This window comes from Hordeum vulgare, chromosome 1H (assembly GCF_904849725.1).
Source record: "Hordeum vulgare subsp. vulgare chromosome 1H, MorexV3_pseudomolecules_assembly, whole genome shotgun sequence".
In the NCBI taxonomy this organism is placed as follows: domain Eukaryota; kingdom Viridiplantae; phylum Streptophyta; class Magnoliopsida; order Poales; family Poaceae; genus Hordeum; species Hordeum vulgare.
This window is the reverse complement of record NC_058518.1, coordinates 171118334-171190422: the sequence shown is the minus strand read 5'-3', so window position 1 is coordinate 171190422 and position 72089 is coordinate 171118334. Positions and strand designations below refer to the sequence as shown.

Here is a 72089-nt window from a genome sequence, read left to right as displayed (position 1 = left end):
ATAAATAGAAATTCTCATAGCTTTTGAAGACTCATTAATATCATTATTGGGTGTAATAGATCTAATTTTAAAGAATCAGTCTCAAGATAAATTCTATCAACTTTCCTAGCCAAATCATCAATCTTGAACAATTTTTCTTTAATCATTGCATTGAAACATTTTTGAGAGCTAATGAATTCTTTAATATTATTCTCAAGATCAGAGGGCATCTTATTATAATTTCCATAAGAATTGTTGGAGGAATTACCATAACTATTAGAGGAATTACTAGGAAACGGCCTAGGGTTAAAATTAGCTCTATATGCGTTATTGCCAAAATTGTTCCTACCAACAAAATTCACATCCATAGATTCATTATTATTTCCAATCAAAGAAGACAAAGGCATATCATTGATATCAACATGAGCACTCTTAATAGCAAACAATTTCATTAATTCATCCATCTTTGCACTCAAGGTATTTATTTATTCCATAGCATGCACTTTTTTACTAGTAGGAGATCTTTCAGTATGCCATTGAGAGTAATTTGCCATAATATTATCTAGGAGTTTAGTAGCTTATCCTAATGTGATTTCCATAGAAGTACCACCCGAGGCTGAATCTAAAAGATTTCTAGAAGGAAAATTCAATCCCGCATAAAAAAGTATAATCATCCATAAGCTCAAACCATGCGCGGGGCAATTCCTAATCATTAATTTCATCCTCTCCCAAGATTGTGCAACATGCTCGTGATCAAGTTGCTTAAAATTCATTATATCATTCCTAAGGGAGATAATCTTAGCGGGCGGAAAGTACTTGGAAATAAAAGCATCTTTACACTTATTCCATGAATCAATACTACTTTTAGGTAAAGATGAAAACCAAGTTTTGGCACGATCTTGTAATGAGAAAGGAAGTAGCTTTAATTTAACAATTTCGTTATCCACATCTTTCTTCTTTTGCATATCACACAACTTAATGAAGTATTTAGATGGGATGCGACATCTTCACTAGGAAGGCCAGAAAATTGTTCTTTCATAACAAGATTGAGCAAAGCGGCATTAATTTCATAAGATTCCGCACTACTGGCGGGAGCAATCGGAGTACTAACAAAATCATTATTATTAGTAGTGGAAAAAACACATAACTTTGTATTCTCTTGAGCCAACGTGACAAAGCAAGAAATCTAGCAAACAAGCAAGCAAACAAAAAGACGAACGGAAAAAGGGCAAATAAAAAAGGCAAATCTTTTTGGTATTTTGTGATAATATTTTTAGAAGTGGGGGAGAGGAAAACGAGAGGCAAATGGCAAATAAAGTAAATGCAAGAGATGAGTTTGTGATGGGTACTTGGTGATCTTGCTATGTATCCTCCCAGGCAACGGCCTAGAAATCCTTCTTGCTACATCTTGAGCTTGCGTTGGTTTTCCCTTGAAGAGGAAAGGGTGATGCAGCGAAGTCGATAAGTATTTCCCTCAGTTTGTTGAGAACCAAGGTATCAATCCAGTAGGAGGAACAAGCGAGACTCCAATAGTAGTATCTACACAAATAATCAAACACTTGCACCCAACGCTATAAAGGGGTTCTCAATCCCTTCAAAGTTATTTGCAAGGATGAGATCTGATAGAGATAGATATAAAATATTGATAGGTCTCAAAGTAAAAATAAAGTAAATAAATTGCATCAAAGTATTTTTTTGGTATTTTTGGTTTATAGATATGAAAATATGATATGGAAAATAGACCCGGGGGCTATAGGTTTCACTAGAGGCTTCTCTCATAAAGGAAAATAATACGGTGGGTGAACAAATTACTGTCGAGCAATTGATAGAAAAGCAAATAATTATGAAGATATCCAAGGCAATGATTATGCATATATGCATCATGTCCGTATCAAGTAGACTGAAACGATTCTGCATCTACTACTATCGCTCCACACATCCACCGACTCCTGCGTGCATCTAGAGTATTAAGTTCATGAAGAACAGAGTAACGCATTAAGTAAGATGACATGATGTAGAGGGATAAACTCAAGCAATATGATGAAACCCCCATCTTTTTACCCTTGATGGCAATAATACAATACGTGTTTTGCTACCCCTACTGTCACTGGGTGAGGACACTGCAAGATTGAACCCAAAACTAAGCACTTCTCCCATTGCAAGAATTACCAATCTAGTTGGCCAAACCAAACAAATAATTCGAAGAGACTTGCAAAGATATGAAATCATGCATATAAGAATTCAGAAGAGACTCAAATAATATTCATGGATAATCTGAACATAAACTCACAATTCATCAGATCTCAACAAACACGCCGCAAAAGAGTATTACATCGGATAGATCTCCATGAAGATCATGAAAAACATGGTATTGAAGATCAAAGAGAGAGAAGAATCCATATCGCTACTAGCTATGGACCCGTAGGTCTATGGTGAACTACTCACACATCATCGGAGGGGAAATGGAGTTGATGTAGATGCCCTCCATGATCAATTCCCTCTCTGGCAGATTATCGGAAAGGGATCCCGGATTGGATCTCTCGGGAACAGAGGCTCCCGGCGGCGTAAAAGTATTTTTGTGGATCTTTTCCGCATTTCTGGAATATTTGAGATTTTATAGGCCAAGAATTAGGGTTGGGTGACCTGCAGGGGGTACACAAGCCAGGGGGCGCGACCACCCCCCAGGGTGCGCCCTAAAGTCTTGTGGCCTCCCGACAACTGCCTTGCCCCTACTTCAAGTATGTTGCGTGTCTTCTGGTCCAAGAAAAATCTTTTCAGAGATTTTATTCTGTTTGGACTCCGTTTAATATTCCTTATCTGCAATATTCAAAAATGTGGAAAAAATAGAAGTTGGCACTAGGTTCTAGGTTAATAGGTTAGTCCCAAAAATAATATAAAACAACATGTTAATGCATATAAAACATCCAAAACATATAATATAATAGCATGGAACAATAAAAAATTATAGATACGTTGGAGACGTATCAGGGGGCTGCTTGACCCCAAGACACGAGAGTCACTCTGAGCATGCAAGGCAGTAGTGCAGGAGTAGGTGTGGCCCCGGATAACACAACTGCAGCCGAGGTCCACGCAGACGCGTGTGAAGAGGGGGGCGGTCCGCTAGCCTCACTAGGAGCCGGTGGTTGGGCGAGGCAAGCACGGGTCTCGGCCAACTTCCCAAGGATTTCCCAGGCACAAATTGCTTCGATCTGAACTAAGGGGGAGGGGGCTATCTCGCTCCTAAAGACGATGGTTGAGTTTGCCGCAAACTTAGCTAGGTGGCCGTGTGGGGCGGATTCAAGAGCGGAGAACGGGTAGTTAGAAGAACTGGCAGGAATGTCTTGGATACCTGGCTCGAGGTTGCGGGCAGTAGCCTGGAGCTCCGCGAGCTCCGGGATGGGGAGAGCCGGGCTCCCGGGGGGGCGAGGATCATCAATCATGGCGCTGCATGGAGCGGGCGTCACTGATGTCGAAGTTGACCTATCCCTCCTGGAGCACGTCATCGTCCGAGGTGGATGCAGGTGAGCGGCGAGTGGGGTGGTCACCATTGAGGTCACCGGCACCGACACAAACAGACGGGTGCTACCTCTTGAGCTTGCGTTAGTTTTTTCCCTTGAAGAGGAAAGGGTGATGCAGCATAGTAGCAGTAAGTATTTCCCTCAGTTTGAGAACCAAGGTATCAATCCAGTAGGAGTATCAAGATGAAGCACCAATGTACCTGCGCAAAAACAGCAAACTTGCACCCAACGCTACAAAGGTGTTGTCAATCCCTTCACGATTGATTGCAAGGTGAGATCTCAAAGCGGAAAGTGCAACAAAGTAAAAGTGTAGGGTGAAAATATGATGTGAAGTAGACCCTGGGGCCATAGTGTTCACTAGAGGCTTTTCTCAAGATAGCAAATATTACGGTGGGTGAACGAATTACTGTCGAGCAATTGATAGAACCACGCAAAGTCATGACGATATCTAAGGCAATAATCATACATATAGGCATCACGTCCGAGACAAGTAGACCGATACTTTCTGCATCTACTACTATTACTCCACACATCGACCGCTATCCATCATGCATCTAGTATACTGATTTCATGACAAACAGAGTAACGCCTTAAGCAAGATGACATAATGTAGAGGGATAAATTCATGCAATAGATATAAACCCCATCTTTTTACCCTTGATGGAAACAACATGATGCGTGCCTCGCTACCCCTTTTGTCACTGGGTGAGGTCACCGCACGGTATGAACCCAAAACCAAGCACTCCTCCTATTGCAAGAACCATAGATCAAGTTGGCCAAACAAAACCCACAATTCGAAGAGAATTACAAGGATATGAAATCATGCATATAAGAGATCAGAAGAAACTCAAATAAGATTCATAGACAATCTGATCATAAATCCACAATTCATCGGATCTCGACAAACACACCGCAAAAGAATATACATCGGATAGATCTCCATGAAGATCATGGAGAACTTTGCATTGAAGATCCAAGAAATAGAAGAAGTCATCTAGCTACTAGCTATGGACCCGAAGGTCTATGGTGAACTACTCACGCATCATCGGAGAGGCAATGGTGTTGATGAAGAAGCCCTCTGTATCCGAATCCCCCCTCCGGCAGGGCACCAGATTGTGCCCCAGATGGGATCTTGCGGAGATAGAAGCTTGCGGCGGCGGAAAAGTATTTTCGTGGATCTCTCCCGTGGTTTTGGATTTTTGGGGGATTTATAGGCGGAAGAAGTAGGGCAGAGGAGCCACACGGGGCCCACAAGCCCACTAGCCCCCCCGGCCGCGGTTAGGGGGCTTGTGGCCTCCCCTAGCGCCCTCTGCCTTGGTTCTCAAGCTCCGTGCATATCTTCTGTTCCGGAAAAAATCTTTTCGGAGGTTTTATTCCATTTGGACTCCGTTTAATATTCTCCTCTGAAAAGGGTCAAAAACACGGAAAAAACAGGAACTCGCACTTGGCATTGAGTTAATAAGTTAGTCCCAAAAAATATATAAAAGGCATACAAAACATACAAAGTTTGACAAGATAATAGCATGGAACCATCAAAAATTATAGATACGTTGGAGACATATCAAGCATCCCCAAGCTTAACTCCTGCTCGTCCTCGAGTAGGGAAGTGATAAAGAGTGAATTTTTGATGTGGAATGCTACCTAGCATATTTGTCCTTTGTAACTCCTTTCATGTGACATGAATGTTCAGATCCGTAAGATTCAAAACAATAGTTTGCTATTGACATGAAAACAATAATACTTCAAGCAAACTAGCAAGGTAATCATGAACTTTCGAAATAACAAGGCCAAAGAAAATTATCCCTACAAAATCATATAGTCTGGCTATGCTCCATCATCCCCACACAACTAATTTAAATCATGCAAAACCCCGGTATTGGCCAAGTAACTGTTTTTGCATTCTTACTTTCTCAAACCTTTTTCAACTCTCACGCAATACATGAGCGTGATCCATGGATATAACACTATATGTGGAATAGAGTGTGGTGGAGGTTGTGAGACAAAAAGGAGGAGATGGTCACATCGACTCGGCGTATCAAAGGGCTATGGAGATGCCCATCAATAGATATCAATGTGAAAGAGTAGGGATTACCATGCAATGGATGCACTTAGAGCTATAAGTATGTGAAAGCTCAAAAGGAGAACTAGTGGGTATGCATCCAACTTGCTTGCTCACGAAGACCTAGGGCAATTTTGAGGAAGCCCATCATTGGAATATACAAGCCAAGTTATATAATCAAGATTCCCACTAGCATATGGTGGTGACAAAACAAGAGACGCTCAATCATGAACAACATGGTGCTATTATGAAGCACAAGTGTGGAAAAGATAGTGGCATTGTCCCTTCTCTCTTTTTCTCTCTCTTTTATTTACTTATCTATTGTTTGGGCTCTTTGGACTCTTTCCATATCTCTCTCTCTCTCTCTCTTTTGTGTGGGCAACTTTTGCCTCTCTTTTTTTATTTCCTCACAAGGGACAATGCTCTAATAATGATGATCATCACACTTTAATATACTCACACCTCAATGCTTGGAATGATGAGGACTCTATAGGAAATGCCTCCGGTAGTGTACCGGGATGTGCAACGATCTAGCTTGGCGTATGACTCGCTAGCTATCTTACGATCATGCAATGGCAATATGAAAGTGACGACACATGTCATGAGACGGAACGGTGGGAGTTGCATGGCAATATATCTCGGAATGGCTATGAAAATGGCATAATAGGTAGGTATGGTGGCTGTTTTCAGGAAGGTATATGGTGGGTTTGTGCACGGGCGAAAGTTGCGCGGCACTAGAGAGGCTAGCAATGGTGGAAAGTGAAAGTGCATCTATACCATGGACTCACATTAGACATGAAGAACTCACATACTTACTGCGAAAGTTTTTATTAGTAATCGAAACAAAGTGCTAAACGCATACTCCTAGGGGGAGGGTTGGTAGGTGTTAACCATCGAGCGATCCCGACCGCAACCCAAAGGATGACAATCAATAAATCAATTATGCTCCGACTTCCTAACATAGCGGTTCACCATACGTGCATGTTACGGGAATCACTAACTTCAACACAAGTATTTCTAGATTCACAACACCCTACTAACATAACTCTTAATATTACCAAATCCATGTCTCAAAACTAATTGGGAGGAATCAAACTTCTCTTTCTAATCAATGCACATGAAGATGGAAGTTTTATTGTATCCTCTTTGGGTGCCTATCACCTTTGGGACTACTTTCATAGCACAAGCCAACTACCAAGTTACTCAGAGAGAGCACTCTCAAAAAGATATAAGTGAAGATCGAGAGTTCTTATTGCTCCAAAATATGCCGCCACCATGCTCTAAAAGATCTAAGTGAAGCACTTAGAGCAAATTTATCTAGCTCAAAAGATATAAGTGAAGCACATGTGAGCTAAATTGCCTAACTCAAAAGACATAAGCGAAGCTCAATGAGTATTCTAGCAAATTCACGATGAGTGCATGTATCTCTCACAAGGTGTGCAGCAAGGATGATTGTGACACAACAAAAAGAAAAGATTCTTATAATACACGACGCTCCAAGCAAAACACATATCATGTGGTGAATAAAAATATAGCTCCAAGTAATGTTACCGATGGATTGAAGACGAAAGAGGGGATGCCTTCCCGGGGCATCCCCAAGCTTAGGATTTTTGGTGTCCTTGAATTTGGCTTGGGATGCCTTGGGCATCCCCAAGCTTGACCTCTTTCCACTCTTTATCCCATTGTCCATGAGAACATCACCCAAAACTTGAAAACTTCACAACACAAAACTTAAACAGAAACGAGTGATATCATTAGCACAAGAAAACAAACTACCAACTCTTTAGGTACTGTAGCAAACTTGATTTCTATTTATATTGGTGTTAGATTACTGTGTTATCACTTTTCCATGGCTAGTACCTCCCGATACTATCCATAATTTCATCAAAATAAGCAATCAACACAACAAAAACAAAATCTATCAAAAATAGACCAGTCTCTAGCAATCTGTATACTTCGTATACTTCTGGTATCTCAAAAATTCTGACAAATTACTATAGTTTAAGCAATCGGCATATCAACCAGCAGAAAAAAGAATCAACTCAAAAGCTCTTTCTCGATAAAAATGAAAAAAAACAATCGTGAGCGAAACGTTTCTGTCTTTTTCCAGCATGATCAAACAACCATCACCAAACTAGTCATAGAGGTTTTACTTGGCTCAAACACAAAAAGAAACACAAAAGACACAATCATAACAGAATTATGATGGTGTGGACGCAACAAAACAGAAAGCAAAAAAGCAAAGATAAATTCATTGGGTTGCCTCCCAACAAGCGCTATTGTTTAACGCCCTTAGCTAGGCATAAGGCGATAGAATCACGTATCGTCGTCTTTGGTACTCAAACCATAAGTAGCCCTCATCATGGATTCATAAGGCAATCTTATTTTCTTTCTAGGAAAATGTTCCATGCCCTTCTTTAAAGGAAGTTGAAATCTAATGTTCCCTTCCTTCATATCAATGACAGCACCAATAGTCCTTAGGAAAGGTCTACCAAGAATGATAGGACATGTACGATTCCAATCAGTATCAAGCACAATGAAATCTACGGGTACATAGTTCCTATTTATAATAATAAGAACATCATTGATACTTCCCATAGGTTTCTTAACAGTAGAATCCGCAAGATGCAAATTAAGAGAGCATTCATCAATCTCATTAAAGCCTAGAACATCACATAAAGACTTCGGAATCGCGGAAACACTAGCACCGAAATCACACAAAGCATTGCATTCATAGTTTTTGATCTTGATATTCTTAGTAGGTTCCCACTCATCATGAAGTTTTCTAGGAATAGAAACTTCCAATTCAAGTTTCTCTTCAAGAGTTTTCATCATAGCATCGACGATATGATCAGTAAAGGCATTGTTTTGGCTATAAGCGTGTGGAGAGTTTAGCATGGATTGCATCAAGGAAATACATTAAATCAAAGAGAAACTATCATAATTGAATTCCTTGAAATCCAAAGTAGTAGTTTCATTACTACTCAAAGTTTTGATATCCTCTACTCCACTTTCAATGCTTTTAGCATCAAGATAGGTAGACTCCGAATCATTGGGGCGTTTTTCAACCAAGGTGGATTCATATCCAGCACCATCATCATTAAGTTTGACACTAGAAAACAAGGATTCAATGGGAGTCACACCAAGCACTTTAAGATCTTCGTGATTCTAATCACGAGAACACGCCTTTTTAAGCCATTCATGTCTAGCACGAATTTGGGTGGTTCTTTCTTTACTATCATTCATGGAAACACGCATAGCTTTCAAAGTTTCATCCATATTGATCTTGGGAGGAGCACATCTAACTTTCAAAGCATCAATATCAAGAGACATTCTATCAACGCTCCTAGCCAAATCATCAATTTTGGGTAGTTTTTCTTCTATGGACGCATTGGAAATCTTTTGCGAGTTGATAAACTCTTTAATATTACTCTCTAGATCAGAGGGTAATTTATTGTAATTTCCTTGAGCATTGTTGTAGGAGTTGCCAAAGTTATTAGAGGGATTACTAGGGAAAGGCCTAGGAATATAATTTCCTCTAAAAGCATTATTGTTGCCAAAATTATTCCTACCAACAAAATTAACATCCAAGCTCTCATTGCTACTCTCAATCAAGGAAGACAAGGGCATATCATTTGAATCTAAAGGAGCACCTTTACTAGCAAACAATTTCATTAACTCATCCATCTTAGCACTCAACGAGTTAATTTCTTCTATAGCGTGTACTTTTATACTAGTAGGTGACCTTTCAGTGTGCCACTGAGAATAGTTTGTCATGATATTGTCTAGGAGTTTTGTGGCTTCTCCTAATGTGATTTCCATGAAAGTTCCACCGGAGGCGGAGTCCAAGATATTTCTAGAAGCAAAATTCAAACCAGCGTAGAAGATTTGTATAATCATCCAAAGACTCAAGCCATGAGCGAGACAATTTCTAATCATCAATTTCATTCTCTCCCAAGATTGTGCGACATGTTCATGATCAAGTTGCTTAAAATTCATGATATCATTATGCAGAGAGATAATCTTAGCCACCGGAAAATACTTGGATATATAAGCATCTTTGCACTTGTTCCAAGAAACAATACTATTTTTGGGCAAAGATGAAAACCAAGTTTTTGCTCGATCTCGCAATGAGAACGGAAATAGCTTCAGTTTAATCACATCATTATCCACATCTTTCTTATTTTGCATATCACATAACTCAATGAAGGTATTACGATGGGATGCGACATATTCACTAGGAAGGCGGGAGAATTGTTCTTTCATAACAAGATTCAGCAAAGCAGCATTGATTTCATATGATTCCGCACTAGTGGCGGAAGCAATCGGAGTACTAATAAAATCATTATTATTAGTATTCGAGAAGTCACAAAGTTTGGTGTTTTCAGTCATGGTGACTTCAGCAAGCAGACAAGCACACAAGCGAATAGAAAGCAAGCGAAAGAAAAGGGCGAACGAAAAAGGCAAATATTTTTGTAAATTTTTGTTTTTCAGAATTGGGGGAGAGGAAAACGAGAGGCAAAAAAGTAAATGCAAGAGATGAGTTTGCGACACTTACTTGGATAAGCTTCACTTGATGCTCCCCGGCAACGGCGCTAGAAGTTCTTTTTGCTACCTCTTGAGCTTGCGTTGGTTTTTTCCCTTGAAGAGGAAAGGGTGATGCAGCACAGTAGCAGTAAGTATTTCCCTCAGTCTGAGAACCAAGGTATCAATCCAGTAGGAGTACCAAGATGAAGCATCGATGTACCTGCACAAAAACAGCAAACTTGCACCCAACGCTACAAAGAGGTTGTCAATCCCTTCAAGATTGATTGCAAGGTGAGATCTGAAGGCGGAAAGTGCAACAAAGTAAAAGTGTATGGCTGAAAATATGATGTGAAGTAGACCCGGGGGCCATAGTGTTCACTAGAGGCTTCTCTCAAGATAGCAAATATTATGGTGGGTGAACGAATTACTATCGAGCAAATGATAGAACCGCTCAAAGTCATGACGATATCTAAGGCAATGATCATACATATAGGCATCACGTCCGAGACAAGTAGACCGATACTTTCTGCATCTACTACTATTACTCCACACATCGACCGCTATCCATCATGCATCTAGTGTATTGAGTTCATGACAAACAGAGTAACGCCTTAATCAAGATGACATGATGTAGAGGGATAAGTTCATGCAATAGATATAAACCCCATCTTTTTACCCTTGATGGCAACAACATGATGCGTGCCTCGCTACCCCTTATGTCACTGGGTGAGGTCACCGCACGGTATGAACCCAAAACCAAGCACTCCTCCTATTGCAAGAATCATAGATCAAGTTGGCCAAACAAAACCCACAACTCGAAGAGAATTACAAGGATATGAAATCATGCATATAAGAGATCAGAAGAAACTCAAATAAGATTCATAGATAATCTGATCATAAATCCACAATTCATCGGATCTCGACAAACACACCGCAAAAGAAGATACATCGGATAGATCTCCATGAAGATCATGGAGAACTTTGTATTTAAGATCCAAGAAAGAGAAGAAGCCATCAAGCTACTAGCTATGGACCCGAAGGTCTATGGTGAACTACTCACGCATCATCGGAGAGGCGATGGTGTTGATGAAGAAGCCCTCCGTATCCGAATCCCCCTTCCGGCAGGGCACCAGATTGTGCCTCAGATGGGATCTTGCGGAGACAGAAGCTTGCGGCAGCGGAAAAGTATTTTCGTGGATCTCTCCCATGGTTTTGGATTTTTGGGGATTTATAGGCGGAAGAAGTAGGGCAGAGGAGCCACAGGGGGCCCACAAGCCTGCTAGGCGCCCCTCGACCGTGGCTAGGGGGCTTGTGGCCTCCCCTGGCGCCCTGTGCCTTGGTTCTCAAGCTCCGTGCATATCTTTTGCTCCAGAAAAAAAATCTTTTCGGAGGTTTTATTCCATTTAGACTCCGTTTAATATTCTCCTCTGAAAAGGGTCAAAAACACGGAAAAAACAGGAACTGGCTCTTGGCATTGAGTTAATAAGTTAGTCCCAAAAAGATATAAAAAGCATACAAAACATACAAAGTTTGAAAAGATAATAGCATGGAACCATCAAAAATTATAGATACGTTGGAGACGTATCAAGCATCCTCAAGCTTAACTCATGCTCGTCCTCGAGTAGGGGAGTGATAAAGACTGAATTTTTGATGCGGAATGCTTCCTAGCATATTTGTCCTTTGTAACTTCTTTTATGTGACATGAATGTTCATATCCGTAAGATTCAAAACAATAGTTTTCTATTGACATGAAAACAATAATACTTCAAGCAAACTAGCAAGGTAATCATGAACTTTCGAAATAACAAGGCCAAAGAAAATTATCCCTACAAAATCATATAGTCTGGCTATGCTCCATCATCCCCACACAACTAATTTAAATCATGCAAAACCCCGGTATTGGCCAAGTAACTGTTTTCGCATTCTTACTTTCTCAAACCTTTTTCAACTCTCATGCAATACATGAGCGTGATCCATGGATATAACACTATAGGTGGAATAGAGTGTGGTGGAGGTTGTGAGACAAAAAGGAGGAGATGGTCATATCGACTCGGCGTAGCAAAGGGCTATGGAGATGCCCATCAATGGATATCAATGTGAAAGAGTAGGGATTACCATGCAATGGATGCACTTAGAGCTATAAGTATGTGAAAGCTCAAAAGGAGAACTTGTGGGTATGCATCCAACTTGCTTGCTCACGAAGACCTAGGGCAATTTTGAGGAAGCCCATCATTGGAATATACAAGCCAAGTTATATAATGAAGATTCCCACTAGCATATGGTGGTGACAAAACAAGAGACTCTCAATCATGAAGAACATGGTGCTATTATGAAGCACAAGTGTGGAAAAGATAGTAGCATTGTCCCTTCTCTCTTTTTCTCTCTCTTTTATTTATTTATTTTTTGTTTGGGCTCTTTGACCTCTTTCCATATCTCTCTCTCTCTTTTTTGTGTGTCTGGGCAACTTTGGTTTCTCTTTTTTTATTTCCTCACATGGGACAATGCTCTAATAATGATGATCATCACACTTTAATTTACTCACAGTTCAATGCTTAGAACGATGAGGACTCTATAGGAAATGCCTCCGGCAGTGTACCGGGATGTGCAATGATCTAGCTTGGTGTATGACTCGCTAGCTATCTTACGATCATGCAATGGCAATATGAAAGTGACGGCACATGTCATGAGACGGAACGGTGGGAGTTGCATGGCAATATATCTCGGAATGGCTATGAAAATGGCATAATAGGTAGGTATGGTGGCTGTTTTGAGGAAGGTATATGGTGGGTTTGTGCATGGGCGGAAGTTGCGCGGCACTAGAGAGGCTAGCAATGGTGGAAAGTGAAAGTGCATCTATACCATGGACTCACATTAGTCATGAAGAACTCACATACTTACTGCGAAAGTTTTTATTAGTAATCGAAACAAAGTGCTAAACGCATACTCCTAGGGGGAGGGTTGGTAGGTGTTAACCATTGCGCGATCCCGACCGCAACACAAAGGATGACAATCAATAAATCAATTATGCTCCGACTTCCTAACATAGCGGTTCACCATACGTGCATGTTACGGGAATCACTAACTTCAACACAAGTATTTCTAGATTCACAACACCCTACTAACATAACTCTTAATATTACCAAATCCATGTCTCAAAACTAATTGAGAGGAATCAAACTTCTCTTTCTAATCAATGCACATGAAGATGGAAGTTTTATTGTATCCTCTTTGGGTGCCTATCACCTTTGGGACTACTTTCATAGCACAAGCCAACTACCAAGTTACTCAGAGAGAGCACTCTCAAAAAGATATAAGTGAAGATCGAGAGTTCTTATTGCTCCAAAATATGACACCGCCATGCTCTAAAAGATCTAAGTGAAGCACTTAGAGCAAATTTATCTAGCTCAAAAGATATAAGTGAAGCACATGTGAGCTAAATTGCCTAACTCAAAAGACATAAGTGAAGCTCAATGAGTATTCTAGAAAATTCACGATGAGTGCATGTCTCTCTCACAAGGTGTGCAGCAAGGATGATTGTGAGACAACAAAAAGAAAAGACTCCTGTAATACACGAAACTCCAAGCAAAACAGATATCATGTGGTGAATAAAAATATAGCTCCAAGTAATGTTACCGATGGATTGAAGACGAAAGAGGGGATGCCTTCCCGGGGCATCCCCAAGCTTAGGCTTTTTGGTGTCCTTGAATTTGGCTTGGGATGCCTTGGGCATCCCCAAGCTTGACCTCTTTCCACTCTTTATCCCATTGTCCATGAGAACATCACCCAAAACTTGAAAACTTCACAACATAAAACTTAAACAGAAACTCGTGATATCATTAGCACAAGAAAACAAACTACCAACTCTTTAGGTACTGTAGCAAACTTGATTTCTATTTATATTGGTGTTAGATTACTGTATTATCACTTTTCCATGGCTAGTACCTCCCGATACTATCCATAATTTCATCAAAATAAGCAATCAACACAACAAAAACAGAATCTGTCAAAAACAGACTAGTCTGTATACTTCGTATACTTCTGGTATCTCAAAAATTCTGACAAATTACTACAGTTTGGGCAATCGGCATATCAACCAGCAGCAAAAAGAATCAACTCAAAAGCTCTTTCTGGATAAAAATGAAAAAAAACAATCGTGAGCGAAACGTTTCTGTCTTTTTCCAGCATGATCAAACAACCATCACCAAACTAGTCATAAAGGTTTTACTTGGCTCAAACACAAAAAGAAACACAAAAGACACAATCATAACAGAATTATGATGGTGTGGACGCAACAAAACAGAAAGCAAAAAGCAAAGATAAATTCATTGGGTTGCCTCCCAACAAGCGCTATTGTTTAACGCCCTTAGCTAGGCATAAGGCGATAGAATCACGTATCGTCGTCTTTGGTACTCAAACCATAAGTAGCCCTCATCATGGATTCATAAGGCAATCTTTTTTTCTTTCTAGGAAAATGTTCCATGCCCTTCTTTAAAGGAAGTTGAAATCTAATGTTCCCTTCCTTCATATCAATGACACAACCAATAGTCCTTAGGAAAGGTCTACCAAGAATGATAGGACATGTACGATTCCAATCAGTATCAAGCACAATGAAATCTACGGGTACATAGTTCCTATTTATAATAATAAGAACATCATTGATACTTCCCATAGGTTTCTTAACAGTAGAATCCGCAAGATGCAAATTAAGAGAGCACTCATCAATCTCATTAAAGCCTAGAACATCACATAAAGACTTCGGAATCGCGGAAACACTAGCACCGAAATCACACAAAGCATTGCATTCATAGTTTTTGATCTTGATATTCTTAGTAGGTTCCCACTCATCATGAAGTTTTCTAGGAATAGAAACTTCCAATTCAAGTTTCTCTTCAAGAGTTTTCATCATAGCATCGACGATATGATCAGTAAAGGCATTGTTTTGGCTATAAGCGTGTGGAGAGTTTAGCATGGATTGCATCAAGGAAATACATTAAATCAAAGAGAAACTATCATAATTGAATTCCTTGAAATCCAAAGTAGTAGTTTCATTACTACTCAAAGTTTTGATATCCTCTACTCCACTTTCAATGCTTTTAGCATCAAGATAGGTAGACTCCGAATCATTGGGGCGTTTTTCAACCAAGGTGGATTCATATCCAGCACCATCATCATTAAGTTTGACACTAGAAAACAAGGATTCAATGGGAGTCACACCAAGCACTTTAAGATCTTCGTGATTCTAATCACGAGAACACGCCTTTTTAAGCCATTCATGTCTAGCACGAATTTGGGTGGTTCTTTCTATACTATCATTCATGGAAACACGCATAGCTTTCAAAGTTTCATCCATATTGATCTTGGGAGGAGCACATCTAACTTTCAAAGCATCAATATCAAGAGACATTCTATCAACGCTCCTAGCCAAATCATCAATTTTGGGTAGTGTTTATTCTATGGACGCATTGAAAATCTTTTGCGAGTTGATAAACTCTTTAATATTACTCTCTAGATCAGAGCGTAATTTATTGTAATTTCCTTGAGCATTGTTGTAGGAGTTGCCAAAGTTATTAGAGGGATTAGTAGGGAAAGGCCTAGGAATATAGTTTCCTCTAAAAGCATTATTGTTGCCAAAATTATTCCTACCAAAAAAATTAACATCCAAGCTCTCATTGCTACTCTCAATGAAGGAAGACAAGGGCATATCATTTGGATCTAAAGGAGCACCTTTACTAGCAAACAATTTCATTAACTCATCCATCGTAGCACTCAACGAGTTAATTTCTTCTATAGCGTGTACTTTTATACTAGTAGGTGACCTTTTAGTGTGCCACTGAGAATAGTTTGTCATGATATTGTCTAGGAGTTTTGTGGCTTCTCCTAATGTGATTTCCATGAAAGTTCCACCGGAGGCGGAGTCCAAGATATTTCTAGAAGCAAAATTCAAACGAGCGTAGAAGATTTGTGTGATCATCCAAAGACTCAAGCCATGAGCGGGACAATTTCTAATCATCAATTTCATTCTCTCCCAAGATTGTGCAACATGTTCATAATCAAGTTGCTTAAAATTCATGATATCATTATGGAGAGAGATAATCTTAGCCGTCGGAAAATACTTGGATATATAAGCATCTTTGCACTTGTTCCAAGAATCAATACTATTTTTGGGCAAATATGAAAACCAAGTTTTTGCTCGATCTCGCAATGAGAACGGAAATAGCTTCAGTTTAATCACATCATTATCCACATCTTTCTTCTTTTGCATATCACATAACTCAATGAAGGTATTACGATGGGATGCGACATATTCACTAGGAAGGCCGGAGAATTGCTCTTTCATAACAAGATTCAGCAAAGCAGCATTGATTCCATATGATTCCGCACTAGTGGCGGGAGCAATCGGAGTACTAATAAAATCATTATTATTAGTATTCGAGAAGTCACAAAGTTTGGTGTTTTCAGTCATGGTGACTTCAGAAAGCAGACAAGCACACAAGCGAATAGAAAGCAAGTGAAAGAAAAGGGCGAACGAAAAAGGCAAATATTTTTGTAAATTTTTGTTTTTCAGAAGTGGGGGAGAGGAAAACGAGAGGCAAAAAAGTAAATGCAAGAGATGAGTTTGCGACACTTACTTGGATAAGCTTCACTTGATGCTCCCCGGCAACGGCGCCAGAAGTTCTTTTTGCTACCTCTTGAGCTTGCGTTGGTTTTTTCCCTTGAAGAGGAAAGGGTGATGCAGCACAGTAGCAGTAAGTATTTCCCTCAGTCTGAGAACCAAGGTATCAATCTAGTAGGAGTATCAAGATGAAGCACCAATGTACCTGCGCAAAAACAACAAACTTGCACCCAACGCTACAAAGGGGTTGTCAATCCCTTCAAGATTGATTGCAAGGTGAGATCTGAAGGCGGAAAGTGCAACAAACTAAAAGTGTAGGGCTGAAAATATGATGTGAAGTAGACCCGGGGGCCATAGTGTTCACTAGAGGCTTCCCTCAAGATAGCAAATATTATGGTGGGTGAACGAATTACTGTCGAGCAATTGATAGAACCACTCAAAGTCATGACGATATCTAAGGCAATGATCATACATATAGGCATCACGTCCGAGACAAGTAGACCGATACTTTCTGCATCTACTACTATTACTCCACACATCGACCGCTATCCAGCATGCATCTAGTGTATTGAGTTCATGACAAACAGAGTAACGCCTTAAGCAATATGACATGATATAGAGGGATAAATTCATGTAATAGATATAAACCCCATCTTTTTACCCTTGATGGCAACAACACGATGCGTGCCTCGCTACCCCTTATGTCATTGGGTGAGGTCACCGCACGGTATGAACCCAAAACCAAGCACTCCTCCTATTGCAAGAATCATAGATAAAGTTGGCCAAAGAAAACCCACATCTCGAAGAGAATTACAAGGATATGAAATCATGCATATAAGAGATCAGAAGAAACTCAAATAAGATTCATAGATAATCTGATCATAAATCCACAATTCATCGGATCTCGACAAACACACCACAAAAGAAGATTACATCAGATAGATCTCCATGAAGATCATGGAGAACTTTGTATTGAAGATCCAAGAGAGAGAAGAAGCCATCTAGATACTAGCTATGGACCCGAAGGTCTATGGTGAACTACTCACGCATCATCGGAGAGGCAATGGTGTTGATGAAGAAGCCCTCCGTATCCGAATCCCCCCTCCGACAGGGCACCAGAACGTGCCTCAGATGGGATCTTGCGGAGACAGAAGCTTGCGGCGACGAAAAAGTATTTTTGTGGATCTCTCCCGTGGTTTTGGAATTTTCGGGGATTTATAGGCGGAAGAAGTAGGGCAGAGGAAACACAGGGGGCCCACAAGCCTGCTAGGCGTGCCCCCCAGACCGCGGCTAGGGGGCTTGTGGCCTCCCCTGGCGCCCTCTGCCTTGGTTCTAAAGCTCCATGCGTATCATCTGTTCCGGAAAAAAAATCTTTTCGGAGGTTTTATTCCGTTTGGACTCCGTTTAAAATTCTCCTCTGAAAAGGGTCAAAAACACGGAAAAAACAGAAACTGGCACCTGGCACTGAGTTAATAAGTTAGTCCCAAAAAAGATATAAAAGGCATACAAAACATCCAAAGTTTGAGAAGATAATAGCATGGAACCATAAAAAATTATAGATACGTTGGAGACGTATCAACGGGGACGGAGAACAGGTAGCCATGGAGTAACTGGAGACGATGCCCACGAGTGATGACTATAGGGGCCCCGGAAGAAGGCATGCGACTTCAGAGGAGAGCGGGCGACCTCATCTACGTCGGGTGGGGAGGTGACCGGCTCCAAGGCCCGTCCACCCACGGGGACATCGACGGTCACCTCCGGGAGAGAGGCCGTCCTCCCTAGCGGGTCAAGCTTAGGATCAATGCCGGAGAGGGACAGAGGTACCACGGAGGGGCTCATAGGGTTGGAGGAGGGGGGCGAGGTCCAGTGCCGAGGTGATGGTGATGGTGGTGGGGGAGCGAGGATACGATGCCGGGAACACCAGCAATCTGAGAGCATCTCCACTCGCCCCCATCAGCCCCCCAGGGCGCCTTTTTTAGCGTCGGCGGTGCAAAATCGGCCCAGTCGCGCCCCAGCTCCTCGTTTAGCGCTGGTTTGGGCCAAAATAATAGCCGACGAACCCGAGCCGAACCTAGCCCCCCCGTGGGAGCCTTGGAGCGCCAGTCGAAGTGAAAAGCCAAGCGGGCCAGCTCTGTCAGCGACATCCGGTCCTATTCCCGACGTTTTCTCCCCTTCCTCCTCCCTTTCCCTCCATTTCCCCACCTCCTCCCGCCATTCTTCTCCCGCTCCCGCCATCCGACCGCCATGGCACCGAAGAAGAAGTACACCTTCCCTCGCCTCGCCACCGCTGCCGATTCCAGCCAGCCGAAGTAGAGGAAGCCGAGGAAGCCGATGCCTAGGCTGGCGGGCCTTTCGGACGCCGAGTGGAGGGCGGGTGTTTAGCACTGGGAGGCGGTCACAACAGACCGGTGGAGGAGGCTCGATGCTAAGAAGATCAGGGATGCGGCGGCGGCGGTCGATCAAGAAGAGGTGCCCTCGTGCAGGGATGATGAATCCGCCCGACCGCAACCCGCGGGCCGCATGGAGGGGTCGCCAGGGCGTTGCGTCGCCGACCAACCTCTCACCACCGATGTCGCCTTGGGGGTACATGCCCTCGCCTGGCTACTCTAACGGAGACGCGCATGACAGCTTCAATCCCAACACTACCTTCCCGCATGGCGCGCCGCAGCGTTCCTCCCCCACCGGCTTCGGCCACGACCCGCGTACTCCCTCACTCGCATTCAGCGGCGGCCTCAACACCTAGTACATCTACTCGCCGCCGATGTACTCGTCAGCAGCCTACACCGTCTATGTGTCATGGTGTCCTTCCATTCGTTCCCACTTCGTTGCTGCAGTTTAACTACGCCGACCCCGACGTCGACATGGATGAGATCATCACGAGTGGCTCCGTCACCACCGCATCGCACCCGGAGTTCGACGTGCAGGATGAAACAATGGACACCACCGGCGACATTGATGACGAGCTCGACGACGCCGAGGAGGAGGAGGGAGAGGAAGAGGCGGTGGTGGTGGAACCGGAACCAGGGCCGAAGAAGAAGGGAGGGAAGAGAAAGCGGGCGGCGAATGCCAAGCCAGCCGAACCACGCGTCAAGTGGACATCAAAGGAAGACGAGTGCCTTGCCGAAGCGTGGAAGACCGTCAACATCAACCCGATCACCGACGCGAATCAGAACACCGACACATACCGGGGAAGAATCAAAACGGTTTTCGACGAACACAAGCTGGTTGACCCCGACTTCGCCAACATCCACATGAACCGCGGCGAGAAGGCCATGCCGAACCGTTGGTCGACAATCCAGACGACCTGCAACAAGTGGCATGGGATCATCGTGGAGGTCACTGCTCGCCCGGAAAGCGGCGCCAATGTCGAGGGTCGTGTATGGACAAAGTTCGTCGACCCTAGTTCGTTGCGTCGTGTACTTTGCCGACAGGTTTTGTCTGCGGTTTGTGTAGATGATTCGGATGTTCGCCATGTATCGACCAACAACGAGGACCAAGAGTTCAAGTTCCTTCACGTGATATCTAGGATCGAGGTGTGCAAGAAGTGGAGGGAAGTTCGGCTCGCTCTCGACAAGGCCAAGGAGACCTACAGCCCGGACACGCCTGCCTCGGCTGCGGTAGAAGGGCACCCAGATGGCACCAAAAAAGCCAGGGCGGCGAGGGACGCGGCGCCCGCTGCCGAACGGCTGCAAGCTTCAATCGAGCAATGCATTGCCGACATCAATAGCACCGCTGCTAGGAGAGAGGAGAAATCCGACACGGGGCGGTCGACGTTGATGATCAACGTCTTTGCGAAGAAGATGTACATCGACCTGGAGTTCTTGATGGGGGCACACACGTCGACGATGGACGAGAAGGTGAAGGCGTGGTACATAGTGTAGCGCGACCTCATCTTAAGCTAGATCCCCGCGATGGCAACGACCACAGCGACGACCACGACGGAACACCAACGCCGACGTCCAGCCCGAGCGCAGAAACCACGCCGACGATGAACCCGGTCAGTCCCGCGGCAAAGGAGCCGCACCACTCCGAGCCGACCGTTTGATCCATTTCATCCCTATTTTATCCCTTCCTTTTGATCGCCGAACTATGACATACTAATCGCCGACTTGTGACATGATGATCGCCGAACTCGTGGCGTCTTTTTGGCAGCGGAAAAGAAGAATTTGAAAAGGTTGACGTCTAGGGGTCGAAACCTAGGGCGCTGTTGGAAACTCGCTCGCTCCGAGGGCAAAAATAGCGCGGGCGCAACGCTAAAAAGACTATCGCCGGGATGCGATGGGGGCAAACGGCTAGGGATGCTCCCAGTTCTTCATGTAATTATCATATAAGTACATCCTTTTTTGTCTTCTTAAAAAATTCCTTCCAAATTCAAAGTGGCAAATAATCAAATTCCCCTTTCTCGCCGGGGGAAAAAGGGACAATTCTGCTCGAGCTGCTGGTTCCCCGATGGCAGAGGACTCAGGCGCCATCCTCCGCCACATCTCCTCCCTCAAGGACATGCTTGACAAGGTCCATAATCCACCGAGCTCCCTTGCTGTTTTCATTTTAATTTTGCAGCTGTCTAGATACTTCTAGGCCCAATTTATTGATTTGTCGCCGCAAGTATGACATGGCGATGAATGGATTGAGGGGACACTAGCGTTGGCGGCGCCGGCCGATTAAGGCGCCTGTGTAAGAATTTCTAGGCGTCGCCATTGCGAGGCTAGGCGGCTGGGAGAGAGAGAGAGAGAGAGACGGAGGGGAGAGCCCCAGCGGCCGCTGCCCGCTCGAAGCTCGGGCGGCCGCCATGGCCAAGTCATCCCAGTTTGTTTTCTTCCCTCTCTATTCTCTGGTTATTCTACTCGACCTTTTGTCTGGTTATTCTACTCGACCTTTTGTGATACTCCCTCCGTCCCAAAATAACTGTCTCAACTTTGTATTAGCTCTAATACAAAGTTGTATTAAGCGTGAGACAGTTATTTTGGAACGGAGGGAGTAATTCTTATGATTCTACTCGAGGTCTCATTCTACTCTGTCTTATGTTAGCTCGAAAACATGACAAGTAGGTCGTGTTATTCTAGCATTTGAGTGCGGATGAAAATTCAGTCATTCCACCTGCCATTGTGTTATTTTATTGTCTTTGTGAAGTTTGCGTTTTGGCTGACCTAATGTAACTTTGCTTGATATCAATTATTTTTTATAACTTAAGGTTTGCAGTATCATAATTATCATTATGGTACCACGTTATTAAATCTTCTGCTAGACAAACCTCCTCATTGCCACTTAGGCACCCACCTAAGCAACAACTATGCCTACTGGTGCTCAAGTGCCAATTCTCTTTTGTGTGATAACCTTTGGGCATGATGCCAAGTAGGCAAATTCCTGCTAAATCTTGGGTACTCTTGTGCTACTATAGCGTGGGGTTTAAGTTACTATTCATTATTCACTTGTTCCCGACTTGGATTCTTTACTCTTTGCTAAGAAATATGAGGTGAACTAAAGAGAGCAAGGGTACCTCTTGCTTGAGCACTCTTGCCATATCTTCTTTCTGATATATTGAAACTTGACACCTTGCTTGAGTTATTATATGCAAGTTTGCATAATACTCCATGATAAATTAGTAACATGCAATTTTCTCTCAGTTCTTCATGTAATTTATTCAGTGTGGGTAGTGATTGCCAAGGCCCTTATCCCCCCCTTCCATTGGTATGTTTTGCGCTTACAAGATTACATCCTAGGAATATGAATTCACGAGGCAGACTAATATGTTGGCTACATGTATTCATGAAATAGTTGTCCAAACAAAACATATGACTTGTTGCTGTTAAGTACCCCCTCCGCCCCGAATTAATTGTCGCGGAAATGGATGTATCTAGACGTATTTTTAGTTCTAGATATATCCATTTCTACCCCGCGACAAGTAATTCAGGACATAGGGAGTATATTACATCTCCATTTCTACCCCGCGACAAGTAATAACAGCATATTGACAAAAACAATATACCCTGCTGTATTCTTCCATGCACTTAATTTTAAACATGAGTTATTATTATCAATTAGATTAGAGTTCTTCATACAAAAAATAGTTAAAATAATAAATATTTATTTTGAAGAATTATACAATGTATTTGACATGTTTCAAATAGTACAATCAAGTTTAAACCTATATGACCAACCCTTTTTTTGTATAAAACGGATTTTTAACAATTGCGACATTATTACTTTATTATATCTATTACACATACAACAACGTTCAGTTTGTTGTATATGGGCATGGGCACATACTGTACTCTCTTTCTGATATTCATACTAATGTTAGTACCTCTATTCTATCAAACTTATCCTGTTGATTGCTCTGCACCCTTGTGTGTCCATGTTACATCTAATCGTGCCTCCCCTCCTCTCTCTCACACCTTGGAAGTCACCGCCGTGTGAACTGTGTCAGGAGGCTGCCAGCCTGTACTTGAAATTTCTGGAATTTGGTCTACCACATGTGGAGAACAATAGCTGTCCGATTCAACCAATCAACGGCCCAGAATGCAGGGATTTGCGGCTGTACGGTCACAGTGTTGAAGCGTCCAGAGCATTTATCACAGTCCGATATATCGAATCAATGGCATGCAAGTCATGCAGGATGTGTTGGGGATAGTATAGGGTGTACAAATCATTGTTCACATTGAGACACTATATAGGAAGTATAGATGTGTACCTCTGGCTGTAATGTATAGACTGACAGTGCGACTATTTGAATCTGGATGCGATAACGAATTCTCTATATATTCATTAGATGTTATTAGCATGTGGAATTTCGACGTTTTACATCTTATGAGGCTAACTATGCTCTACTTTTCTCGATCATTCCCTTAATTAGGTCAATGAAGAGATCGAACAGAATATAGAAAGGACCAGGGAAACAGAGTCAGAAATAGCGAAGCATTCTGAAACTGAAAAGGACTATCTCATGAAGGAGTATGAGCTAGTGAAAGGAGTATCGGTTGCTGAGTTTGAACTTGATGGGCTTATGCAAGTGCAAGGTAACTATGGCAATTACTTTATGATGATTGACTTTGCTGGTAGAAGTCACTTAGCTGTAGTGCTATTTCTATGTACCAAGAACAAAATGTCCATGTGTTATTGCCAAAGATTCTAGCAAGGCAGGATAGAAGGATGCTGCTATTCACGTGAGGTACTGTAGCACAAGAACCACTGTATTTTGACAGCAGCAACGCTTGATTTTATCAGCTCAGGAAATAAATCTATCGTCTATTCCTTAGATTCAGGAGTTGCGCTCTTTAGTAATTTCCACCCCCATTTAAGTGGCCCTTCGAACATAGACTGCTTCAACCTTTCAAAACTTTGAGTACTAATGCCTTTGAAAATATTTAGATTAGATACTTGAAAATCATGTGCATAAGTTCTCCGTTATAAGACATACATGGTTTTGTCGAATGTTATGGATATATTTCTATTAAATTTTATGGTCAAAGTTTTGTTGTAGAAACTGTGTCAATGTCCAAAATGACCAGTTAGGGAACTGTAGGGAGTAGTTACTTTATCTTTTCTTTCAAGTTGTTATTTTCTTAGAGGTTGGTTCCTTAGGCTACCCTGTTTCCCCGCTCTCCTCCACTGCCAAGTCCATACTGGTCACAATTTTCGTGCTGACAAGGTATCCCGCATTCCCGCTATGTTGTGCTGTGAGCTAAAATGCCGTCAACCACACTTTCCTTCCAAGCAGTGCCAGAGCATGACACGTAATTGAGGGGGGGGGGGGGGGGGATAGCTACCTTTGCACGTATATACATCCTTCCGGTAAATCAGTTCGATGCTCTAATATCAACATACTTCACTGATAAAAAATGTACCAAAACGCTTAATATATAGAGAGAAAATATATTTTCACATTTAAAAGGGGGGGGGTCATGACCCCCTTTGGCCTTCAAGAGGCTCCACTGGTGCTTCCAAGGTCTGTCATGCTGTCGGCCTCCACATGCCATCGAGCTCACCCCATGGCATGCCATCGAGTTCCTTGTTCGGTCATGCCACTGAGCTCCTCATGTCATCGACCTGTACATCCTGTCAAGCTTCACATGCCATCCACTCACCCTGCCGGCGTGCTGTCATGCTTCGCGTGCCATCATGTCATGAACCTCGATATGCTTCCTCGGTTCTTAAGATTCTTCGAAGGTGGAGAAGATTACCATCATCTCTTTACGACCTGCCACAGGTTTACTGTCTAGATTCATATCTACAACAATTGGGCAAAGTCTGGGGGTACTTGGGGCAAGAAGTCATTTCACCTAAGAAAACAGAGAGAAGGACCCAAGGGGTCTACGGGTGGACTTACCTTAGCACTGACTTGCACGCCGACTTAGTGTAGAGTGTCGATGTGTGCTGACGCAGAACTTGGCCTCAGCGACATCTCCTGCACTAAACCTCAATGCAGTTGATGTTTATTTCGGGGAAGCGGGATGGTAGCCAAGGCTCCCCTGCGGCAGACGGCAACTGCACCACCGCCCGCCGCACCGGCCGCGGCGGCCATCGCAACGCCGCCCGCCGCCCAGGCTGCGGCGGCCACCCCTCTTCCACACAAAACCACGACTCTCCCGCGGGAGACGGTGGCACCGACCCTGTCCGCCACTCCGGCAGCGGCGACCTCCGCTCTGCCACACAATGCCGCAGATCTCACTCAGAGGACGGCAACACCAGCGCCGCAAGCCGCTCCGGCTACGGCGGCCAACTCACTGACTCCCGAAGTCACCAATCCGTCTGAGGGGAGCGCCACCATCCCCCAGAGGCGCTCTCCAGCGGCAGCATGCTCGGTTGGGGAAGTGCTCTCGCGACCTCTTCGGAGACTGACCGATGCCCCCGCCCCGGTGCCCTCGCCAACGGCCGTCTCTTTGCCGCCTCAACCTTCATTCACCGAGTCTCTTCCGCCGGAGGATGCTCCATCTCTCCCGCCTCCATCAACTGCGCCGCCGCCTCCGGCGGACAAATTTTCCGCGCCCATTCAAGATGCTGCGCCTCCACCGGATAGGGTCTCTGCGAGACTCTCTCCACCGCCATCTCGCCCATCTTCTGATACGGTATCCTACTGCCGTTCACCAAAGGCCTTGTCGGCGCCGAGGCTGCGACCAATGCGGGCTCCCCCAAGGTCAGCTCGACGATAGCTGTGGGAGGGCTCCTCGGTTACGGTTTCGCCTCGTCGCAAATCTCCCTTGCGTCGTCTGAAGATCTTCGTTCGGCTTCCACATTCAGGGAGGGCTTCCTGTCGGCTTCTACGCCGGAGATGCTACGCCGGTGTCGAGTCGGACCTCTCTTGCCAATCCTGAAGGCACCTGGAGATGCCCTGCTCCACTACACGTTGAGCTACATGTCATCGCTGGTATACTCGCCCATCTCTCCGGCGCCCGCTTTGTCGACAAAGCCTGTGGTTTGGCTTCAGGTATTGCTACCCTCACCGGCGCCAAATGCCTCTGTTATTGCTAAGTTGATTGGGTCATGGCTTGGATCTGCTTCCGAAAGTCCTTGCATTCGGCAGTTCAGTACCTGCTTATTCTTGGTGTCAGTTGCTAGCAAACAGGTTGCCCAGTTCATTGTCTCTCTCGAAGGGATTAACTACAAAGGGATTGTGATATCCTTCCGTCTTGCCAGACCTACTCTCACGTTGGCTCTCAATTATTTCTGCTGCGCTCCGATTCAAAATTCAAAGCCGGTTCGCTCTCAGTCGGTTGCTGCGGTGAACCCTTTGCCTCTCTCTTCCTCTATCTCTGCCGCTGCTCTTCTCGCATGCGATGACAGTCGGCTTGTCTGTTCTAACAGCTTCGGCTTTCCTGTGGACTCTATCCACCCCGTGGTGCAACAACCTGTGAGATCAGCTATTGCTGATGTAATCCTTAGACCCCCACGTCAAAGCAGCCTTGTCCTTGCTCTCCCTAGCGCTGACGATCCCGACTCGGCGTGCCTTTCCCGTGCGGAGTCGCCTGCCGCGCGTGCTATGGCTATGGCAGCCTCTGCCGAAGCTCTCCCCTCAAAGCCTGTTTCTCCACTGCCATCGCCCCCATGTGTGTCTGGCGCTCCCGACGTAGAGAGCTACATGGTTTCGGCCATGCAGCCTATCGCTAGACGACACGTGCCAAAGAATGCTTGGAGGAGGCCGATCGTCGTTTTAAATCTTCTTGCCGCTGGTATCCTGCCAAACCCGTGAGGCACTTTGCCCCCGCCAACTGTCGTCTTCCAACAGGTCGCCGTTGTGGACAAGTCGCTCCCCACAAAGGGGGAGCTATTCATGGGAGGTGACTACGCGACGCCCGAGATCTTTTTGCATGGTGCGCCGCAGGAGACGGGACACTGTAGTGACACCCACCCTCATCCATCGGGTAATGCGAGACTTTCTTACGCCCGTGCCCTCTCCTCAACTCCTTTTAGCATGCAGGCTTCTCCTCGGCAGACGTCCCGCTCCCCATCTCCTCCAAAAATCACAAACCTCATGGATAGATGCCATAGATGCCTTGCTCTGGATCAACAGGTCAAGCAGTGTCGCGACCCTATCCGTTGCCATCGGTGCTGGGGCTGGGGTCACACACAACGCCATTGCAAGGCCGTTTTAAACAACCCAAGCAGCTCGGTCGTCAACGCCCATCCCCTCATCCCTCTTGCGTCTCCTCCACAACTTCTGCCGAGCATCCCATCTCCTTCTTCCATGCCGCTGTCCGCCCCCATGGCCAACTTCATCCCGGTGCCGATCGATCTTTCCTCCTCTAAGGAAGATGACCTCCACTCTCGCACCCCCGCCTCTCACCCGGTGAATGCTGTTGCCCCTCCCGAGCACGTGGAAGCTGCGGATGTGATCATGGAGGAGGAGGACCCGGAGGAGGTTGAGTTTGAGTCCGGCGAGGACGCTACAGACTCGGACTCAGCCCCCTTCATGCTCCCTCCCTCCCCTTCGACTCACCGAAGAAGCCACTCCAATGTGTTCATGCCTTTCGTTGATCTTGAACACTTTCAAAACCTGGCTTTCGCCTACGTGAATCCTCCACACCCATCCCCCCAAGCTATGATCCGGCGGGCTCTTCTTTCTGGCCCTGGAAACCCTCAGGTTGCCATTAGAGCCTCCTCTCAAGGTGCGGGACTGGTGGTTTTCGGCTCCGCCTACGAGAGGGAAATCTCTGTGCTGTCAAGCCCATTCAGTTGCCCCATAAACTCTGTCCACTTGATCCGACACGATGATACTGACAATCGTTTCCTTTTCCGCCTTGGCACTGTCTCCGCCCTGAACTTGGAGGATTTCCCCATTGAGTACTGGTTCCCGGAGACCATTACGAACTCTGTTGTGCCCTTCGCCTCGCCCATCCAGATTGATCCGGTCTGCCTGACAGGAGTGGACTACTCTGCTGTTTTGATTTCTCTCAAAAGCAGATCACTTGCTGATTTTTCGCATACTATCCCAGTGCATGGCTTCTCCGGCCTGGGTGCAATTGTCTCTGTCATGGTGGTCCGGTCCGAGCAGCTGCCTCCTGATCCGTCCTTCCCTGTCACTTCCGTTGACGAAAGCTCCAATGGCGGCGGCGGGGATGACGACCTCTTCGATGGGGAGGGGGGCGACTTCCCAGCCGGGATGGAGGCGGACCTAGCTCCGCCTCCGCCGCCTGTCTCCGATCTTCACCACCCCGACCGCGTGGTGCAGCTTCTTGGTGGGAGGACCATGATGGCCAACCTCAGGCCTCTGGTTGTCGCGGAGCCCCTCGACGCTCGGCCCGTCTCCGTCGAGGTCAAGCTGTTCGCGGGGTTCTACGATGTCCGCGTCACGGGTCGCAATGGTGAGCGCGGCTTCTACCGTATACCTATGCGCCCTGCTGGCTCCCCTCGGGTTTTGGTGGCCAATCTGGCGTCCTGCTCGATTGGCTACCTCTCCAGGGTTGGGACGGTGGGAGAAGCTCGCATCCCATGACTGACGTCGACGCCTTCTGCGCCGACCCGCGTGGCCGCTTGCTTGGTCCTGTCGTCTCCGAGGAGATGGAGGTTCTCAAGGTCATCGAGCGTTTCGACTCGGGTGCCTCTCCTCCTCCATGACGACGCGCCGACCCCAACCCCAACGCTGCTTCTCCAACCCTCTCCGGCTCAAGAACCATCTGCCTTGTCTCCTCTGGCAACCCCAAGGCGAACTCCTTCTGGCAAGACTCCTCTTGTCTACTCCAGGAGGAGCACGCGTCTCAAGGCTGCCGAACCCGCCATTCGCCAGACTATGCTTGAGAAGGCCACCCTTCTGAAGAAACAGAAACTCAACGGGAAGGCACTGGCGAAATCCAAGGGTCTTCTGCCCTCGGTGGAGCTGCTTGAGGTAGCCACAAAGGAACTCGCCCCACTCCCGCGTAAGGACGTTCTTCAGCTGGCCGACGCCTGTGACATCTCTGAAATCGATCTTAACAAGGTGGCTCCAGAGGTGATCGATGTGTGACGGCCCTAGTCCGTCGCTCTATCGCCATGCGCGACCATCTTCGAAGCCCGATGATGCCTATGTTGCGGCTCTCATGCTGCCTGATTGTGGCTTCGATGCTTTTTGCTCAAGGGTGCTTCTGTCTACTGATAGCCTAGCTTTCCCCCTCTATTTTCTGTCGGTGAAGTCTGTTAGGGCGATTAGTGCCCGGTTTGTTTCCGGGCCCCCGGTGTTGTTATTTCATGTACCGTTTTCCTTTTTGTATGGTTGCTCCGCAACCTTTATGTCTGTTTCCCCTGCATCCTGCTCGGGCCTTCTCTTGGTGACGTGTCCAATCTCTCCCCGCCGTCGTTCTTATTGTGTCCGAATGAATAGACAGCTTAAAATCACCTCTTGGAATGTTAGAGGGCTCGGAAGACCGAATAAATGTTTGGATGTTAAAAACGCGCTGCAATCTGCCCACTCATCGATTGTTTGCTTACAGGAAACTAAGCTTCCCCAAATCTCCTGTTTTATAGCCAGCTCCTTCCTTCCCACCAACGCCCACTCCTTCCACCTTCCGTCGTTAGGTGCTTTCGGTGGGATCATTACGGCCTGGAATGACTCAATACTAGAATGCACTAAGGTGCAGCTAGATTCTTTCGCAATCTGTTGCTGGTTTGTCCTACGCGCAAATGGCATTTCTTTTTTTCTTACAAATGTTTATGGGCCTTGCGATCACCCCAGGAAACAAGCCTTCCTCGACTCCCTATCGTCTCTTTCGAGGGGGGTTGACTTGCCTTGGATGATCATGGGCGACTTCAACCTTATTTTAAGGCCGTCCGATAAATCATCGCCAATTTTCAACTCTGCCGAGGCCATTCTTTTCGCTTCTACGATCAACTCCATCCAGCTTCAGGAGATCCCTCTGTTAGACAGGCTCTTCACGTGGTCAAACCAACAAGACTCCCCTACTCTTGTCCGCCTCGGTAGAGCCTTTGCTAACATGGATTGGTCCGCTCTTTTCCCCGACTCCACCCTTTCGTCTCTTGTTCGCACTACCACGGATCATGTGCCGATCATCCTCTCGGCCTCCACTGACGTCCCAAAATCTAATATCTTTCGACTCAACAATCTGCTGCTTTCTAACCATAGTTTTATCCAGCATATAAGATCGAACTGGATCAGTGTCGGGCAGCAACATCGGAACCTGGGTTCTGCTGGATGCCTGTGCCTGAAACTTAAACGTGTCCGGTGCATGGCTAAAAAAATGGGCCATTAACTCAAAAGATCCCCGACGGCTGGCTGCCAACTGCTCCACGGTTATTTCGGTTATAGGTAAATTGGAGGAAATTCGCCCCTTATCCAATCTTGAACTCAGCCATCGCACTGCTGCTAAGGTTGCCTTGCATCGCCATAACAAGCTGTTGGCTGCCTATTGGCGCCAACGAGCAAAAATTCGCGAGTGCAATCTCGGAGACGAAAACTCCAGCTATATGCATGCACGCGCCTCGGTTCGGTTTCGCAAAAACCAAATCCCCTGCCTGCATGTAAACGGAACGGACATTTCCTCCCATAGTGCCAAGGCCGCGGTGCTCCATGTCTTTTTAAAAAATCTGCTTGGGGCTGATACTAGGGTGCTGTTCAATTTTGATATCGATCATCTAATGGCTGGATCCTCTCTCACCACATCTCAAGCTACCTCCCTAATTAAACCATTCTCGTTGGACGAGATTAAAACTGCAATCCTTAGCATGAACGTTAATGCAAGCCCGGGGCCAGATGGTTTCGGGCCTGCCTTCTTTAAGGTAAATTGGGAGCTGGTCAAGCAGGACCTTTTCAACCTAATGCTTGACTTCCGTAATGCTCTGCCGATCTCAACAGGATTAACAAAGCCTTCATTGTTCTCATTCCTAAAAAATTAGGTGCCACCAATCCTGACAACTTCCGCCCAGTCTCTCTGCAAAATTGTCTTGTTATGATTGCCTCTAAATGTCTGGCCACTAGGGCTCAACCTATCACCCCCCATATTGTGCACCGGGACCAGTCTGGCTTTATTAAGGGCAGAGGTATTGCTGACAACTTTACCTACGCGGCGGACATTGTTCAAACATGCTTCAAGCGGAAAACAGCTGCAATTGTCCTTACGTTGGACTTCCAAAAAGCCTTTGATTCAGTATCCTGGCAGGCCTTGGAGACCGTTTTAAAAGCCAAAGGTTTTCCTTCGATCTGGCGGGATTGGATTCGTAACCTAAACCAGACCAGCCAGTCTGCGGTGCTTCTTAATGGGAAACCGGGCTCATGGATTAAGTGCAAAAAAGGGCTGCACCAAGGTGACCCAACCTCCCCGTATCTTTTCATTATCGTCGCCGACGTCCTTCAGCGCCTAATTCTTCAGGCATCCGCAAATGGCCTTCTTTCACACCCCCTGGACTCGGCTATCCCCTGCCCAGTTCTTCAATACGCAGACGACACTCTGGTTATTCTGTCTGCGGATCTCGACCAGCTCCGAACCCTCAAGTCTCTTCTGCTGGACTTTTCAATGGCGACAGGTCTGGTGATCAACTTCCACAAAAGCACCTTCACACCTATTCATGTTGATCATCAAATTGCCTCTAATCTGGCCTCCTTCTTCGGGTGTACGGTCGCTTCTTTCCCTCAATCCTATCTTGGTCTTCCTCTATCCACGCATAAGCTCAACATTAAAGACTTTTTCTTCATTATCGACAAAATAGACCGGCGACTTGCTGGGTGGAGAGGTCTGCTTCTCTCAATAGTCGGGCGTGCAATCCTGGTCAGGGCGGTTCTTCGAGCTCTTCCAATTTACGCCATGACGGCTCTTCTGCTGCCTTTGGGCGTGATTCAGGAAATGGATAAACGCTGTAGGGCATTCTTCTGGGTTGGTCAGGACAAAGTGTCGGGGGGTCAGTGTAAAGTTGCCTGGGACTCTGGTTGCACGCCTTTCAACCGTGGGGGTCTAGGGTTCTCCTCGCTGCATCACATAAACTCATGCTTACTGCTCTCTCATATTACTAAACTTCACTCTGCCACCACTGCTTCATCCGCTTCCCATCTTGCGACCAAATACTCTTGGTCAGAGTCTCGGGACCTTGACTCTCCCCACCCTTCAGAATCCCATATCTGGAGGGACATCGCCAAGGGGATAAGTTTCTTTCGATCTATTACCAAAGTCCAAATTGGAAACGGGAAATCCACGGCCTTCTAGCTTGACCATTGGGTCCCTAACCTCCCTCAAAACCTTGCAGAAACTTTCCCCGCTCTTTTCTCTCACTCACTGCAACCAGGGGCCAACGTCGCCCGAGCCCTCAGCTCCCCGGAGCTGCAGCTTGACTTGGCCCCAAGACTATCCCATGCTGCAATTCTAGAACTAGAAAACCTACGTCTTTTGCTGGCTGCTGTCTCCTTGAATATGCAGGTACATGACAAACGGACGGGACGCATCGATGGCAACTCCCTGACCTGCAACTCCGCATACAAGGCAATATGGGGTTGCAAGCCCGTGGATCACTTCGCCCCGGCCATCTGGAAGAACTATGCACCCAATAGATCCAGAATTTTCCTCTGGCTGGCGGGTAAAAATCGTCTCTTCACCAACGAAAGACGCTTTAACAGAGGCCTTATAGACTCCTGCAGCTGCCCCTTCTGTCCGGAGCCTGAATCTACTGAACACCTTTTCCTCCATTGTGGACACCTTCGCCCCCTCTGGCAAGAGCTGACGTCCTTGTCGGCCTCCCCACCGACGGATCTGCGTAATCTATGGGGCCCTCAATCTCCAACAAGACCCGCTCCACAATCATCATTGCTGTCCTATGGAACATCTGGAAGAGAAGAAATGCCAAAGTCTTCCGAGGGGACCTACAACCTATTCACCTTATCGCTCGCTCTGCGGCGGACGTTATGCTCTGGTCAAATAGGTGTTCGCATGAGCAACCCATGCTCACTTTGCGCGACTGGTGTACCATGTTGTTTCACTTGTCTGAGAGATTGTAACTCTTTGTAACCCTCTCTCTCGAACTCTCAACCCCCCCCCCCCTCTTGTGCACATGTGGTTTTTCTCTTATTATTGAAAAGGTTCGGGCCGGCGTAAGCCCACCGTAGCACTGTCAAAAAAAAACCTCAATGCAGTTCCCTAGTCTCGATCTGAACGCCGCTGGAGCTCATATATGGTCGTGCATTCCCATGAGGATGCTGCTCCACGCATTGCCCGGGGCTCTTCTTCTATGGTGTCGCTTGCGCTTTCTCTGACGCCGCCACCCAGGATGCCGCCCACACTCTTTCCTACTACCTCCGTCTGGGATTAAAAGTCCCCTTAACCAAAGCAGCAAGACCAAGGCGCAATTGATGCTAATACACTAAAATGGCAACAACCAATGGAAGTGCTTCGGTTATAGTAAAAAGGAGCGCATGCACAGCCGCAATCCCCCAAAACCAGTAGTAGTTATTGCGTGCGTGTTGTTTATCTCATTTTTCTCTCTACTACGACCTGCCTGCACACAAATAGCCAATCAGCTCCCTTGCGCCCACGCATGCATTGGTAGTTCTCTTGGGCCACACTTTGATTTAACCAAGATTAGATTTATTATAGGGAACAGCTTGCATGCAGCTCCATTTTCTAATCTTTGGGCCTTATAATTAGGGACACCGCTGGGTGTCTGTTGGGACCTATAATCCCAGACGGAGGTAGTGTACAGTTTGTATAGGCTGGGCGTCAATATTGTCTGGGCTCGTCCGTGGCAGCATTTTCTGTGCTCTTCCGCGATCATCGTACCTGTGTGCCTTTCCGAGAAGGTGTTGCACTAGCTTGACCTTATCTCATGGGGCCTTTTTTCTGGTTCTGGATAATCTTTTCTTAACCAACAGTATTGGAGCTATTTGTTTCATTCATTCGTGTTTGCCAGTTGTTGCATGTAAATTATCAAATAACCTTTTACATTTTCGTTTTCTGTTAATTGATTCTGATAGCAATAGTAACTAAAATGGAATTCATGTATCATCTTGAAAATGACTGGAACAAATGAAGGGCAATTATTTTTGAGATCTATCAAGTAATGCATAGTTATTTCATATTTTTCTGCCAGGTAAGATATATCATATTATTTAATTTGTCTCTATGTTATCTTGCACAGGCACATATGAAAGTGATAAAGGTTAAGCAAATGAAGTACTCTCTCCCTAAGGAAATATTAGAGCGTTTAGATTACTAAAGTAGTGATCTATACGCTCTTATATTTCCTTACGGAGGGAGTAGTTTTTAGAGGAGTCTTTATATGCTTTCTTATACGAAACTGCAGAGATTTTATAGCAGCCGAGAGCTGACTGTTGGGGTGCAAATCAGTCCCTTCTACTAACAATTGTGTCATGTTATGCATGGTTCTTCTTAACAACAGATAACGGCACTATTTTAACATTTATTATCTGTTCAAGATATGTAGCATATGTATATGTTTTCTGTTGCATATCAAGGCCAGATGATTCTAGTGTTCTGTGTGGACTACCTAATCTGCTTTAACTTTTTAAGCAGCTGCTGGAACAGATTCACTTAAAGCGATGGAGGGCGATTTGGAATTCCGGAAAGCTACTCTGCATACAATTAAGAAACTATTCCACGATAAAATGTATGGTTTACATTTGATCCATAAATCATATAAAAGATTCTTAGGTGCACTTTATGAGGAAATATGAACTTGTATTTCCATGAGGCCATAGGCCGATAAATATGTTACAGTATATGTGGATGCACTAGCCCTTTCCATCAGTTCGGACTTTTGGTTGCGTTGGCTAGTGCATGAAGCTTAACATGGTATTAGAGCTAAGGTCTTGAGTTCAAGTCCTGGCTTTCGCACTTTATTAAAAATTGCTGGTAGCCCCCCTTTGTGTCCACGTAGAGGCCTCTTGAGTCATACGTGAGTTTCGCGCGCCGTCGCTCTCTTCGTGTTGCACGTGTTGACTTGTCTTCCCAGCCACACGTGAGAGGGTGTGTTACGGTATATGTGGATTACACTATATGAAGCTTAACAATATACACATACAGCTGTGGTAAATATGCAAACCACCTTATACAATGGGGATATTACACGGCTATTAATCCCAACACACTTGTATGAAAAAATATGACCCGAATTTTATAGTCAGCGGTGGAACACCCCTGCCCTGTCCTGCAGTGACTCCTCAATAATAATAATATTAACCCCAACACACTTGTATGAAAAAACATGACCTGAATATTATAGTCAGCGGCGGAACTAAACATGAGAATGGTTATTAAAAAACCGGGTGTAACGGTTCGGTTCTTACTTTGGGTTTGATTGGTTCAGGTTTTATTGGGCTGATATTTTTTTAGTTTGGTTTTGGTTTGGGTATGTGGAGAAACCAGTTTGGATATAGTTGGTTATGGGTTTAAACGGTTTGGTTATTAGCGGTTATAAACTATGGGTTCAAACCGGTTTCTAGGCATTGGTTATATGGAATAATCAACTACGACCGAGAACGAGTATCTTTGATCCACGTGCATGCTGTAATGCACAATGTAATTATGTATTATGAGGAAACAACAAATGAAAATCGGAAGTGTTTTCTTGTGCTTTCGTTAAGCAATTTGGTTTTAATACACTTGTTAGTGAGCTTATCAGCCATGGGCATGCTCTTTTTGCCTCTTACTGTCTGTTGACCGTATCTCAAGGATTACTTTGTTTCTAAACTGTTGTAGATGCATTTATGCCTTTTCTATCTTATTTGCTTCTTAACATGTCAATTTGTGCAATCATATGCGCATTAAAGCAAACCCATGGTTATGTACTGGGTTTAAACCCATGGTTATGTTTTGGGTTTAAATTGGTTTGGGTGGAAAAAATAGTGGGTTTGGTTTTGGTTGGGCTAAAAATGACACTAAATGGGTATGGTTCAAGTATGGTTTTAAGAGATAAATGAATGGGTATGGTTCAAGTATGGTTCAAGTATGAAACCATTCTCAGGTTTAGGCGGAACACCCCTGCCCCGTCCTGCAGTGACTCCTCAATAATAACAATAGTAATAGTCAGTGATATGACTATTTGAACTCATTTTACCTTTATATTGGGGGCTGCAAAATGGACAATAAAGTGTTAGCCAAATGTGCAATGAATCATTGTAACATATCAAAACAAATAAGGCGGCTCCCCTCCGCTCCCTCCCTCCCGCTCCACCTGCCTGACCAAGCCCCCCACCAGCCTCGCCACCATTGAATCCCCGACGGCAGCCCACCTTCTCAGCCCCGCCGCCGCCGAACCCCGACGGTGACCCACCTCCTAAGCCCCCAGCCCTCCCTGGCCATGGCGTCTGCAAACGCTGTCACTGTCGAGCCCCGAGTGACTCTTTCCGGCGACCGCGTGTCCTCTGGTGGCCGCTGGTCAGATTCGGGAAGCGAGTCCTCGGCGCGCTCGTACAACGACGTCGCGCGCACCCCGCGGGCCCCCCGGCCCCTCTCTGCGCCACGCGCGCCCCCTGTTCCTCGGGCCGCCGACCCCCGCCGGCCACACATATCGACCCGCCTCTGCCCTCGTTCCGAAGTGCATCGGGTCGCCGACGGTGTCCAGGTCGATGTTGAGGGGTACCGGCAACCTCGCCGCAGGAACCGCTATCGCCGCCCGTGCCAGGAGACCACACCCAGCCCGCAACCGCAACGACGCTGTAGTCCCTCCCCAGAGGAACTCGCTGGACTCTGCTTCCGCTGCCTCGATCCCAGTCATCGGGTGAGGGATTGCACGGATGACATCAGGTGCATGCAGTGCCTCATCCCCGACCACGACTCGCGCTCTTGCACCATCGACTGTGCCGGACCTGCCGCTCCGGAGCACGCCGCGCCTCCTGCCCGGGAGTGCGTCGGACCAGCCATTCGGGAGTGTGCTCCAGTCCAAGCCCCACCGGCCACGGTCACCAGACTGGCCCGCGTGCCGGCCGTGCAAGGGCAAGAGCCGGCCAGAGTGATGATGGCGCACTCTGTCGAGATGGAGGAGGCCGAGCAGGTCCTGAGCCGTGCGATGGTCGCTTCCATCACCAGCAACATGTCGCGCGTGTCGTGCGCCGAGGTCTCCGACGTGCTCCTCAACACCTTCGACCTTACCGATGGCGACTTCACCGTGCATGCCCATCACCCCGAGGATTTCCTGATCCTGTTCAATACTCACACCACCAGACGTCGGCTGGACGGAGACCACTTCATCAACTCTCCACGCTTCTCCCTCTCCATCCGGCCGTGGAGCAAGCTCGCCCATGTCGGATCTGGTGTGTTCGAGTTCAGTGTTGAGCTTGAGCTCCGAGGCATCCCTGCCCAGGCCCGGCATCTATCCACTGTCGAGCACATCCTTGGAGAGTCCTGCTGGATCGAACGCCTCCACCCCAACACGCGCTCCCGAGCCGACATGGACACGTTCCGGCTAGCAGGACGCACACACTGCTCGGACAACATCCGGAGAGCCGCTGTTCTAGAGATCGTCGAGCAAATCCCCGCTCGCTTGGGCTCCGACGCGCCGACCATCAGGACGCTCACCTACCCGATTTCCATTGCGGTGGCGCGCGTCGCGTCGAGCAGGACACCACAGCTCGGCGGCCAGCCGGCCGTAGGGAATGGAGGAGATGGCACGTGCGAGGGAAATGGCCAAAACCGCGCCACCGCGGCCGCAAGCGTCGCCGTACGGACACGCAACCTCAGGGCCGCGCTGACGGCATGGCTATGGACGCATCCTTGTGGCGTGCTGGGAACCGAGCCACCCGTTCCGATGGTGTTGCCATCGCCAACTCATGGCCGGCGCCCGCCGGCGTGGTAGCCCCGCCGCCCGTACCACAAAAGCGACGCGACATGGCCCCATGGCCGGGTCATCAAGGGCCGACGGGAGCTCGTCGCATTGCCGGAAAAGGAAGGGGCAGAGGAAAGCAAAAGCAGGCCGCAGTAGTGGACCAGTCCACCAAAGCTGCACAAGCCGCAGAAACACCCATCAACGTGACGAAGGAGACTGCCAAAGACCCACTTTTGACCAAAGGGGTGTGGGAGGCCACTACAGGCTCGGGATCAGGCTCGGGGCCAGCTGGCCACTCGCCACTGGCTGCAAACCGGATCGAGAGATGCACGGCCGAGGCGGATCACGCGAGCCCCACGCCTGGCTCATCCCATCCGATGGACTATCGAGATCTGGTTGTACTTAGCTCGGTGCCAGACTCGCAGCCAGCAGGTCCACTTATCCTATCAGGGCAAAGCGATGTCTACTGCACGCCAGCATCTGCAGCTGGGCCATGCGAATCAGACGAGCCACCCGAGCCACTCGAACCCGATGAGGTGCAGAGGGAGAGGCAACTAGCCCCTGTGGCCAACCCCACTGCCTCCGAGGCCAGCCCCGCTGCATGCAAGACGGAATCCACTTCGGTCCCTTATGCAGATGAACCCCACACCCCAGTCAGAATCCTGTAGCGTTCCAAGACCTAGCCCACACCACGCTAGCTCGTGACGAATGGGCAAGCACCAACTGGCGTACGGCAGGGCCCGTGCCAATCTGCAACCGGGAGGTTCGCCTCACCGCCGATCAAGCTCCGCCGAAGCCATGAACGTGCCGCCACTTCACACAGCTGGACTCTGGGTGAGTTCTTCTCAGCTTCCATGAAGCACATCAGTGCAGCCCTGCCTACCCCAGGGAGAAAACCGCGGCGGCCGCTTTACTTCACACCGCGACGCGGCCGCTCGGCCACAACAGCTGCTTCCCATCCGGGGGCGCCACCCACCGCCGAGAGAAGGGCGCAGGTTCAACTGCTGCGTACTCTGGGGATTGTTGGGACGAACCAGAGGATCACTTCCGTCGAGATGAAGGCATAGGACGACATATTTGCTGCGCCTATCCCGCTCACGGTGATCAAGGCCATCGCTGCATTGGTGGACCGGGGGTTCCCTGCATGCTTGGCGATGACGACGCCGGCCCCTGCAAGTATCGATGCTGCACGCGTGCCATAGGCCGACCGTGCGTTATCCCGTCGAGCATGTGTTCATGGATCACAACCCTACGATCGTTGTTTGGAATGTGCGTGGCCTAAATGCATGCCCGTGCCCGTGGTCACCTTGGCCAAGGCACGTGGGATGGCATTCTGCTTGCTTGGAAGAGCAGGGTCGTGACTATCACGGACACACTCTTCACCACGAACACCCTTTCGGCCAAGGTGACCACGGGCACGCCCTCTTGGTTGACAATTGTCTACGGCCCACAGGATGATGAGGAGAAAATTGCATTCATGCAAGAGCTAAGAGACGTGCGTGCGGACTGCCCTGGGCCATGGATGGCGTGTGGCGACTTCAGCCTAATCCTCCGCGACGAAGACAAGAGTAGGGGCAGCCTAAACCGACGCATGATGGGTGGAATTCCGCCGCCTCGTTAACGACCTTGTGTTGAAGGAAGTATACCTAAACGGACGGCGCTACACGTGGTCGAACGAGCAGTCTCCGCCCACGCTAGTGCACCTGGACAGAGTGTTGTGCACTTCAGACTGGGAGGACGCGCGTGCGGACTGCCATCTCCGCTGCCTTGCCTCCGTCGTGTCGGACCACAGCCCATTGCTGCTTGACTGCTCACCCACATCCCCGGCACGACGATGATTCCACTTCGAAAACTACTGGCTACGCTTAGCCAGGTTCAACGAAACGGTGGCCATGGCCTGGGGCTCTGTGAACGACCCGGATCCCTTCCGCCGCCTGATGCTACGCCTCCAGGCTACAGTACGCAAGCTCACCAGTTGGAGCGCCAAATCCACCGGCTGCATCCGGGACAAGATGGCGATCTCCCCCGAGCTGATCTCGCGTTTCGATAAGGCCCAAGAAAACGTGCGCTTTCTCCACAATAGGACTGGTTACGGAAGCAGCTCAAGATATCCTACCTTGGGCTGGCCCCCCTTGAGCGCACCACCGCTAGGCAGCGCTCCCGCATCACCACGCTCAAGGAAGGCGACGCCAACACGACCTTTTTTCACGGGCAATGCTCCTACCGACGCCAGAAAAACCAGGTGCACGCCCTCTCCTTCGACGGCCATACCATCACAGATCAGGAAGACATGGTGCAAGCAGTGTTCGCGCACTTCGACCTACTCTTCGGTCGTCCTGCTGACCACGAATGCTCGCTCAACCTGGACAATCTCATCGAGCCATGTGACTTAGCAAGTCTAGATGCACCATTCAGTCATGAGGAGATATGGAATGCCGTCAAACGGCTCCTGACGCGGAAAGTGCCTGGGCCGGACGGGTTCACGGCCGAATTCCTGAGAGCTTGTTGGAGTATTATTCGACAAGACATCCTGGATGTCCTCTAGCAACTGTATGAGCTGTGATTATTTTGTACGAGTAAAAACACATGAACTGCGGGGATGGCTCTCCGCTCCCGCACCCCGCGCCTAGCTTCGCCGTCCGCCAGCCTTCGCCGCCGCTCCCGCACCCCTTCCGGCCCACCCAAAGCCCGCGCGATGGCTGCTTCCGCCGCCGCTGACCCTGTCGACAACCGCGCGACCCCCTCCGGCGAACGCGTCTCCTACGGGAGCGCTGGAGCAGCTCGGAGGGCGAGTCCTCGGCGAGGTCGTACAGCGACGTCGCGCGCGCGCCCCCCGCATGCCCGCCGGCCGCCGCTGGTCTCAGGCACACCACCACCGCCCCCGGACGTGCTGCGCACACCACCCGCCCGGCGGTCCAGGACCGTCCGGGGCCCCGCTCGGAGGTGCACCGCGCGTCGGGCGGCCCGGTGCTCGACGCGGAAGGATTCCAGCAGGCCCGGCGCAGGCATCACCACCGTCGGCCTCGCCGCAACGCCCCGGTCGGCCCTGCATCTCCGCCGCATCGACGCAGTCCAACCCCGGAGGAGGCCACCGGCCTATGCTTCCGCTGCCTCGACCCCCGGCACCATGTACGCGACTGTCCTAATGATGTTCGGTGCCGACGCTGCCTCGTCTTCGGCCACGCCTCACGCTCCTGCGGCGGACGCCGCGCCGCCGACGCGTCCCGGCGCACCACGGACGCGCCGCGGCGGCCCACGCGCTCGGCTGAGAACGCTCCGCCACCCCCTCCTCGCGGTGTCGCCGTCGACGCCAGAGGCCCTCCCCCAGTGGCGCACCTCCGCACCGCTCCCCCGCCTCCACCCCCACCCCCTCCGGCCCCAGCCACCCCGACGCCATGCGACGGCCCTGCGAGGGTTATCGTCGCGCAGACGGCGGAGATGGATGACGCCGAGCTCGTCCTCGCTCGCGCAATGGTGGCCACCATCACGGGCAACAGGCCGCGGGTGACTCCGGCCGAGGTGACCGAGCTGCTGCTGAGTTCGCTGGAGCTTGCCGAGGGCGATATCACCGTGCACATGCACGACCCAGAGGACTTCCTCATCCTCTTCTCCTCCGTGGCCACCATGCGCCGGCTCCACGGCGAACACCTCCTCTGCTCGCCCCGGTTCTCGCTCTCCCTGCGGCCATGGTGCAAACTGGCGCATGCCAACGCCGACGGCCTGGGGTACCGCGTAGAGCTCGAGCTCCGCGGCATCCCCGCCCACGCGTGGCACCTCGCCACGGCGGAGCACCTGCTGGGCTCGAGCTGCTGGGTGGAGAGGCTGCTCCCTCGCACACGTTCGCGCGACGACCTCGCCGTCTTCCGTCTCTCCGGCCGCGCGCATGACCCTGCTGGCATCCGGCGCGCCGCGGTGCTGGTCATCGTTGATCAAGTGCCTGGCCGTGCGCCTTCGGACCCCCCCACCGTCCGGTCTCTGTCCTACCCCATTTCTATCGAGCTCACCATGGCGGCGCGGATCAGGGACGCGCCGGACGGCCACCAGGCTGCCGGAGACCCAAATGGGGACGGCGCTGGCGAGGGCAGTGGACGCGGCCCGGGCCACGATCAGGGGACAGCCCCAGGGCGCGCGCCACCGCGGCCGCGAGCGCAGGCGCTACGACGAGGTCCCGTCTGGGCGCGCGGACGGCATGGCCATTGATGCGCCGGCCTGCCGCGTGCGTCATCCTGGCCGTGCCGATGGCACTGCCACGGCGGCCTTCTGGCTCGGCGCGGCGGCGCCGCCGAAAGGCACCAGCACGGCCAGGCTGGGCATGCTGGCGTGGCCTAGGCAGCAGGGGCCCACCGAGATGCGTCACCGCGTCAACAAAGCTCCGCTGAACCGCATCACCCCCCTGCAAAAGGGAGCTTCCCCAGGGGCCCGCGCGCACCCACTTCCCGACCAGGACAGGACGGTCTCGAGCAAGGACAGACAAAGCTCCGCTTTGGTGCCAGTAAGAACATGCCCAGGGACAGCTGGCGTGCAACCGTTGGCTGCCGAAACCCACACGCCCTCTGCCGTTCCTGATCCCAACAGCCCCACCACTGCCGAGGCGGATCCGCTCGGGACCGCGCGCCCCCACGCTCTCCCCGCGCCGGACCAAAACACGACTGGGACCATTTCGGCTTCGGCTGAGCTTGCGCTCGCCAGCCAGGTCCCAGACTCGCAGCCAGTCGGCCCCACCCTGCCAGTCTCGCCTGCCGCCTGGTCGGGGCAAAGTGGCGCTGCGCTCACCCCTGCGGCGAGGGTCCCGCATGATGCACCGGATCAGACGCCGTGGTCATGCGCCGAAACCGCTTTTGCATGTGCGGGAATCAAGGACGCCGATGCTGCTGATACACCCCTGGCGCCTGGGCCCCTGGCCAGTGACCAGCACGCTGCAGAGGCGCCCCCAGCCATGCGCACCCTCCCCGCGCCAGCAGCGCAAGAAGCCCACCCTCCTGGCCCCCCCGCGCAGCGCCCGACGAGGCCAGATGCCACAACAGCCCCCAGCAGATTCGCCTTCTGCAGCGCCCCACACACAGCGACCCCGAAAGCGCCCCGGTTCCAGCACCCCGCGCGACGGCAACGAGCAGATTTGCCTCCCCCCCATCACCATGCAACGGCCACGCAGCCGGACTGCCACATGCCCTTCTTCCTGGACGTTGGGACAGTTCCTGGCAGCCGCCACTAAACAGCTCAACGCCACCCTGCCGTCCCCTGGGAAGCGCCCGCGGCCGCCTCTGAACTTCAGTCCACGGCGAGGACGATCTGCGGCATCTCCAGCGGCTAGTGCAACGCAGCCCAGGACCGAGAGGCGAGCCCAAGTCCAGATTCTGCGTACCCTCGGCATAGTCGGCATCGACCAGCACATCTCCGCGGCCGAGATGAAGGCCTACAACGATCTGTTCGCTGCACCGATCCGGCTGCCCGTGCTGCAGGCCATGGCCTCCCTCGTGGACAGGGTGATCCCAGAAAGCCTGTCCGCTGCACCAAACGTTGCTGCCTGCGTGCGCTAGCGTCGTAGCTCCTCCTCCGTCGACCCCTTGCTCATGGATCACGACTTGAAAATCGTTGTATGGAATGTTAGAGGCCTTAACTCGCGCGCTCGGCGCTGCGCTATCCGTTCGCTGCTATGTAACACTCGTGCGGCCATTGTATGCCTCCAAGAAACAAAGATGGCCTTGATATCGTCGTCTGTTGTGCTGGATACGTTGGGGTCTGAATTCGATGGATCCACCTATCTCCCGGCTGATGGCACGCGTGGCGGCATCCTTCTCGCTTGGAACACCAGGGTCGTCACGATCTCCGACCTCCAGTTCTCACAGCACGCGGTGACCGCGAAGGTGTGCGTGCCCGGCGGCAACCCCTGGTGGCTCACCACGGTCTACGGACCCCAGAGTGACTAGGACAAACTGGCGTTCCTGCAGGAGCTGCGCGACATACGCACCACCAGCCCAGGACCATGGATGTTATGCGGGGATTTTAACTTGATATGCCATGCCTCGGACAAGAGCACGGGCAACGTGAACCATCGCATCATGGGCAGATTCCGCCGCGTGATCAACGACCTCGCCCTGAAGGAGGTGTACCTCAACGGGCGCCGTTTCACGTGGTCCAATGAGCAGTCGCCTCCTACGCTCGTGCGCCTTGACAGGGTGCTCTGCACCCCGGACTGGGAGGATTGCCATGGCGAGTGCCACCTTCGCTGCCTGGCATCCGTCGTCTCCGACCACTGTCCCCTGCTCCTGGATTGCTCGCCCATGCCCACGGCTCACCGGCGCTTCCACTTTGAGGAGTTCTGGTTGCGCTTAGACGGGTTTCATGACACGGTGGCTGCAGCCTGGAGCTCGGTGTCGGACACTGACCCCTTCCGGCGGCTTGTCGGTCGCTTGCAGGCCACGGGTTGCGCCCTCACGAGCTGGAGCGCCAAATCCACGGGCAGCATCAGGGACAAGCTCGCCGTCTCCCGCGAACTCATCCTGCGCTTTGATCAGGCCATGGAGACGCGCACACTCACGCCCCCGGAAGACTGGCTGCGTAAGCAGCTCAAGATGTCTTACCTGGGCCTGGCCTCGCTTGAGCGCACGATCGCCCGGCAGCGTGCCTGCCTCGCCTCGCTCAAGGACGGAGACGCGAACACGAGCTTCTTCCATCGGCAATGCACCTACCATCGGCAGAAGAACCGTGTGCACAGCCTGCTTGTGGATGGGCAGACATTAGTAGAGCACGACGAGATGGCCCCGGCTGCATATGATCACTTTGACGGGCTGCTCGGCACCGCAACCGACCGAGCACACACGCTAGACCTCGAGCACCTCACTGAGCCTACTGACCTAACGAGCCTCGAGGCGCCTTTCAGCCCAGAGGAGATCTGGGAGGCTGTGAGGCGCATGCCCGCACACAAGGCGCCAGGACCGGATGGCTTCACCGCGGAGTTCCTGCGCGCTTGCTGGGCCATCATCAAGCACGACATCCTTGAGGTTTTCGAGCTGCTATACGCTCTGTGAGGGCGTGGATTCCACAGGCTGAATCAAGCGCTGCTCACCTTACTGCCGAAGCGCGCCGACGCCCACAGGCTGAATGACTATCGACCGATCTACTTGATACATATCGTGGCGAAGCTCTTCGCGAAGGTGCTATCCTTGCGCTTAGCCCCGAAGCTTGATTCCCTGGTGAGCCGATATCAGAATGCATTCATTGCCGGGCGCACCCTCCACGACAACTTCATCCTAGTTCGGCAATCTCTAAGGCTGCTGCACCAATTGGGAGCTCCGAGAATCATGCTCAAGCTCGACCTCACCCGGGCTTTCGACTCCATATCTTGGCCCTTCCTCTTCGAGACCCTGCGCCAATATGGGTTCGGAGCAAGGTTCCGGGAGTGGCTGGCCATTCTGCTCTCCTCGGCCAGCACCCGGGTCCTTCTCAACGGAGTGCCTGGGCCCCCGATATGGCACCGCCGCGGGCTGCGCCAAGGTGACTCGACGTCCCCGCAGCTATTCGTCCTGGCCGTCGACACCCTCAGTCGCCTCATGCAACGAGCGCTCCAGACCGGCATCCTCCGGAGCCTCCACCCCCGTCGAGAGGTGCCGGCCATCTCGCTATACGCCGATGATGTGATGCTGTTCTGTCACGCCACGACCAGCGAGGTCAGGGCCGTGAAGGGCATCCTAGGAGTCTTTGGTGCCGCCTCTGGCTTGCACGTGAACTACGGGAAGAGCTCCGCCACGGCACTGCATGGGGACGAGACGATCGCCACAGTGCTGGAGACCCTGGGTTGCCAGACGGCGGACCTGCCCATCTCATACCTGGGCATCCCCCTCTCCACACGCCGCCTCTCCGCTGCCCAGATGCAACCACTCGTCGACAGGGTGTCAGGCCGCCTCCCGTCGTGGAAGGCGTGGCTCATGAACAAAGCTGGGCGACTGGCGCTCGTCAAATCGGTGCTAAGCGCCATTCCCACGCACCAAATGCTCGCCCTCGCCCCCCCGAAAAAAACACTGAAGCAGCTCGAGAAGATTCAGCGCGGGTTCCTTTGGGCAGGACGCCAGGCAGCTCACGGAGGGCACTGCCACGTGAACTGGCGCCGGGTATGCCGTCCGATCGAGTTTGGTGGCCTGGGAGTCCGTGACCTCGAGCGCACGGGGCTCGCCCTTCGGCTCAGATGGCTATGGCTCTCGCGGACGGACACTGGTCGCGCTTGGCATGGCCTAGACATGCAGTTCATCCCCGAGGAGCATGGCCTCTTCCACGCCTCCACCACCATGCAGCTCGGGGATGGAACCACAACACTCTTCTGGGAGGACCAATGGCTGCTCGGCCTCTCCATCCGCGAGCATGCGCCCGCGCTGTACATGTGCATCCCCAAGAGTCGCAGGAATTCCCGGACGGTGGCGGAGGGCGTTCACGGCAATGCTTGGGCACGGGACATCCGCAGCACCCTTGGCCTCCAGGAGATTGGGCAGTACCTCCAACTATGGATGCTGGTGTCCCGCGTCACCCTCTCCCACGAGCCAGACAAGCTGATCTGGAAATGGACAGCCAACGGCAGCTACACAGCTAGGTCCTGCTATCAGGCCACCTTCCACGGATCTATCACTTGTCGCTCCTGGAAGCTGATATGGAAGAGCTGGGCCCCGCCGAAGGTCAGATTCTTCCACTGGCTCGCCAGCCAGGACCGCTGTTGGACTGCGGAGCGCCTCGCCCGCCATGGCCTCACTCACCACCCTCGGTGCCTCTTATGTGATCAAGAGCCGGAATCCATGCAACACCTGCTGCTCGCATGCCCATTCGCGAGACAGACCTGGCACGGCATCATGTCCTGGCTGCGTCTCCCGTCGCCGGTGCCCGACCAGGACGCCACGCTCCACGACTGGTGGCTGCGGGCTCGTGATGCTACTCCCCCTGCTCCGCAAAGCGTTGGCCTCCGTAGCGCTCCTGGTCCCTTGGATGATCTGGAAGCATAGAAATGCGTGTGTATTCGACCATGTAACCCCATCCTTAGTCGAGCTAGACGCTGCGATCAAGGACGAGTCCAGGAATTGGGCTAAGGCAGGAGCCAAAGGGCTTCGAGTCACCCTGCCTTCCTCCTGGGACGTCCATTGATCCGCTTGTAACACTGATGTACTGGCCTCTTAGGAGGATGTTCTCCCCTCCCTTTTCAATGCAATGAAACGCAAAGGCTTTTTGCGTTTTCTCGAAAAAAAAAACTGTATGAGCTGCGCGGCCGTGGCTTCTGCAAGCTTAACCAGGCGCTACTGATCCTGCTGCCCAAGCGCGCCGACGCGAGCGAACTTCGTGACTATCGGCCGATTTGCCTGATACACCTCGTGGCAAAAATCTTCACGAAGGTGCTATCGCTCCGGCTCGCTCCCAGACTTGGTGGCTTGGCCAGCCGCAACCAGAACGCGTTCATCCCCAACCGGAGTCTCCATGACAACTTCGTCCTGGTTAGGCAATCGCTCAAGATGCTACACCACCTAAAGGCTCCGCAGATCATGTTGAAACTGGACCTTGCGCGGGCCTTCGATTCCATATCATGGCCTTTCCTCTTTGAGGTTCTCGCCCGATATGGTTTTGGAACCAGGTTTCGGGAGTGGCTAGTGATCTTACTTGCGACGTCCAACACCCACGTCATGCTCAACGACGAGCCTGGGCCACCCATCTGGTTTCGCTGTGGCCTGTGCCAGGGAGACCCGACGTCCTCACAGCTCTGTGTGCTCGTTGTGGACACCCTCAGCCGCCTCATTCGACGCGCCCATGAGTGCAGCATACTTCGCCCGCTCCACCACAGGCGCGACATTCCGGCGATCTCCCTCTATGCCGACGACGCATGGTGTTCTGCCACGCCACGCAGGACGACGTGGCTGCCATCAAGGGGATCCTCACCTTGTTTGGCAGAGCATCCGGGCTCAGAGTCAACTACGCCAAGAGCTCAGCTACCATCATCCATGGCAACCCCGACACTGCAGCGATGATCACTCAACTGGGATGGCCGGTGGTCGAATTGCCTATCACTTACCTAGGCATCCCGCTGACGCTCCGCCACCCCACTGCTGCCCAGCTGCAACCCCTCGTCGATTCGGTGGTGGCCAGGCTCCCGGCATGGAAGGCAATGGCTCATGAACAAAGCTGGGCGACTAGCGCTGGTAAAGTCTGTTCTGAGCTCAATACCGATCCACCAGCTGTTCGCTTTCGCACTCCGAAGAAGACCATAAAACAGCTCGAGAAACTACAATGGGGATTTCTTTGGGCCGGCCGCGCCACTGCTAACGGAGGGCACTGTCATGTCAACTGGCGCCACACCTGTCAGCCCGTTGAATATGGTGGCCTTGGGATCCGCGATCTGGAGCGCACAGGTCTGGCGCTTCGGCTGCGATGGATGTGGTTTGCCTGCACGGACACCGAACGGACATGGCAAGGACTAGACCTACAGTTCACGAAGGAGGAGAGTGCGATCTTTTTTGCATCCACCAGTATGGCCCTTGGCGATGGATTGACAGCCCTTTTCTGGGAGGACCGCTGGATACATGGACAATCAGCCCGGGGAATTGCCCCCCTGCTATACCAGTGCATCCCCAAGCGGCGACGCAGAACGAGAACGGTGGCAGAGGGCCTCCACGGGAACGCCTGGGCCCGCAACATCCAAGGAATCCTCGGGATACACGAGATAGGTCAGTACCTGCTAATGGACGGCCAATGGCACATACACGGTGCAGTCTTGCTACGCCGCCACATTCCAGGGATCCACTCGCTGCCCCTCTTGGAAGCTCATATGGAAGGGTTGGGTGCCGCCCCGCATCAGACCATTGGCCAAGCAAGCTTGGCACACCATTCTGGACTGGATGCACATACCAGTGCAACCACCAGGTAACGAACTTACCTTGCATGACTGGTGGCAACAAGCGAAGGAGCAAACCCCGCCCGCACTCCACAAGGCTCTACAATCCATCACAATGCTTGTCCCCTGGATGATTTGGAAACAGCGGAACGATTGTGTCTTCAACAACGCGAGACCCTCGATAGAAGCATTAATTGATAGGATCAAAGTAGAAGCCAAATGTTGGGCACAAGCTGGGGCACAAGGGTTGAGAGTTGTGCTGCCCGCCTCCTGGGACGTCCATTGATGACGAACTGGCCTTGTAACCATCACCTCCTAGGAGGCATGTAATCTCCCACCTTTTCAATGAAACGAAACGCAAGCACTCCTTGCGTTTTCTAAAAAAAAACAATTTATATTGGGAACTTTATGTAAATCTTCAGCATGTCTGCTAGAGTTCAAGTATTTAATTATGCCCCTAATGTAGTGAAATAAGTTAAGATATCATACTGGGCTATCTACCCGCCTTGTTCTCCCCGCCGGGCCATCCTATCTTGCTGGGAGGCACCTGATCATCTTTTTGGGTTGGTGGATGAGACTTTCTTTACTTTGCCCAATGTCCTTATTCTTATTTTGCCCTGCGTTTCAGCAAAATAGGTAGTGTTGAACCAGTGAAAACTTTCTCCTCTGCTATTTGCCATAGCCATAGAAAGCAGCGCCTGCTTCACTGTCTCCGTCCTCGTCCCCTGTCTTTACCTTTCATGGTTCGCAGCTCAGAAATCTCACTAAACATAGTTAATACAGAAACTCAAATGCAGAAGCTGAAAGTTTCATGTTCTCCAGGGTGAAAAATAAAACAAACCGTTTGTACAAAAAAATTCTGAAAAATGTCTTTTCTACACTTGTAAATTATCATGGAAAGAACATTTTTTGCGCCCTGTGCAAAAAAAAACGTTTGTTGTAAAAAAATGGCTTCTGGATCACCAAATTTATTGAAAATTGTGAGCACACAAAGGACTTGTTGCAGGTATAAATTTTTACGTATTCTATGACAATCTGAACTTTTTGTACTATGTGCCTTTCGTGGGAGCTAAAATGCTACTCCTGACTCAGATATGTTTCTTGCACTCTTTTGCTTCAAAAGAAGAAGCATGAAACAATAAATCAGGGATAAGTGCCATCTCTGACTACTAATGTTCTATGTAGGGAAAGGTTCATCGCCGAATCTAAAGACTTCCAAGTCAACATCCTTGAAGGTTCAAATGAGGATTTACTTCTCCTACTAAAGGAAAAAGATTCACTAGAGAATGAGAGTGAGAACTTGAGGATCAAGATCAACGCCATACAAAGTTCATCAATGGAATACATTGCTGAGATTCTTGAGGGGGTAAATTTGGAAAATTCAGGTAAGTGATAAGTACATTCTATGTTATTTCAGCTGAAGATTAGGTTCTATCAGTTATCATTTTACTGGTTTCAGTTAGGCTCCGTTTGGATGTAGACATTCAACGGCTTGGCATTGAATTTGCTCTAATGCCAAAAATCCCAAAATTTTGAACGTCAATGCTAATTTTAATGTTTGGATGCTCATGTATTTAACACTTGGAATCTATGAGGAGCAGCGATTCCACTACCTGTGTGGATGTCAAGTATTGAATCTACAATCATACGCTCCTACAGAGCAACACACGCACACAGCCACACTACAGCACGCACACACACACATAACCAGGCTAGCCCCGCCGCGGTGCGTGCTCGGTGGTCCAGCCGCCGGGTGCCCATGAAATTGGAGCTCCAGCATTGCCTCTTGGGACTCCACCATAGTACTGCTCGCCACCCCATCTCTAGCCGGACTAGCCGCTGCTGCCACCGTACGAGGCAGGTCCTAGGCCGCGCCACTGGAGGGATGTTGGGAGGTGCGGCGGAGGGTTCTGGGTGGGGCGCTGCTGGGGGGTGGTCGGAGGGATGGGGGGCGTGGTGAATCGCAAGCTGGAGACGGCCTGTGGGTGAGGGATGGAGGCAAGGCCGACTGCCACTGAGATAAAAAAAGCCGGGGGAGATGGCCGGATAGAAGAGAGAAGGGGAGAAGCACTGAGCTGTGCTGAGCTCTGCCACTTGGAGCATCTTCTCCCTTGGTGTCCTGTCCTCCCGCGTAACCCTGTTCTTTTTCTCGTGTGGGAAAGAGTGAAGGGGCAAGGAAGAGACGATTCTACCGAATACAGAGCATTGGGGCTTCGAATTCGGGGAGGGGCCGCACCAGTGTTACGGAGAAGGCTACGATATCCTGCGACAATTCCATGCACGAATGTCCCGGCCACCCAAACAGCGGCAATCGGGATAGCCAAATGCCAATTACCAATTCCTGGCCCGAATGTCTACATCCAAACCCTTAAGTTATTTGGTGATGTTCAAAGTTTTCTACATTCTACACAAATTTTGGTTGCTTCTTTTCATTTTGTTCAATTGTGGTCTTGAGTTGCTTATCAACTGATAATTTTTTTGTCCATCTGCCACTTTTAAGTGTCAGAAGTTACTTCACAATATCTGCGACTTGATTTAATATAAATTTAAAAAGTGGCTTAATGTTGGAAGTTCAATTCTACACTTGACATGGAAAGCAACAATTGCTTTCTTAACAGTTCCTTTTGCCCCTAGGATTCTTAACAATGCGCACATTATTATTTTTGTATCAGCATTTTATCTCTATGCCTAGATGAGCATTTCTAGTGTCAGTAGTTGCAAAATTAGTCCTCAACTCATAGTGGGCGAAGAGAAGAAAATAAAAATATTTATCATCTGTTTTAGTTTTGTTTTTCTTTGTGTGCAGTCTGCAGATTGTGTTTGTGAAATGAACCTGCTATATGTTCATTGCTGATTTGTTGCATTATCTTCTTGTCTCTGGGGTCATAGCTTTAATTATGTCTATTTTAGACCTTCAGCATGCTGCCTCGTTTTATGTTGGGCAGTTGGTTATTTTATTGGTGCATTTGCTATATGTAAGCCACCTAGATTCTGTTACATCATAACCAAATTTGCATTCTTCCGTGTGCTGCAGTTCTGGAGTCTGACATACAGTATAGGATTTCAGAATACATGAGAATTCTCAAGGATATAAACAACCTGAAGATTCTATTTAGTTTGACGAATTCTTAAGAAGGGTCTTCACTGTTGCAGGTAATTGCGTAATTTATTTTGTCTCGATGATTTTCTTACTCCCAGGCACACCTTTGACTTATGTTCTATGTCTAGGCTCATATAACCCATCAAAGTTGCGACATGTTTCCTGTATCTTCAGTACGCCATTTTGGTTTGGCTGTCAAGAATCTTCAGCAAGCTCAATGGAAATAGCTTGTACATGTTTCTTCTGTCGATAAGGTTACACTAGTGATCTAGTACAAATTTACTGCACTACCAAACATGTATGGTCATGGGTATATAGTTTAGTTGACCTCTGTGCTGTACTCCCTCTGTCCCATAATATAAGGAAGTACTCCTTCCGTCTCAATATAAGTGTCTCAAGTTTAGTATAATTTTATATTAAAGTTAGTACAAAGTTAAGACAATTATGTTGGGACGGAGGGAGTAGATTTCAAGCCGAGGGATAGTAGGAAAAGGCTAAGTGCCTAGGAATGCAGATTGGAAAAAAACAGCAAAGTCTTTTGTTGGCAATTCTTGTTTTTCAAATCTAGGAATGCAGATTGGAAAACGTGAGATATTGTTGTTAGAATAAGAAAGAGCTCAATACATGAGATTGATTCCTCCCGGTCGGGGTAATACATGATATATAGAGATACATCAGAGGGAGGAGAGAGATTACACACACACACGCTAAAAGCATCTCTAGTAGAACACTCAAACCCTTAAATCTAAAACCAGTTTTAAGGGTTGAGAATTGGTCATTTTTGACACTTTTAAGGGTTGAAAAACAAGGGCAAAGACTAGAACCCTCAAACCCAACCCTTATAACGGAATAGGCAAAGACTAGAACCCTCAAACCCAACCCTTATAACGGAATATTTCGTTATAAGGGTTGGGTTTGAGAGTTCTAGTCTTTGCCCCAATCCCAATCCTTAAAAATGTCATTTGACATATCACAATTTTCACTAGAAAAACACAATAAACCTTCAAACAAACACGGAAATAAAGATCATTGATGCATGGTTTAATAGTTTTTACATCACACAATCATCATCTTCCCCCTCTCATCGGCACCATCACCAAAAAGTTGCATTTGGCGCCATTTCCTAGACCACTTCCACGTCCATCAAGCACCTCCATTGTCGCCGATGGTGGAGTCTTCCACACCGCCATCGCCATCACCACTCATCGGAGTGTCACCTCGAAGAGTAGATGACGCACCACGGAATATCCTCTTCCTCTCTGCGATGTCCTCCTTGTAGTCCTTCCACCATTACAAATGTTCTTGATCCATGTCCTTCTTGGACATCATCATGTGCTCCTTCTCTTCCACCATGAGTTCTTTCCATACATTTGCCTCTTTCAGCTTGATCATCCTCTCCTCCAAGTCGGCCTTGCGCTTTGCTTCTTCACGTTTTGCTTCAACTTGTGCAAGCTTGACCTCTTTCTTCTTCTCGGTGATAAGAATCTTCGTCTCCAATGTCTTCCTTGTCAATTCCTCTCTTGCCTTCATCATTTGCTCCATCTTCTCCCTTAGGCTTGATGCCTCTCCTTCCATCTTCACCCTTTGCTTGCCCTTCTTGGTTCCCTCGGGCTTGCCCAAGTTCCTCTCCTCCTCCTCATCTTCACTATCATCCATCCTAAGCATTGCCGACTTCTTGGGTGCGGTCTCTTGATCCCTCAACTTCCACTTGTCAAAGGTTTGAAGAATTGCCCAAGCATGCTTAAATGGGAATGGCTTGCCCTTGGAAGCGGGGGCGGGCGCCGGGGCGGGGACGGTGGTCGGGGCGGGAGCCGGGGAGGCGGCAGGAGGCGGTGCGAGGCTCGCCCGCCGCCGCTTGGCCCCGACGTGGGTCGCCGCTACCACGTCGGCCATGGTCGGCTGCAAGCCGGGGGCGGGCGGGGCGGGCGCGGCGGCGGGCGGGGGCGCGACGGCGGGGGAAGCCTCCATGGCGGCGAGGCGGCGGGAGGAGCTGGGGAGGCGGGGGGAAGTCCCTCCCGCGCGATCTGGGAAGAGGAGTGCGGGTTGGGGGGAGTTTTTCCTCCCAACCCTCACTTCTACAGGCTGGGAAGGCGTTTGAGGGTTGGACCTCTAAATTTTTTTACGGGTTTAAGGGTTTAAGGGTTCTAGTCTACGCCGTTTTTTCGACGAAAACTGTAAAAAAGCGGTTATTTTTAAGGGTTTAAGGGTTTGAGGGCTCTACTAGACTTGCTCTAACAACCTAACCATCGATCCCATTTGCACGAATACGCATAGATAGAGGAGTTTTGGTCGTGCATGCGCCATGCAAGGGCGGCACCGGCTGTTGTGCTAACCAACGCAAGTCACCTGTGGTGAACTAGTTCATTAGTCTAACAGCCCCCGCAGTCTTAGCGTGGGTTTGCCGAACGTTGAGACTGGACCGGAACTGAGTGAACGTAGCAGTGGGCAGATGTGATAGTCCGAGACCGACGCTCCAGAAGATTTTCCTTTTATTTCTGTAGGAGCTCCGCCGCCAGGCTGCACCCTACCGGAGCCCCGTCGCAGGCCATCGGTCGCCGCCGCCACCCCGCGTCGTCCTCGCCCCAAGACGTCACCGTCACCAGGTAGCAGCCGCCGCCTCGCCTCGATCCGATCTGGATCAGGGGAGGTCGCTCGCCTGCCTGCCCGTTGATCGCTCGCCCCTCCTGTCGCCCACGTGGGCCAAGGCCCAGCCTCGCGCCAGGCCGGCTTCGCAGCGCCGGCGCAGCAGCCTCCCCACAACCCAGTTGGCCCGTCCCGAACTCCAGCTCTAGATCCGTCGGCCTGAGGCCCAAGGTGAGTGCCACCTCCCTGTCCGACGCCTCGTGCGTGATTTAGTTATCTAACGCCCAGCCCTGTTTCGGCCTGGTAGAGAGAAATCAGCCTGATTCATTTTTTTCGTTTAACGAATTTGCGTAATTTCATGAAAAAAACTTATTTCAAACGCCCGTAGTTTTTAAACCGTGTGTCGGATCACGACAAATTATATATGTAGAACATGTAGAATTTCACGTAGATAAACATTTTCTAACTCTCATGTATATTTAAAATTGTTTAATGTGTTGTTTGCATCGGTTTGCATGTCGATGTGATAGAAATGGTTTAGTGCGTAGTTATTTAACCGTAGTTCCGTTGGAGATGAGCCATATATGTAAATGGATTAGAACAACGAGTAGAATCGCATGAACCATTTTGTTTTGCCGTTTAACAAACATAAAATGTGATTAGGATAAATCTGGACATATTTAGATTTTAACACATGTGTCAGTTCGGAGATGTTATATGTCGTTTACGGTCTCATTTAAAATGCCTAGATAGGTAGTTTAATTTATGCTTCACCCCTTGCCATGTTTAACAACATTTAATATTGCGTGTACCTAAACGGGAGGAACCAAATAATTAAATGTGGAGTTCCGTGATACGTTCATTTTGCATCATGTTTTCATGTTGATATTTATCACTTCTTGGGCTGTTATTTCACTTCACGGTACAATACTTATGCCTTTTCTCTCTTATTTGCAAGGTTTACATGAAGAGGGAGAATGTCGACAGCTAGAATTCTGGCCTGAAAGTGGAGCAAAGTTGAGATACCTATTCTGCGCAACTCCAAACGCCGTAAAAATCAACGAGGATTTTTTTTACGGATTTATAAAAAATGCTGGGCCGAAGAAGCACCAGAGGGGCGCCAGCAGGTGGCCACAAGCGTGCACGACGCGGCCACCCCCTAGCCGCGCCAAGGGGGCTTGTGGACAGTCTGCTGGCACACTGCCCCCTTCTGCTATATAAAGGGTTTCGTCCAGAAAAAAATCAAGAAGGAGCTTTTTCGTGGATTCGCCGCCGCCACGAGGCGGAACTTGAGCAGAACCAATCTAGAGCTCCGGCAGGACGATTCTGCCGGGGAAACTTCTCTCCCGAAAGGGAAAATCGTCGTCATCGTCATCACCAACACTCCTTTCATCGGAGGGGACTCGTCACCATCAACATCTTTATTAGCACCATCTCATCTCCAAATCGTAGTTCATCACTTGTAACCAATCTCCGTCTCGCAACTCCGATTGGTACTTGTAAGGTTGCTAGTAGTGTTGATTACTCTTTGTAGTTGATGCTAGTTGGATTACTTGGTGGAAGAGTTTTTGTTCAGATCCTTGATGCTACTCATTACCTCTCTGGTCATGAATATGATTATGCTTTGTGAGTAGTTACTTTTGTTCTCGAGGACATGGGATAAGTCATGCTAATAACAGTCATGTAAATTTGATATTCATTCGATATTTTGATGTGTTGTATATTGTTTTTTCCTCTAGTGGTGTTATGTGAACGTCGACTACATAACACTTCACCATTATTTGGGCCTAGAGGAAGGCATTGGGAAGTAGTTAGTAGATGATGGGTTGCTAGAGTGACAGAAGCTTAAACCCTAGTTTATGCGTTGTTTCGTAAGGGCTGATTTGGATCCACTAGTTTAATGCTATGGTTAGACTTTGTCTTAATTCTTCTTTCGTAGTTGAGGATGCTTGCGAGAGGGGTTAATCATAAGTGGGATGCTTGTCCAAGTAAGGGCAGTACCCAAGCGCCGGTCCAACCACATATCAAACTATCAAAGTAACGAACGCGAATCATATGAACATGATGAAAATTAGCATGACAGAAATTCCCGTGTGTCCTCGGCAGCGTTTGTCCTCCTATAAGACTTTGTCCAAACTTGTCCCTTGCTACAAAAGGGATTGGGCCATTTTTCTACACCGTTGCTAATTTGTTACTTGTTATTTGCTACGAATCATCTCACCACACAATCACTTGTTACTGACAATTTCAGTGCATGCAGATTTTACCTTGCTGAAAACCACTTGTCAGATCCTTCTGCTCCTCGTTGGGTTCGACACTCTTACTTATCGAAAGGATTACGATTGATCCCCTATACTTGTGGCTCATCAAGACTCTTTTCTTGCGCCGTTGTCGGGGAGTGAAGCGCCTTTGGTAAGTGGAACTTGGTAAGGAAACATTCATATAGTGTGTTGAAATTTGTTGTCACTTGTCACTATGGATACTAATCCTTTGAGGGGCTTGTTCGGGGTATCTTCACCTCGAACGGAAGCACAAAGAGTTGCTCCTCAACCTGCTGCACCTACTGAAAATATTTGCTTTGAATTTTCTTCGGGTATGCTTGAGAAACTGCTGGCTAATTCTTTTACAGGAGATGGAACATCACATCCATACTTGCATCTAATCTATGTAGATGAAGTTTCTGGTTTATTTAAGCTTGCGGGTTTGCCCAAGGATGAGGTCAAGAAGAAGGTCTTTCCTTTATCTTTGAAGGATAAGGCGTTGACATGGTATAGGCTATGTGATGATACTGGATCATGGGACTACAATCAGTTGAAATTGAAATTTCATCAAAAGTTTTATCCTATGCATTTAGTACATCATGATCGGAATTATATTTCTAATTTTTGGCCTCGTGACAGAGAAAGCATCGCTCAATCTTGGGGGGGGGGCTTAAATCAATGCTATATTCATGCCCCAATCATGAGCTCTCGAGAGAAATTATCATTGAGAACTTCTATGCTCGACTTTCTCATGATGATCGCACCATGCTTGGCACTTCTTGTACCGGTTCTTTTATGAAGAGAGATATTGACTTCAAATGGAATTTATTGGAGAGAATTAAACGCAACTCTGAATATTGGGAGCTTGAAGGAGGTAAGGAGTCAGGTATGAATTTCACGTTTGATTGTGTTAAATTCTTTGTTGAGACAAATACTTTTTGTGACTTTAGCGCTAAGTATGGACTTGACTCTGAGATAGTAGCTTCAATGTGTGAATCCTTTGCTACTCATATTGATCTCCCCAAAGAGAAGTGGTTTAAATATCATCCTCCTTTGGAAGTCAATGTAGTTAAACCCACTCCAGTTGAAGAGAAAGTCATTGCCTATAATGATCCTATGGTTCTTAGTGCTTACATTGAGAAACCACCTTTCCCTGTTAGGATAAAGGATCATTCTAAAGCTTCAACTTTGATACGTAGAGGCTATATTAGAACACCTACACCCCCTGAGCAAATTAGAGTTGAACCTAGCATTGCTATTATCAAAGATCTTCTGTCCGACGATGTTGAGGGACATAATATTCACTTCTGTGAAGATGCTGCTAGAATTGCTAAACCTCACGTTAGAGACAAACATAGGCATGTTGTTGGCACGCCTGTGGTTTCTGTTAAGATAGGAGATCATTGTTATCATGGTTTATGTGACATGGATGCTAGTGTTAGTGCAATACCTCAATCCTTATACGATGAAATCAAAGATGAGATTGCACCTGTTGAGATAGAGTCTATTGATGTCACTATTCAGCTTGCCAATAGAGTTACTATCTGCCCTGTGGGAATTGTTAGGGATGTTGAAGTCTTGTGTGGTAAAACAAAGTATCCTGCTGATTTCCTCGTTCTTGCTACCGCACAAGATAGCTTTTGTCTCATCATATTTGGCAGACCTTTTCTCAATACCGTGAATGCTCATATTGAATGTGAGAAGCAAACTGTTACCATTGGCTTTGAACGTGTGTCACACGAGTTCAACTTCTCCAAGTTTGGTAGACAAACTCATGAAAAGGAGTTGCCTAGTAAGGATGAAACTATTGCCTTAGCTTCTATTACCGTGCCTCCTACTAATCCCTTAGAGCAATACTTGCTTGAGCATGAAAGTGATATGCATATGGATGAAAGGGATGAGATAGATAGAGTTGTCTTAGAACAATATCCTATCCTTAAGAATAACTTGCCTGTTGAACTGCTTGGGGATCCACCACCAAAGGGTGATCCTGTGTTCGAGCTTAAACAGTTGCCAGATACTCTTAAGTATGCTTATCTTGATGAAAAAGAGATATATCCTGTCATAATTAGTGCTAGCCTCTGAGAGCATGAAGAAAAGAAGTTACTAAAAACTCTGAGAAAGCACCATGCTCCTATTGGATATACTCTTGACGATCTCAAGGGCATTAGTCCCATTGTATGCCATCATAAGATCAAAACTGATCCTGATTTCAAGCCAGTTGCTGACCATGAAAGGAGATTGAATCCTAAGATGAAAGAAGTAGTAAGAAAAGAAATACTAAAGCTCCTAGAAGCAGGTATTATCTATCTTGTTGCTCATAGCGATTGGGTGAGTCCGGTGCACTGCGTCCCTAAGAAGGGAGGCATTACCGTTGTCCCTAATGATAAGGATGAATTGATCCCACAGAGGATTATTACTGGCTATAGGATGGTGATCGATTTTAGGAAATTGAATAAAGCCACTAGGAAAGATCATTACCCTTTTCCTTTTATCGACCAAATGCTAGAAAGGCTGTCTAAACACACACACTTTTGCTTTCTAGACGGTTATTCTGGTTTCTCCCAAATACCAGTTGCACAATCTGATCAGGAGAAAGCCACTTTCACCTGCCCTTTCGGTACCTTTTCTTATAGACGTATGCCTTTTGGCTTATGTAATGCACCTGCCACCTTTCGAAGATGTATGATGGCTATATTCTCTGACTTTTGTGAAAATATTGTCGAGGTTTTCATGGATGACTTTTCCGTTTACGGGTCTTCTTTTGATGATTGCCTCAGCAACCTTGATCGAGTCTTACAGAGATGTAAATACACCAATCTTGTCTTGAATTGGGAGAAGTGCCACTTTATGGTTAATGAAGGCATCGTCTTAGGACATAAAATTTCTGAAAGAGGTATTGAAGTCGATAAGGCTAAGGTTGATGCAATCTAGAAAATGTCATACCCCACAAATATCAAAGGTATAAGAAGTTTCCTTGGTCATGCTGGTTTCTATAGAAGGTTCATTAAAGACTTCTCTAAGATTTCTAGGCCTCTTACCTATCTCTTGCAAAAGGATATTCCTTTTGTTTTTGACGATGATTGTGAGGAAGCCTTCAAAATACTTAAGAGGGCTTTGATAACTGCACCTATTGTTCAACCACCTGATTGGAACTTACCTTTTGAAATCATGTGTGATGCTAGTGATTATGCTGTTGGTGTTGTTCTAGGGCAAAGAGTCGATAAGAAGTTGAATGTTATTCACTACGCTACTAAAACTCTAGACAATGCCCAGAGAAACTATGCTACTACGGAGAAGGAATTTTTAGCAGTCGTGTTTGCATGTGAAAAGTTCAGGTTTTACATAGTTGATTCCAAAGTCATTATTCACACTGATCATGCTGCTATTAAGTACCTCATGGAGAAGAAAGACGCTAAACCTAGACTTATCAGATGGGTTCTCTTGCTACAAGAATTTGTTTTGCATGTTGTTGACAGGAAGGGTGCTGATAACCCAGTAGCAGATAACTTGTCTAGGTTGGAGAACGTTCTTGATGACCCACAACCTATTGATGATAGCTTTCCCGGTGAGCAACTGAATGTCATCAATGCTTTAGGTAGTGCACCGTGGTATGCTGATTATGCAAACTATATTTGTGCCAAATATATACCACCTAGTTTCACATACCAGCAAAAGAAGAAGTTCTTCTTTGACTTAAGACACTACTTTTGGGATGACCCTCACCTTTATAAGGAAGGAGTAGATGGTGTTATTAGACATTGTGTACCTGAACATGATCAGGGACAGATCCTACAGAAGTGTCACTCCGAGGCCTACGGAGGACACCATGCGGGAGATAGAACTGCACACAAGGTATTGCAATCAGGTTTCTATTGGCCCACTCTTTTCAAGGATGCCCGTAAGTTTGTCTTGTCTTGTGACGAATGTCAAAGAATAGGTAATATCGATAAACGTCAGGAAATGCCTATGAACTATTCACTTGTCATTGAACCATTTGATGTCTGGGGCTTTGATTATATGGGAATGTTTCCTAAATCAACGGGTATACTCATATCCTAGTTGTTGTTGATTACATCCCTAAGTGGGTAGAAGCTATCCCCACTAGTAGTGCTGATCACAACACCTCTACCAGGATGCTGAAAGAAGTTATCTTCCCTAGATATCTAATGACCGACGGTGGTTCACATTTCATTCATGGTGCTTTCCGTAAAACGCTTGCTAAGTACGATGTCAACTATAGAATTGCGTCTCCCTATCACCCTCAGTACAGTGGTCAAGTAGAGCTAGGCAATAGAGAGATTAAACTAATTCTGCAAAAGACAGTCAACAGGTCTAGAAAGAATTGGTCTATGAAGCTCGATGATGCAGTGTGGCTTATAGAACTGCCTATAAGAATCCATGGGCATGTCTCCGTAGAAAATGGTGTACGGTAAAGCATGCCATTTACCTCTTAAGCTAGAGCATAAAGCTTATTGGGCAATCAAAGATCTGAACTTTGATTTCAAACTTGCCGGTGAGAAGAGGTTATTTGATATTAGCTCGCTTGATGTTAGGGCATATCTATGCCTAAGTAATTTTGGTGATTGATGACAGTACTGTAAAGGACTAATCGTGTGCATTAAGATTTCAGATAATACATGTCAACGGCACAAGACGACTCGGCCCCCTCCATGGAACAGAAGCACGGTGTCCTCTACGATTCTCTTTCTTTGAGTCATAGGAACGCCGTACTATTAAGAGGGGACCCGTAGTGGAAAGGTTTGGGTGGAATCAATTTTGCACGCACACACTTTATCTCCTTTCCCTTTCCCTGCAACTTCGGAGTGGTTCCCGCCTCTGGTTTATCTCCTCTTGCAAAAAGGTCTCCCAGGGGTAGTACCGCTGTCCCTAGCGGTAGTACCGCTAGAACTGACGGTACTACCGCTAGCCCTAGCGGTAGTACCGCTAGTGCTGGCGGTAGTACAGCTGTGATGGCGGTAGTACCGCCCCTGGTCAGCGGTAGTACCGCTCCAGGAACTTAGTACCGCCTTCCTAGCGGTTGTACTTCTTCGGACTTTTTGCGAAGACTTTCTTGGCGGTGGTTGGCCTGGTAGTGCATCTGCACTACCATGGGCTCAGCGGTAGTACCGCTGGAGTGCCAGCGGTAGTACCGCTCGAGTGCTAGCGGTAGTACCGCTGCAGCCAGCGGTAGTACTGCTAGGCTCGGGCTGTGAGTGAGAAAACGGTTGGATTTCCCCCCCACTATATAAAGGGTTCTTCTTGCTCTAGAACCCTACCTTTGACCTTCCCAAGCTCCATTGTTGCTCCCTAAGCTCAAAAGTGCCCGATCTCTCTCCCTAGCCAATCAAACTTGTTGATTTCCTAGGGATTGGTTGAGAAGGCCTAGATCTACACTTCCACCAAGAGAAAATTGATTCCCCCCACCAATCCCTTGCGGATCTTGTTACTCTTGGATGTTTGAGCACCCTAGACGGGTGAGGTCACCTCGGAGCTACATTCCATTGTGGTGAAGCTCCGTGATCTTGTTGGGAGCCTCCAAGCTTTGTGTGGAGTTTGCCCCAACCTTGTTTGTAAAGGTTCGGTCGCCACCTTCAAGGGCACCTATAGTGGAATCACGGTACCTTGCATTGTGTGAGGGCGTGAGGAGAATACGGTGGCCCTAGTGGCTTATTGGGGAGCATTGTGCCTCCACACCGCTCCAACGGAGATGTACTTCCTGTCAAAGGGAAGGAACTTCGGTAACACATCCTCATCCTCATTGGTTACACTTGCGGTTATCTCTATCCTTTACATTGTGTATGCTCTTGTTGTTGTTTATCTCTTACTTGTCTTAGTTATCTTCGTTGGTAGCATCATATAGGTTCACCTCTTTGTTGTCAGTTTAGAGAACCCTTATGTTGCTAGCCCTAACTTGCTAAGATTAATTAAAAACTGGTCGTTGCCTATTCACCCCCCCTCTAGTCAACCATATCGATCCTTTCAATTGGTATCAGAGCCACGTCTCTTTATTAATGGTTTCACCACCCGAATAGTTTGGAAGATGATGAGGGAGTTCCCGTGCGCAAACCGAGGCCATGGACTTGACTTCGATCTCAAGGGACGACTTGAATACGGCTATGGCCGCACTCAAGACGTCCTTGGAGAACGAGGTCAAGACCATGCTTAAAGTGTTAATTGAGGGAATTAAAAGTTCTCCCGAACCGGCGTTGGTGGTTAAACCCACCATCACAGATTCAGAGGCCAATTCCTCTAAGGAAATGGCTAAAGGTATGCAACCTACCCCTCCTCTCGAAAATGACGGGAATGGAACTTATGCATCAGTTCCACCACCCATGGTCTATGGAGGACCGATTCCCACATCGCGTCTTAATCCTGTTGGTCCTCCTCCTAAGCTTGTAAAGGGTGATTTTGCTAACTGGGTATTTTCTATTAAGTCTCATTTGAATCACAGCTCAACAAATTTGTGGAGAATTATCGAGCAAGGCTACTATCCCCATGACCCAAGCAACCTCACTCCAAGAGAAGACGCGGACAATCAATATAATCACTCCGCATTGTTTATTCTCAAGTCCGCAGTACCACTTGAAGATCTTCCTCACCTGCGCCCCTTCACTCTGGCTAAGGACTGTTGGGAGAACATTATGCTATTGTACAAGGGAAGCTCAAGCATTCAACGGTCCAACTATGAAGTGGTACTTGATAAGGCCGATGAGTTTGTGATGAAGGAAGATGAGGACCCTCGTGATCTGTATCATAGGGTGACTGCTATTGCTGTGGCTCTCAAGGATCATGGGAGCAAGGATGTGGATGATACATGGGTCAAGCGCAAGTTTCTTAAGGCCATCATGCCTTTCAATAAAGCCATGTGATCTGTCATTCGCCAACGACCAGATTTCCACTCCTTGCCTTCCAGCGAGGTGTTGGATGAATTCATTGCAATGTCAATCATGAACGAGACAGCTGACAACGCACTTGCTCGAGTTCGCTCAAAGACAACGTCACCCAACCTTGCATTAAAGGCAAAAGCTGCTTCTGAAGAAGAAGAGGATGAGGAAGAGGAGAGCTGCCGTGAAGACATGAAGTATGCTTATCATGGGCACATGGCTCTTGCGTCAAGGCAATTCTGGGGCAACAAGAGGAACTCAAGACCCAACTTCACCAAGAACAACTCAAGTGGGTTCAAACCCAAGCAACGAGTGAGGACGTGCTACAACTGTGGTAATGTGAGTTACTTCGCGGCCGAATGTCCCTATGAGAAAAGGGAAGACAACGGGGGCAAGCTCATTCGCAAAGACAAAACCAAGTCATTCCCAAACAAGAACAACTTTGTGAAGAAACCCCAGCCAAAGGGTATGGTGGCTCTTGAAGAGTATCCCTCCGATGATGATGACGATGACGATATGGTGGCAACTGCAACTGTCGCCATTGCCACCCCTTCTCCCAAGAAGGTGTCTCTCTTCAACGCCCCCAACTAGAACCACATCGCGAAGTGCCTCATGGCCAAAGGTATCGATCAGGTAACTCCCATCATTAAGACCAACATCACTACTGCTCCATCATTGTTGAATTGTGTTGATGATAGTGATGTTGGGGAACTTAATGAGCATGATCTTGACAAATTTATGTGCACAATCAAGGGAGAACCCAAGAAGCACTTTGTTGCTCTCTTGGAACAACTGGGTGAGGCTAATGACCTCATCGAGTCTCATGAGGAGACCATCTCCGAGCTTCAGGGACATAGTCGTGACTATGCCGATGAGATTGCTGAACTATGTATTGCTCTAGAAAAGGAGCGTACTCTTCGTTTGGCTCTTGAGGAGTCATACAATGATGACTGTGCTAAAATGCCAAAGAAACTAGATCATGCTACTGTTCTTACTCGTATGCTTAATTCTGAAAAGGATGCTCTTGGGGTTGGCCATGACAGACTCAAAGTGGAGTTTGACACACTTGACAAGGCTCACAAGGTCTTGACAAGTGTTCATTTCTCTCTGAAAGAGTCTCATGATCAACTCCAAGCAAAGCTTACCAAGGAAATCTCTACTTGTCCTCCCTTTGTGTTAATTGATAATGCTTGTACAACTAACCCTTGTTGTGAGCATGTACATCTTGTGGAGGGAAATGCCAAGTTAAAGGAGAAACTTGAGAAGGGCCTTGTGTCATGCATCCAAGGCGAGAAGAGCCTGAACGACCTCTTGAGCAATCAAAAGGGTGTGGTAGGAAAGGAGGGACTTGGACTTACATCCAAGTCAAAAAGAAAAAGGAGGAACAGGAACAAACGATCCCCTACCCTCATGGACATCTTTGTCAAAGAGGGCGAAGGGACTCAGGAGGTGAATAGGAACAAGGTGGACGATGGTAACGTCAAGAAGGGCAAAACCATTCCTACCAACACATCTGGCAAACTCAATCCTTCCTATGTTTTATGTCATGCTAGTGATGGGCATGTTTATGCCAGATTTGTTGGTTCATACTATGAGTCCATTGAATGGGCTATTTGGGTTCCTAAGACCATTGTCTCTAACATTAAAGGACCCATTCAAAAATGGGTACCTAAAACCAAGCCTTGATCTATTGCAGGAGTTTGCTTCCGGTGGGGTGTCATGGTTGCTCGATAGTGGAGCAACAAATCATATGACCGGAAGCAAGGACTTAGTGGTGGATGTGCATCCTTCTCCATCTATGCCCACCCATGTCCAGTTCGGCGATGCATCCTCGACAAAGGTATTGGGATTTGGTAAGGTGGTCATCTCTCAAGAGTTATCTATTGAGAAGGTCATGCTTGTTGAGTCTCTTGCCTACAATTTACTTTCGGTTTGTCAACTTGCAATTATGGGTTTCTCCACATTCTTTAATCTTGATACTGTGGTCCTCTTATGGAGCAAGACTCTTAAAGTAGCCTATGTTGGATATGTCGAAAATGGTCTCTATGTGGTGAACTTTTCAAAGCGATCCACTAAGACTGCGACTTGTCTAATGGCTAAAGTTGATGTGGGCTGGCTTTGGCATCGCCGACTAGCTCATGTCAATATGAGATTTTTGCAAAGACTTCTCAAAGGGGACCATATTCATGGACTAACAAATGTGAGTTTTGCCAGAGATCGTGCTTGCAGTGCCTGCATTGAAGGAAAGATTCATGAAACCTCTCATCGTGCAACGACTCTCATTTACATTAAGAGGCCATTGGAGCTCCTCCATATGGATCTTTTAGGTCCTCCATCATTTGATAATCTTGGAGGCAGAAAGTACTGCTTGGTGATTGTTGATGACTACTCAAGATACACCTGGGTATATTTCTTTAAGAGGAAGAGTGAGACTCAACAAACTGTCATCAACTTTGCTAATGAAGCTCAACGTCAACATGAAGCAAAGATTCTGATGATTAGAAGTGACAACGACACCGAGTTCAAGAACTACACCTTGGATGAGTTTCTAGGTGATGAGGGAATAAAACATCAATATTCAGCACCATATACCCCTCAACAAAATGGTGTGGCGGAAAGGAAGAACCAGACATTGATGGATGTTGCAAGAACAATGATGGCGGAATTCAAATCTCCATATAACTTTTGGGCTGAGGCCATCAACACAGCATGTCACGCGTCCAATCGGGTCTATATCCACAAAAGCTTGAACATGACTCCATATGAGATTCTCACCGGAAACAAACCCGATCTCAAGTACTTCCGGATATTTGGTTGTAAGTGTTTCATTCTCAAGAAAGGTGCACGTTTAGCTAAATTTGATTCTAGAGCACAAGAGGGCATCTTTGTTGGTTATGCTACAAACTCTCATGCTTACCGTGTCCTCAACAATTCCACCGGGCTCATTGAGGAGACGTGTAACGTGGAGTTTGATGAAAATAATGGCTCCCAAGTAGAGCAAAGTGGTCTTTGTGATGTAGGTGATTAAATTCCTCCCCAAGCCATAAGAAGAATGGGGATTGGTCAAATACTCCCCATTGAGGAACCCCTTGTGGCTGAAGGAGAAGGACAATGCTCTACTCAAGTGGAGCCATCACCCTCACAAGCCCCACACGCTTCCGACGAACAAAGAGAAGACCCTCAACAAGTTGAACAAGCTCAAAGACAAGATCCATTGCCCAAAGATGGTGATGTGTCCCATGATGTAGAAGCACTTACCCAAGGTTCCGAACCTGCTCAAGATCAAGATCAAGTGCAACTACAAGATCCAGACCAAATAGAAGCACAAGATCAAGATCAAGAGTAATCACAAGAACAAGGACAAACAAGTGAACCTGCTCAAGTCGAAAATCAAGTTGATCAGGATACTGTCTCGCAATTCCCTTCTGCAGTGCCAAAAAGGACTACTGGTGCCAAGGGAGGTTCAAAACGCAAGGGCAAGCAAAGTAATCAAGTCGATGCTCCCCAGTTATCCAATGTAGAACTCTTGGAGCGTCGAGCAACCAAGATTGCGAACAAGCTAAGAGTCAAGTCACATCTTATGAAGAATGTGCTTGGCAGTTTGAGAAGGGGAGTATCCACTCGTCAACAGATTTGGAATTATTGTGAGCATCACGCGTTTGTTTCGTATTGTGAACCTCAACAGGTACAGGAAGCGCTCGATGATGAGGATTGGCTTATGGCCATGCATGAAGAACTCAACAACTTTGAGCGTAATCAAGTCTGGGATTTAGTGCCAAGACCAAAGGAGGAACATAATGTCATCAGGACCAAATGGATTTTCAAAAGCAAGCAAGATGCCAATGGGATTGTGATTGGAAACAAGGCAAGATTGATGGCTCAAGGCTACTCCCAAGTCGAGGGTATCGACTATGGTGAAACCTTTGCCCTTGTTGCTCGTCTAGAATATATTCGCATGCTCCTTGCATTTGCTTCTCATCATAATTTTAAAATACAGCAAATGGATGTGAAAAGTGCTTTTCTTAATGGTCCTTTGAATGAGTTGGTCTATGTCAAACAACCCCCGGGATTCGAACATCCCAAGCTCCCCAATCATGTGTACAAACTTAATAAGGCACTCTATGGCCTTAAACAAGCCCCACGTGCGTGGTATGAGTATCTTACTGAGTTGTTACAAGATCGTGGGTTTGAAATTTGGAAGATAGATCCCACCCTTTTTACTAAGAGGGTTAAAGGGGATTTGTTCATATGCCAACTATATGTTGATGATATCATTTTTGGTTCTCCTAACATTTCTTTCAATGAAGAATTTGCTGCACTAGTGACCGAGAAATTTGAGATGTCTATGATGGGTGAGTTGAAGTTCTTCCTCAGATTCGAGATTAAACAAGGCTTAGAAGGGACCTTCATCAAACAATCCAAGTACACTCAAGACATGCTCAAGAGGTTCGAGCTCGAGGATGTCAAGCCGGTCAAGTTCCCCATGCCAACAAGATGCAAGCTTGACAATGATCCCAATGGTAAAGCAGTGGATCAAAAGGTATATCGCTCCATGATTAGATCCCTCCTTTACCTTTGTGCATCTAGACCAGATATTATGTTGAGTGTAGGGATCTATGCACGGTTTCAATCCGCACCAAAAGAAAGTCATTATATGGCTGTTAAGCGAATCTTTCGATATTTGGCTCATACCCCAAACTTTGGTCTATGGTATCCCAAAGGAGCAAACTTCAACCTAGTGGGCTATTCTGACTCAGATTGGGCAGGAGATTGTGTGGAGAGGAAGTCAACTTCTAGAGGATGCCAATTCCTTGGTCGCTCACTGGTAAGTTGGTCTTCAAAGAAACAGAATTGTGTCTCACTATCATCCACCGAAGTTGAGTATGTGGCAGTTGCAAGTTGTTGTGCACAGTTGCTATGGATGAGGCAAACTCTAAAGGATTACGGTGTCACTTGTGACAAAGTGCCTCTTCTATGCGACAATCAAAGTGCTATCAAGATTTCCCTCAATCCGGTGCAACATAGCAAGACCAAGCATATTGATATTCGTCATCACTTCATTCGTGAACATATCAAGCAAGGTGATATCGAGGTCCACTTCATCAACACTTAAGAGCAACTTGCAGATATTTTCACTAAGCCCCTAGATGAAGCACGGTTCCGGGAGTTAAGGCATGAGATAAATATCATTGATTCAAGTAATGTGGATTGAAACTAGGCACTTTGCACCTCACTATGCATTTCATCCGGTTCTAGATGTAGGCATGGACATAGGGGGAGTGTTGTTCTCTCAATGAACTTTCCCTCCCCCCATTATGCATAAATCGATCAAGTCTTTCACTCTAGCCATTACTAAATGGCATTTGTGCTTCAAAGACGAGCGTTGGTCATGAACCCAAGGATAATTCTTCGCGGTGTCATACCTTTGCCTCAAACATAGGTGGCCACGGCCACCGCCCCCACTTTCTCTCATATGAAAGAAAGGATACACAATGACTAGTCAGTATACCGTGCTAGTGTTCTCTTGTTATTTCACTGACTAGTCGCTGCCCATGCCCTTTCCACGAAATCCTATGTCTAGTTGTGCTATTTTGAGCGGTACTACCGCCAGGGGTAGCGGTACTACTGCCAGGACCCCAACGGTACAACCGCCAGGGGTAGCGGTACTACCGCCAGGACCCCAGCGGTACTACCGCCAGGACCCCAGCCTATCACGACTTAACTAGGGATTTTTAGGGCTGTCTCAAGGGGGAGCGGTACTACCGCCAGGACCCCAGCGGTAGTACCGCAAGGGTTAGCGGTACTACTTTTAGGGCAGCTGTACTACCGCTAGGACCCCGGCGGTACTACCGCTGGCCCGTACCCCTTGGGCTATATAAAGGAGGGGGAGCCCGTTTTTCTTGCCATGTTTCTTCTTCCTCGTGGCTCTCCCTTCCTCTACTCCGAACTCCCCCCGTTTGGATCTCGATTTGCGGAGCCCCTTCTCTCCCTTGAGTTGGAGGGTTTGCTCCACTCCTCCTTCCTCCATCAAGTGCCATGGACGCCGGTAAAGCTCCTCACTTTATTCTCTTGATTGGTGTTTTCTTGTTCTAGGGTTAGGAGCTTGGTGATTTGGATCCATGGCTATGGTTTGTGCTTAGTTTTTGGATGGAACGAAGGAGATATCCTAGGGGAGTTTAGGTTCTATGATTCATTGCTTTTATCTTGACATGCCCTAAGTTCTTCATGTTTTAGATCAAGTACTTCTTCTCATATTTCTCTTGGATTAGATCTAAAACTTGAATCCCCTTGACTAGGCATGTCTCTATCTAGATGTTCTTGAGGTTCACATGTGATTAGGGCTATGGTGTTTCTTGTAGTGATTTTATGCAGTAGCCGTGGACCTCGTGAATCAAATCTAGCCGTTCTTATGGGTCTCTTTATATTCAGATCTGAAAGTCAACCCCCTAGCGGTACTACCGCCAGCCTGGCGGTACTACCGTTAGGACCCCAGCGGTACTACCGCCAGGACCCCAGCGGTACTACCGCCAGGAGGATAGTTTTCGTTGTGTTTGACAATGTGAGTTTATTCTTATGCTTCTTTTGACCATTGCCTTGACTCCTCCTGTCGCTCTTTTTGGGTGTGTGTCTTGTGTGTCACAGGTGGTGCTCATCGCTCGAATCCCCCATGGGACACCCAATCGAAGTAGTATCGCACTTCAGAGGCTCCAGAGGGCTCCGCCACTTCCGGTCTGACTCCCAAAAAGAGGTCTTTCAAGAAGACGGCTTCCAAGAACAAGGGGATCAACGTTCGCACTATGCCCCCTAAGGATTTTCTGCTGTTCCGCAACCGCAATCACTATCTGGAAGACAATGCTCACATCAAGAACATCGAGCATGTTTGGTCACGGGATCACTGCATGATCTATCACGACATCATCAAGCCATTCAAGAAGATATTTGTCCCAGTGCAGTGGATTGACCTTGCTCACCTTCAGCGGAATCCGAATTACTTTGGTGAGGCTCTCTCCTTGATTGATAAGCTTGGCCTTAAAGAGATCATCACCTTCAGGCAAGACTTTGACCGAGATGTTGTGGCCCAATTCTATGTCACTGTTCACTTTGCACCTGATGACGTGCGCACCATGACTTGGATGACCGGTACTCAGAAGATGACAGGTTCCTGGTCAGAATTCATGCAGCTTCTCAACGTCGACTTTCAGGGGGACGAAACTCCTCTTGGGATGCGTCCTCACGCTCCTTCTTCATCTACTTCCACCCCCAAGGACATGCTGCAACAACTTTATGTGAAGAAAGGTGTGCTCCCCAAGCATCTGGATATCATGCATCGGATCTTCCGCAACACTCTCTTTCCTCGCATTGGCAACTTTGACGAGGTGCATGGTCATCTAGCTGAGATGCTTCTGCTCTGTGAGGAGGCTAGGACTAAGGATGCTGCCCCTCTCTATATTCCCACGTGATGTTCAATGAGCTCTGGAACTGCATCATGAACCACAAGGTTCCCATTTACGAGCCCTACCTGTTTTCCTATATTCGCAAGAGGTGGCACGACGTCTATCTGATAGATCAATTCCCTATTCAGGCTGATTCTTTTGTGCATGATCCTATCAAGCTCCGTATCAAAGACAAATGGGCCAACCCATCAACTTCATCTCAGCACATGGACACGGACACAAAGACTGCTGCTGGAGGAGGTCCTGCTTGACAATCCCGCTCTTCTGCTATGCCATCTTGGGCAGTGAAACTGAAGGGTCAAATGAAGACTCTCTTCTGTATGCAGGCCAAGGGACAATATCAGTCTCATGTGGCCCAGAAGGAGAACCGTCAGAGGCACAAGCATGTCTTGAGGACCCTTGATGTAGATATCTCAAGCGGCTCAGAGGACGACATCACTCCAAAGTCAGATTGGATGCGGGCTCAAGGTTATCAGTGGACTAGGTCTGATGCAGAGGAGGAGGCGTCTGAGGAGGACTATGAGGAGGAGCAGGACGATCCGGATGCCACGGACGCGTCTGGGGATGATGAGGATGCGGAGTGACCACCTGTGTCGTTAGGTGTGCCCCTTTTTGGTGTCTTGTGCCAAAGGGGGAGAGAGTCTAGGAGCTGGATTTGCGCTTTGCTTTAGCTTTGCATATCTTTATCGTGTTTGCTCTGAACTTGGTTTGATCTTATTTGCTATCTTTGCTTTGTGTGATGTGAGACTTGGTCTAGTGTGAGACTTATTTCTATCATATGTTGTGAGTCATATGCTCTTCAATTATCTCTACCATTATCTTTATGTTCACATGTTGTCTACTGTGCAAATCCGGTATTGTCATCAATCCACCAAAAAGGGGGAGATTGTTAGGACATATCTATGCCTAAGTAATTTTGGTGATTGATGACAGTACCGTAAATGACTAATCGTGTGCATTAAGATTTTAGATAATACATGTCAACGGCACAAGATGACTCGGCCCCCTCCATGGAACAGAAGCACGGTGTCCTCTACGATTCTCTTTCTTTGAGTCATAGGAAC

At 48.1% G+C, this 72089-nt stretch overlaps 1 protein-coding gene across 1 annotated transcript; it reads left to right on the top strand.

Moving 5' to 3' along the window:
• Positions 1 to 21040: 21040 nt before the first annotated feature.
• On the top strand, positions 21041 to 52493 carry LOC123427999. Its single transcript, XM_045112144.1, has 6 exons — positions 21041 to 21208; positions 23550 to 23712; positions 34633 to 34726; positions 49926 to 50125; positions 51775 to 51893; positions 51969 to 52493. Exons 1-5 carry the CDS (start codon positions 21146 to 21148, stop codon positions 51870 to 51872), a joined length of 618 nt encoding a protein of 205 aa, XP_044968079.1. The 5' UTR covers positions 21041 to 21145; the 3' UTR covers positions 51873 to 51893; positions 51969 to 52493.
• Positions 52494 to 72089: the final 19596 nt, after the last annotated feature.

Coding starts and splice junctions, on each gene's coding strand:
- LOC123427999 (XM_045112144.1), top strand. CDS start 21,146: ATGGCAGAGGACTCAGGCGCCATCCTCCGCCACATCTCCTCCCTCAAG. Junction 23,713..34,632: donor TGGGCTTATGCAAGTGCAAG/GTAACTATGGCA, acceptor CTTTTTAAGCAG/CTGCTGGAACAGATTCACTT. Junction 50,126..51,774: donor GGTAAATTTGGAAAATTCAG/GTAAGTGATAAG, acceptor CGTGTGCTGCAG/TTCTGGAGTCTGACATACAG.